At 44.8% G+C, this 60948-nt stretch overlaps 1 protein-coding gene and 1 long non-coding RNA gene across 2 annotated transcripts; one reads left to right on the top strand and one right to left on the bottom strand.

The window, feature by feature from the left end:
• The first annotated feature begins 855 nt into the window (after positions 1–855).
• Positions 856–20217, top strand: LOC142109226 (uncharacterized). The gene is made up of 4 exons (XR_012680312.1): positions 856–1111; positions 2294–2516; positions 18219–18374; positions 19213–20217. It is a non-coding gene; the product is annotated as an uncharacterized LOC142109226 (long non-coding RNA).
• On the bottom strand, positions 6963–32938 carry GCHFR (GTP cyclohydrolase I feedback regulator). Its single transcript, XM_075193326.1, has 3 exons — positions 32793–32938; positions 16667–16761; positions 6963–7675 (listed from the first exon to the last, which is right to left on the bottom strand). The coding sequence occupies exons 1-3, from the start codon at positions 32826–32828 to the stop codon at positions 7552–7554; spliced, it is 255 nt and encodes an 84-aa protein (XP_075049427.1). The 5' UTR covers positions 32829–32938; the 3' UTR covers positions 6963–7551.
• Positions 32939–60948: the final 28010 nt, after the last annotated feature.

Raw genomic sequence — 60948 nt, 5'->3', positions numbered from 1 at the left:
TTAGATATGTACTCTGTGTTAATGTTAGGTGGCATTGAGACCTTTTGTTTAGAAGTCTAGGACCTGTTGGTATTTCTTAATTGACACTATCCTTAGTATTGTATTTTATGAAGAGTTTTGGATATGGATGGTTTCTTTAAATTCATCAATGTAAGTTTTGTTAAGTTCAATTTTATAAACTTCTCAGGCTGCAGAAGGGCCACACATTACCCTTAATCTCTGTAATAAATTAAAACAATACATTTTTCTCTGTCCTACCACTGGGGGACACTGCGATACATTGGGGTATAGTAGGTGGGACTGTAGTTAGGCACTTATAAAACTTGTTTGTTCCCCTGACTCCTCACCCACTATGCCCCTCCTCTGTAGCTGAGACTCCAGTTTTTGTAAGTGCCTTCTGGAGAAAGGTCACTTCTGTATAGGCTCCTGCCTATACTTAGTTTAGTTTTGGGTTTCATGTTTTTATTTTATTTCCATTTGCAGGTGCTGCGTGGGGATCGAGCCTAAGTCCCAGAGTGGGTGAATAGCCTGTCAGGTTTCCTTCACCCTGGTCCCCGCGCAAGGTAAGCAGCAGCCTGCCTCTCTTACCTTGCACCATTGCCGGCAGTATCTCCCTAGAAATGAGCAGTTGGCCCACTAATTGTACCTGCCTTTCAGGCAGCAGCTCTCAGCAGCCAGAATCTACCATAGGGATATTTAAAACGGCCATATAGACGGCCGGGGCTCCTTCTTCTTTGTCGGGCAGGAGTGAAACTACAATAGCCTCTCCTCTCCCCACGGACATGCCGGCAAGGTCCCCCGCCTCCTCCCCCCTCTGGGCAGCGAGCGGTGGGGACAGCGACGCAATCGCGCTGCAGTAAAGGCGATTAGCTCGCTCATGCTCCCCGCAGCCTGGGCACCTTAAAACTAGCGGAGGATGCATTATTAAAGCCGACTGACATACTTTGTATGTGCAGTTTGGCGGCGCATGGAGGCAGCCATTTTGAGGGTCGGATGGAAGTTTTAACTCCCTCCCCCTTTCAGCTACTGAACAACAGACAGCGCCCATGCCTGGAGACTGTGCCAGAGACATCGGGCTGCACGCTGAATCATCTCTGCCTCCAATCTGCCGGTACCTCTGTATTGTTTGTTTGCTAAACAAAAGTTAACTTGTTCAGTCTTTATTGGATATAGACTAGGACTGTTTTCACACTTGGGGGTAAATGTATTAATGGCCGAATTCTTCAACTCTGGCGTGTTCAGCGTCTTCGGCGATTAAATTTAAAGCGGCGCTGCATTGTAAAGGGAAACTTCCCTTTACAAGGCAGCGCCGCTTTAAATTTAATCGCCGAAGACGCCGGAGTTGAAGAATCCGGACATTAATACATTTACCCCTTGGGGCTAGATTTACTAAGCTGCGGGTTTGAAAAAGTGGGGATGTTGTCTATAGCAACCAATCAGATTCTAGCTTTCATTTATTTAGTGCTTTCTACAAAATGACAGCTAGAATCTGATTGGTTGCTATAGGCAACATCCCCACTTTTTGAAACCCGCAGCTTAGTAAATCTAGCCCTTGGTGTCTAATACCTAGAAACTACCTGGTATATAGCTTTGAGGAGTTTCTATGCTGCATTGAACATCTAATATATATATAAAGGGCTTGTTATTGCAACTTGTGCCTTTATTTTCAATGTGTCTGCATCAGAGCTCCCAAGTGTAATAGACATTCTCTGGTATGTCTGTACTATGATACACAGGTGCCCTATATACTTCTGGATTATCTTTTGACCAGCCTATCCAGAATGCTCTGTATGGACACGTGTGTGTGTGTGTGTGTGTGTGTGTGTGTGTGTGTATGTGTATATATATATATATATATGTGTATATATATATATATATATATATATATATATATATATATATATATATATATATATATATATATATATATATATGTATCGCACAATGTATTTATTTAAAAAAAAAAAAAAAAGATATATAATTATGCTGTATGCTTTTCTGTGGTAAGAATCAGCATTTGCAGGTTGCAATGTGTATATAATTAAGGTGCCCAAGAAATATCATACAGATGTATTTGGTATCGCCTATAATTCCATTGCATTATGGCTGGAAAGACTCCCCCAGTAGGAGATTTCCGTCTGTACTGACAATATTTATGTACAAATGACGAGATTCATTTATATTTCCTGACCCTTTGCTTACCATTGTCTTATGTGTCAGAGGACCTCGCTGGTACACCTAAGTTGCATTATGTCTGTACAAAATATATATTTTAATATCACCTTTTCTACAGCTTAGCCCGGATGCTCTCTGTGCAGCTTATGAGACTTGGCTTGGCGAACAGGGTGCATCCACTTCAGTGACAGCAGTTTCGCAGAAGTCAAGCTGGGCTAAATCTACGGCAGCATCAATGGCCTAGGGTCTACAAACAGGGTGCTCCCATTTCGGTGGCAGCAGTTTGGCAGAAACAGGTCTGGCCTAAATCACTGTCGCTTCTGGTGGCCGAACTCATTAAGGTAATTTTAAAGTCCGAATTGGTATGTGAGTATACCCTTTTTCATGCTTCTACACAGGTTTACACTGTGTTGGTTAAGCCTCCACACAGCTTATATCTGTTCGCTAAAACAGAATAGGCATTTGCGCTATTCAGGTGAAAAACCATCCGGACAAAGACGCTGTTGTTCACCATCTTCCACAGATGGGCAGGTTTTTATCTTTCACTGTTGTCACAGTCAGAATCAGGATGTAGTCATTCCTCACCAGAGGATGTCTATTTCGATCTTCGTTTTACTAACAAGAACATTATTCCCTCTGACAACACATACGAGGTGGATTATCCCAGCTTAAACTTTACACAGTTTTAGCGTTGGCAAAACACCAGTCTATATTTTAATTTGCAACCTAAGCTTTAGTGACACCCTATTGAGAAAATGTTTTTCCTCATATATTTCATTTGGTGTCTGTCTTTTGACAAAAAACGGGTAAACAGTAATAGACTGGCCAGATTTTCATCTCTTCTCCCTTTCCCGTCAGAGTGAATACAAGGGAAGTAATCCCTGCTGGTGACAATTCTGTGGCTTTTCAGTCCTCTTAGTCTGCTATCCCCGGCGGGAGCTGACAAGAGGTTTTCCTACACAGAGGAAGAGCTGGTAAAGGGTTTTATCTAGAGGCTCTGTGACAGAAGAAGTTCTCTAGCCTTTATTTACATTAAGGGTTACTGAGGTGGTTTGTATTCACCCAGCAGAGTCATAGCTGGTAGTCATAGCCATCCAGCGATGATACCAATGGTTTGCCACATGCTCACAGTACTACGTTACAATAACGGAACTCTCAATTTGCACTTTTACAAACGAGTTTCCCCAGGCTTCTGGCGGTAGGTGTGGTTTCTTTTTTTTTATGTCAGCGAAACCAGGCCAAGATGTTTACGTGTTCAATCCGTTCATCCTCTCTGTTGATCTGAGGTCAGGGTGCCACATTCCGAGTCAGGCCTAGCCTTACAGGGGTACTTATAGTTTATGTACAGTGGCTGTCAGGTAAACATCCATAGGTCTGGGGGCATCCCCCGAAGGTGGAAGTTCTTTATTATAACCAACGCTTAGCTTACAGCTAGATGTTTTCAGCCAGAATATTATACTTGCAGCCTCTCCGCAAGCAGCAGGGTTGCATTATTGAGTTCGCAGGTGGTCACTTTAGACCTTCCCAGGTCTTTGCTCATTCTACCACACCAGAAGTGTTGGCTTTTGCTTCATCTTCTAGAATGGAACACTCCGTATCTTCCTACTGAAGAACACGCTCATCTCTCTTCTATACAGTGCCAAAATGCTCCTGGAAGAATTTCCTTTCAGTAACATGAGTTTATGTTTTACAAAATAGGATACCAAGGTTCTAGTTGAATCATTGGCTCTCTTCATTCTGAACATCTCTCATGTCTCAACAGGGAGATTCTCATCAAGGGAAGTTGCCTTCCTTGTTTTGGACGTGCATAGCATTCCTCTTACCTGTTCCACTGGTTTACTTTTCGGGTGGTGCTTAGCCACAATGATTTTTGAGTGGGTCAGTTGTCCTTCTTGTACAGGGGGTTAGAAAACCTGTAGAGATTCGGTCTCATAATGCAGGGCTGTTGCATATTTGTAGCACTTATGGAATACCTATATCCTAATTGCAGAATAGGGGTCGACCTGTGTATGGTCGGAGGGGTGTGCCTTGTGCCATACTATGTGCCAAGTTAGTCCAACATATTATTATTGAGGGCCAAATGCCTTAGCAATCAGTCATTTACCAGGTAAAGTGGGTCACTCCAGGTTAATACCTTTGTGCCCTCCTGGTCATAGGGCTCTCCGAGATGGAGCCCAGGTTCTTTTGACATGTTAACCTGGTTTCTCTGTCGGTTCTCTATCTAATGACCCTCAAGTGGATTTGTCCATAGCCAAGTCGGGTCTCCCTAGAACTTAGGGGGTGTACTTGTTATTTACAGGGCCCATTTCCTCGTGGGTGTTCAAGAGTTTCTAGGAGGGGGCGCATCCCAGCTAGTCTGGTGATCCGCCGTGTGTCTTGCAAAGCAGTGTTCTCCTGGTTTAGGGGACTAGCGTTGACGTCCCTCTTTTTCAGGTTCCAGAGCGGCCTAATCTCGTAGTTCGGCTCTTTTTGATTTTCATCATCTAGTTTGACGCTGTGGCGTCGGACGCCCAACATTTACGGCCAGAGAGTCCTTGCAGGGAAATGGTTGCTACCTCAAATACAACCATAGAGCTTCTTCCTCAGCTGTTCTTTGGGCTAGAAACTGTATTTGGTTGGTGTAAATTCATAGAATTTCACACGTCCCACTTAGGAATCTTTAAAGGGTTTTCTTTACCAGCTGGCTCCGTTTTTGGTCTCAGCCCTACTTCTTTCAGCGTGCAGCTCCCGTGGCTCTCCGTCTAGCTCAGCGGAAGGTTGTCTTGCTTACGGGGTTTCTTCAGGCTCCGGTGACTCTCTGAATTAATTAAGCTGTTAGCTCATGGTATGAGTGCTCCATTGTATATATGACGGCCGTACGTTGTCAGTTCTCTATATGAGTGCTCCCTCAGATATTGCTGAGTTAGTTAAGCCGTTTAGCTCATGGTATGAATACTCCCTGGTATATCTCTGAATGGCTTAAGCACTGCTGTATGAGTGCTCCCTTAGTTATCGCTGAGTGGCTTAAGCTGTTAGATCAGTGTATATGGTGCTCCTTTGGATATCACTGAGTGGATTGAGTTGTTGGCTCAATGCAGGCTGCTCCCTTGGATATCACATCTCGTAGGGGATCCAGAGCGAGAGTGTGTATGGCTCTTCCTCATTTTAGTTCCCAGAAAATTAGTGGCGCGTTGTACGAGGCATTATTGGTTCTGACGTTTAGTGCCTGCATACCACTGACACAGGGATTGCGGTATCTCATTCTTGTGCCTCTTCTTTTCGGGTAACATTTTTCCGACGGGAGATAGTTTGTGCTCTTGTTCACACAGTTCCTGTTTAGGAATTTAATGCCCCTTTAGCCTCTCTAGTGCTAAAGAGCGTAGGGGGGGGGGGGAGGGGCAGGGTCCAGGTGGTCTCTTGCCACTGCATCACAACCAACATTCTATCTGTACCCCTCTGCAGGTTCCAGTGACTTTTAGAGTGCACTCTTCAGAAGGGTTGCAGCTTCTTGGACGGCAAAACAAGCGTAATTCGATGGCGCAGTTGTACAGAGTGTCAGCGTCTGTTCTGCTGCATGTTGTTTTCTTTGTTGCATACCTTTGCATTCACTAATGCAGGGTTTTGGCCACAAAATATTGCGCACAGCTGTTCCAGAGCATTCCCGCCCTTGGACACAGCTTTGGTAGCTCCCCAATGTATCGCAGTGTCCCCCAGTGGTAGGACAGAGAAAAGAGGATTTTTACTCGCCGTAAAACCAATTTCTCTTACTACACTGCACACCCTCCCTTCCTCTGAAAGTAGTGCTATCTTTGGTGTTACTTTCTGAATTGCTTTTCCTCTCTTTCTGGCTTGGTTATACAAAACTGAAGTCTCAGCTACAGAGGAGGGGCATAGTGGGGGAGGAGTCAGGGGAACAAACAAGTTTTATAAGTGCCTAACTACAGTCCCACCTACTATACCCCAATGTATTGCAGTGTCCCCCAGTGTAGTAAGAGAAATTGATTTTACGGTGAGTAAAAATCCTCTTATCTATACCTTCAGACCCCATTTTCCAAAAAATACCCCACATATACCAGTGACAAACCACTGCTAATCTAATCACAAATTCATCCTGGGAGTTATGTAATGTATCAATGTAAAAATGACTTTCCTTAGATTGAATTAATAAAGGAATCTGGAATTGTCTCGGAGGAAGGAGAGAGACTACATGGTGCAGACTGCACATCAATCCTCCTCTGAGCGTGGAAGAGTAGTGACCTCCCTTGGTTATGTGGAGGAGGTCACATGGTGCAGAGGTCAGACGGTCAAAGAATAAGCTATTTGGTTAATGATTCACCAAGCTTCATCTGTGACACAGCTCTTAGTCAATAAGATCTGGTGCTGTGGGTGAAACCCATTTGCACAAAAAGTAAAAAATAAGTCATAGCAGTGGCAGGGAGAAGCTGGAGACTTCAGATGAAGGCTTGGTGGGCTGCTGGTGGTCCTCATGCCACCTGTTGCTCAACACTTTTCTAACAATTCTGTATTTGTTTTTTATGTCACACCTGGAAATAAAAGCAATGACTTTTTGGGCAATGTTCCTCTTTTACAGGCATATTTGCCCTATCTGCAGAAAGGCACTGAGCCTTTTACTTAATGATTTTTTGTTTTGCACAATTCACAAAGAAAGAAACATGGGTTCATTTTAACAAGGTTTAACACGCAACTGAGAACATTAGGATAACAATTGTGATAACATAGCAATTGATTACATAGGAAATAATTGGACCACTTTTGTCAACTAGAAGTAGGCTTTTATTTTTCAACACAGGTAAAAATGTATTATTTTAGATCAACTTTCTTATTTGAAGATAAATTAATGTCTGCACTACAAAGGAATAAAGACAAACACCAGGGAAGTAAAGCACCAAAACAGTGATGCTTCCCTTTAATGCTGCTGAAGAATAAGGGATAGTGGAAGTTGTTGTTGTCTAAACTCATCTCCTTATAAAATGCTACAAATTCATTCAGGTGACAAAGGAAGGCAATACGCCTCTGCAAAATCCTATTTTTTATGAAGCTACCTGGAATGCTACACATCTGAGTACAGTAAAATAGTCAATCCAGTACATGTGAATATATGTAATGTTTTGCTTTATTTCTTAAACACTGACATCAGAACACTAATGTACATTTAAACCATGATAACATTTTCATGATGCATTCCTTTAATCCGTCACTACCTTTGGACCAATGAACGAGTCTAGACTCCTCAATGTTGAGCTTTCTTTATATGAAACGTACTGCAGATACATCCTCCTTTAGTGTCCAATGTGATGAGGTTCTCGGGACCATTGCAGTATGTTGTTTAGATGGGCATCAGGAAGCAGTCCTTAATTGATCTGTATGAACATACATCTATTCTTTATGCAGACACCATACCAGAGTCTGCCCAACACCTGTCATGCTGATAACATGGTATCCTAGATTTTCAAGCTTGTCCAAAGTCACTCGTGGGGGATCATTAACAACATATTCTGCGCTGAGATAAACAGATGACAAATAAGAATGGAGTTAAACTCATAGACATAGCAGCTAATGTACAAACAATGTCCATTGTTACAACTGACCAGAGATTGTCTTACTGCTGTGTAGTTTGTAATATCTAATATTTAGGGCATTTTAAAAATGTAGCAAAATCATACACTGTGACTGAATCACAGATCAATAACTTTTGGTATGAATTTATTTAAAGGAAATAGCACAGGCCGCTGATTTATATAAATTGCCAATGCATTTATTTTTGATATTGTATATATTGTGAGATAGGAAATCCTTATCTCTGAGACCAGGGTAGAAAATTTGTTTTTTCTGTTTACCCTTGCTAAAGGAAATACTTTATTTCTGATGTATATATCTGATACAATGAGCCTTTCTTTACAAAGCCTGTTGTGTATTGTGATGTGGGAAACTGGCTTGTTTTTGTTGTTCTGTGTGAATATGTATTCCGAACGGTCTGAAGAAAGGCCCCATGCTAATTAGATCTTTTGATGTGTGAAGGTCCAAACATTGAAGGCAGGAACTTTTAATTAAGACTGGCGCCTGGATTCTTTGCATCTGAAAACCAGACGCAGGACATCACAGCATTTCTGGAATTTCACATATAAGTGTAAATATGGCTAGCTTTCCAATGCATGTAAATTCATGTTTGTGTAAATAGAGTAGATCCTGATGCTAAAAATAGACTGTGTCAGAACTGCATAAAAGTTGAGCTGTGTGAGCATATAATGTATCATTCTGATGTTCCATCTGACCTGACCACTGATACCTTAAATCAGTGGGACTGTCCTTGTCAGGACACTTGAGCAATAAACATCACTCTGCTTCAAGACCCTGTTTGACAACTTCAATATTACTGTAATCCTGTGACCTGTCGATTAGACCCTAAAATATAATCCGTTCTCCGGCTGATTCTGAGGTTGGAGCCAGCTCTCCAGTACCACCGCTCTGCCGCTACCCTGCAGCTCTGGTCAGTGTGATAGGCCAGGGGGGATCCATCCACATCAACCCTGACCCATAGTAAGTGGTCCGGAGTTACCAGCCCAAGTGTACCAGCGCAAGAGTACATTAGCAGTGACCGTTATCCAGAAGGAACGTGGTTCTGAGTGCCATAGAAGGAGATCGGTGGTGGCAGCATTGTAAGCCCCCCCTACTGCGGCAAGAGGGCGCATTTGGGATAACGTAAGGGAACGGTGGCAAAGTAAGCTCAGCCGGTTCCCAGCAACAACAGACAGGGTGGCATAGGCGGTCCATCCTGTCACATACACCATGTGTATAAAATAAATATTATTTTTATTATTATCTTTAATTTATAAGGCGCCATAAAGGGTTCGCAGCGCCGTGCATGACATATACAGAAAACAGTGTCTCATGACACAACATGATACAGAAAGAACAAAATATGAACAAAAAACACATTACACACACAGGTAAAATAGAAATGCAAATCAAATTATATCTGGGACAGTGTGTGAAAGTGATGGTAGAAATCAGCGAGAAGTAGGCCGAGGCTTAAGAAAACAGAGCTAGGAAAGCCTTTGACAGTAGATGCTAACCTGATGGAACATGGTCGATCATTCCACAGCTGGGGAGCAGCCCGGGCAAAGTCCTGGAGACGAGAGTGAGAAGAGGTGATCAATATAGTGACTGTTGGAGGGAGACAGCAGAGACAGAGCGGCGGGAGAGAAAAATGAGGCCGGCAGCAGTATTGAAGATAGATTTAAGAGGGTCAAGGTGAGAGTTAGGTAGGCCAGAGAGAAGGAGGTTACAGTAGACAAGGCGAGAGATTACAAGCGAGTGACAAGGGTTTTCGTAGCGTCCATGGAGAGAAAGGGGCGTATCTTAGATATATTCCAAAGGTGGAAGTAGCAGGATTTTGAGAGGGACAGAATGTGAGGCTTGGAGAGGGAGGAATCAAGGATGACCCCAAAGCATCGGACTTGAGGGACAGAAACGAGGGTAGTGTTATTAACAGAAATAGAGAGGGGGGGGGTGGGAGAGTCCTGGAAGGGGGAAAGACGATAAGTTCAATCTTGGAAATATTGAGTTTAAGGAAGCATTGGGACATGTAAGATGAGATGGCCAAGAGACAGCAGGAGACACGAGACAGAATGGAAGGGGAGAGGTCAGGGGATGAAAGATAAACTTGGGTATCATCAGCATAGAGGTGGTACTGGAGGCCAAAGGAGCTGATGAGGACACTAAGGGAGGAGGTGTAGAGGGAGAAAAGCAGGGGGCCAAGAACGGAACCTTGAGGAACACCACCAGGTAAGGGAAGAGGGGGGGTGTAGAGTCATGTGTAGAGACTGAGAAGGAGCGATTGGTGAGGTAAGAGGAAAACCAGGAGAGGACAGTGTTACAGAGGCCTATAGCTTTGATAGTTTGCAAAAGGAGTGCGTGATCAACGGTATCGGAAGCAGCAGAGGTCAAGAAGGATAAGAAGGGAGTAGTGTCTTTTGGATTTAGCTAGGAGAAGGTCATTAGTGACCTTAGTGAGGGCAGTTTCAGTGGAGGGGCGAAAATCGGATTGGAGCGGGTCAAGGAGTGAGTGAGAAGAGAGAAAGGAGGCTAGACGGTTGTAGACAACGCGTTCAAGGAGTTTGGCGGCAAACTACCAGTAATTTATCCCCTCTGGTAGTGTTAGTACTTTAAGCTTGATAAATTTTTTGAAGCTGCACGAATGAATACCCAATCATTTCATGCCTTTAAAAACATATGAACATTAAGGGGTTGATTTAGAGGCAAAGATAAAAGATGGCCATTTGTGTACGTCACATGCCGGACCTTCTGGGGATTATCTTCACCAGTGCTGCTGATTGTGTAGAAAATGGCAATCACCAGGAAAAAAAAAAAAAAAAAAAAGCTACTTCACGCCTCCTAATTGCCTCCATAATATATTAGGCACTAAGGAGAGCACGATGGTGGCAGGGGATGTAATTTCTTTCACTGACAAGTTGGCTCATGGTTCCTTCAGTGTATTCCTGGGAATTTCGCTCTAGTATTCTGCTCTATGTTCTCTTCCAGTGAGTTCCTGGTTATTCCATCCACGGTGGAGAGTACCGCACTATTGTTATGCTGCATATACCTCAGGATTCATGCCTGATTCAGTCTAACTATCCATCACGTGTGATACCTGTGGAGGGATAGCAACCAAGCCATACCTCCTTGCGAGGGTTGCTGGTGAATACCTACCTTTCATTTGTCTTTGCGTCTTCATTATGGGTAGAGTTAAATTGGTCTTTTTGGATCCAAAAGTCTTTGTGTAATTCCTGATAGTATATGTGCAAGTATGCATCTGCACACTTACATCTCCATGTCTGTATTTTGGGTTACACACATAAGATATGTGGAACTTAAATCTACCATATAACTGCACCTGGAGCAATTATACTGATAATCAACAAGAAAACTGAATGTGTATTGAGTAGTTGCAGAGCTTACACAGTGAGAAAAGTATTTAAAAAATGTGTTTCCCAAAATAAGATACACCTTAAATGAGGTATGCTTAACTTGCGTCTGCACAACCTTACTATAATGCACTTGTCTCATGAAATTGCAGAGATGGACGCTAACCGGTATTAGCGCAACTGAACAGGGAGGAGCGGAGTCTAACACACCCCCGTCCTTGGTGAATACCAGGGGTACGTTAGACTATGTTTGGACTTAGCTGCAGAGGGTACGCAGGTCGCGCTTCTCCAAGCCAGTCACCGGTGTAGCGACAGTAGTAGACAGGCGTAGTCAGATAGTCCAGGTCAAAGCCAAACGAGTGATGTGGTACACAGGGAGGATCCAGAGAGAAGTCGGGTCAAGCCAAATAGTCAAACCAGCCGAGCAGCGAAGTACAAAACGTAACACAGGAGAATGATAACAGGAAGCCGAGTCAGAATCGAAGAACACATGATAACTGATCTATTGTGTACCGACCCGGCTTGTCAGTTAACCCTTCTCCTGCTGAATCCCTGGCTTATGTGTATCAACTGATCTACTGTGTACCGACCCAGCTTGTCAGTTAACCCTTCTCCTGCTGAATCCCTGGCTTATCTGTATCAACTGATCTACTGTGTACCGACCCGGCTTGTCAATTAACCCTTCTCCTGCTGAATCCCTGGCTTATCTGCACCAACTGATCTACTGTGTACCGACCCGGCTTGTCAATTAACCCTTCTCCTGCTGAATCCCTGGCTTATCTGCATCAACTGATCTACTGTGTACCGACCCAGCTTGTCAATTAACCCTTCTGCTGAATCTCTGGCTTATCTGCATCAACTGATCTACTGTGTACCGACCCGGCTTGTCAATTAACCCTTCTCCTGCTGAATCCCTGGCTTAACTGCATCAACTGCATATAAAACATTATTTTATATGCCATTATTTTGTTTTTCCTGATTGTACATTTACAAGTTTCTACTTTTTACCTGTTATTATTCTACTATTTATATGCCTTTATCTTGTTTTTCCTGATTTTATATTTACCAGCAACTAGTTTTACCTGTTATTATTCTTGCCTCTTTCCATTGTCCTTATTACCTCTCCTTCTATTATTCTTTGCCTTCCATGCCCTAATTGGTTATTGTCCTCCATCTTGCTATTGTCTCCCTGTTTATTCTTACCTGTTATCCGCTGTCCTTACTATCTTACTGTTCTGCTATCATTCTTACCTGTCTTCATTGTCCTTATTATCTCACTGTACTGTTGTTCCATGCCCTCCACGCCCTAATTCGTTATTATCTTCCACCTTTTCATTGTCTTCCTGCCTTTGTTCTTACCTGTTTTTCACTGTCCCCACTATCTCACTGTTCTGTTACTCTCTCTCCCTACTATGCCTCCCCGCTCTCACTCCATACCCATACTCTCCCCCCGCCCTACCTCTCCCGTTCCTCCCCGCCATCCCCCGCGCGCTGCTCATCTTGCTAACCTCATCCCCATTTCCCCCCTCTCCTCTCCCCCTTTCTTCTGTGCCCTCTGGAATGCCAGATCCGTCCGCAACAAGCTGACTGCTATCCACGACCTCTTTCTATCCAACTAGCTTTAACCTTCTTGCCGTTACTGAAACCTGGCTCTCCGATTCTGATACTACTTTCCCCGCTGCCCTCTCCTATGGTGGCCTCTTCTTCACCCACTCCGCCAGGCCTGGTGCCCGCCCTGGCGGTGGAGTTGGCCTCCTCCTCTCCTCCACCTGTACTTTTCGTGTCATTCCCCCTGAACCCTCCCTCTCCTTCTCCTCTTTTGAAGCTCACTCCATCCGCCTCTTCTACCCCATCCATCTCCGCGTCACTGTCATCTACCGCCCCCCTGGCCCCACCTCCCTCTTCCTTGACAACTTTGCTAGCTGGCTTCCTCACTACCTCTCCTCCGATCTCCCCTCGATCATTTTCGGTGACTTTAATATCCCCATCGACAACCCCACCTACCCTGCTTCCAGCAAACTGCTCACCCTCTCTTCCTCCCTTGGTCTCACCCAATGGACCTCCTCCTCTACCCACTGCCTTGGTCACTCCCTTGATCTTGTCTTCTCCTACCTATGTAATCTCTCCGACTTCTCCATCTCTCCCTTTCCTCTATCCGACCACCATCTTCTCTCCTTCTCTCTCTCCTCTTCTCCTGCTCCCCTCCCCCTGCCCAAACCTACTCTGTCCATACGCAACCTCGATGCTCTTGACCCTGCCTCTCTGTCCTCCTCTCTCGATACCCTCCTTTCTCCCCTTTACTCCCAGGTCTGCCCCAACCAGGCGGTCTCCCTCTACAATCACACCCTCACCTCCGCTCTGGAGGCGGTCGCCCCTGCCCACTCCGTCCACCCCCGCTGCTCCAAACCCCAACCCTGGCACTCCAAATTTACCCGCTTCCTCCAAAAATGCTCCCGTTCCGCCGAACGTCACTGGAGAAAATCCCGCTCCCTGGCTGACTTCCTCCACTTTAAATTCATCCTTTCATCCTACAGCTCTGCCCTCTCACTCGCTAAACAATCTTTCTTTAAATCCCTCATCTCTTCCCAGTCCTCTAACCCCTGCCGCCTCTTTGCCACCTTCAGCACTCTCTTGGCCCCCTCCCCTCCCCCCACCCCCTCCTCCCTGACTGCCTCTGATTTCGCCTCCTTCTTCTCCTCTAAAATTGAGGCCATCCGACTTGAAATCTCCTCCTCCACTCTCTTCCACCCCTCCCACTCTTCTGTCCTCCCCCCCCCAACCACCTTCCCCTCCACTCCTTCCGTCCCACCACCGGCGAGGAAGTCCACTCTCTCATTTTTTCCTCCCCCCCCACTACCTGCCCCCTGGATCCCATCCCCTCCCACCTTCTTCGCTCCCTTTCCCCCACCACCTGCTCCCACCTCGCTCACCTCTTTAATCTCTCCCTCTCCACTGGCATCTTCCCCTCCTCCTTCAAACATGCTCTCGTATCCCCCATTCTTAAGAAACCTAATCTCGACCCCACTTCTCTCTCGAACTATCGCCCCATATCTCTTCTCCCTTTTGCCTCCAAAATTCTCGAGAGGCTCGTCTGCAGCCGTCTCACCTCCTACCTTTCTGAATACTCCCTTCTTGATCCTCTCCAGTCTGGTTTCCGCCCCCTCCACTCCACTGAAACTGCCCTGGCTAAAGTCACCAATGACCTCCTCTCTGCAAAAGCCAGGGGCCACTTCTCCCTTCTCATCCTCCTTGACCTCTCTGCAGCCTTTGACACCGTTGACCACCCCCTCCTCCTTCACACCCTCCAGTCTTTCGGCCTCTCCAGCCCAGTCCTGTCCTGGTTCACCTCTTACCTTACTCACCGTTCCTTCTCTGTCACCACCTCTGGGTCTCTCTCCCCCCCCATCCACCCTTCCAGTCGGGGTCCCTCAGGGCTCTGTTCTGGGACCCTTACTCTTCTCTCTATACACCTCCTCCCTGGGTGAACTCATCAGCTCCTTCGGCTTCAGCTACCACCTTTACGCTGACGACACTCAACTATACCTCTCCTCTCCTGATCTCTCTCCCTCCCTCCTCTCTAGGGTGTCCGCCTGCCTCTCTGCCATCTCCTCCTGGATGTCCTCTCGATTCCTCAAACTTAACCTTGCCAAAACTGAGCTCATAGTTTTTCCTCCCTCTCATACCCCATCCCCTTCTGACCTCTCCATCACTGTCGACAACACCTCTATCTCCCCTGTCCCCCAACTTCGCTGCCTTGGTGTCATCCTCGACTCCTCTCTCTCCTTTGGCCCCCACATCCTCTCTCTTGCTAAATCCTGCCGCTTCCAGCTGCGCAACATCGCTCGCATCCGGCCCTTCCTCTCCCAAGATGCCACCAAATGCCTTATCCACTCTCTGATCATCTCCCGCCTGGACTACTGCAACCTCCTCCTCACTGGCCTCCCCCACTCTCATCTCGATCCCCTTCGATCCGTCCTTAACGCTGCAGCTAGGCTTATTTTCCTCTCTCGCCGCTCCTCTTTTGTCTCCCCCTCTACCTAGCCCTTCACTGGCTCCCATTCCCCTTCAGAATCCTCTTTAAGCTCCTCACACTCACATACAAGGCCCTCGCCAACTCCACTGCGCCCTGCATCTCCACCCTCCTCTCTATTCATGCTCCATCCTCCCCCCTCCGTTCTGCCTCTAACCGTCGCCTCTCTTCCCCCCTTATAACCTCCTCCCACGCGTGTATCCAAAACTTCGCCCGCGCTGCCCCCCTCCACTGGAACAAGCTCCCTCCCTCCATCAGAACTTCCCCTAATCTGTCCAGCTTCAAACGGGCCCTAAAAACCCACCTTTTTCTTAAAGCCTTTCTGTCTCCCACTTAACTTCCTACCTTATCTTCTGCCTCTGTCCCCCTACTCTCCCTCTCTCCCCTGCGTCTCTCTGTCTGTCCACCCCTCCCCTTAGATTGTACGCTCCTCTGAGCAGGGCCATCTTTCCTCCTGTTTCCACCACTTCTAACTCTGCTCTCCAGCTACTTAGCCCTCCTCCTCGAGGGTCCTCCACCCCACGTCCACTCTCGCTCCCTCCTCCCCCCTGGGGGTCTCCCTGTCTTCCGCCCCCCTACTTCTTGGGCCCCGTCATTTGCGGATCCTCCCTCCCCCTTCCCCGCCCTCTCTAGCTGTGCATTGAGCGTACTGAGTTGCTGTGTTTACTGTGCTGTCTCCCATTGTATTGTGATTTTGTTTGTCTCTGTACGGCGCTGCGGATGCCTTGTGGCGCCTTATAAATAAATATTAATAATAATAATAAGAAGAAGAAGAAGAAGAAGTTCAGAAAGTGCTGGAGTAGGAGTGAAACAATACTTTGGCACCTTACAGGTGTCAGAAGGCGCTATATAAACCCTAAGGTGCACCCTGATTGGGTGATGGAGATAGCGTCCCTTTGCCTAGCAACAGACCGCGACTGAACAGATCGTGCGCACGCACAGCGTGCAGGGGAACAGAAAGCGTCCTGTTGCTAGGCAACGGGACGCAGTTGCCGAGTGGGAGCAGGCGTCCGTCTCCTGCACCAAGGGCGGAGACTGCGCCTGGCAACTTCCACATGAACATCCCTGATTCGTCTCTCAAAGTTCCAGGGAGTTGCAATTGTCATATACACAAACCTGAGAATAGCAGCGCAAGTTATGTGCAGTATGACTAATTTAACGTCAAGTGCTGTGCACCTCTTAATCATCCACAAACTCTATAAAACTTTAAAATAAATAGGCATCAAAAATAATTACACGAATACCTTCTATTTACTGTAAATAATTGTTTATATAGGATTGAATAGGGTACTTTGGGTAATTTATTGTCACTGCAACTTACATCTGAATCTAATGAATTATATACCTGTGTGCAGTTTCCCTGCACATGTGTTTGGGATCATGCATTTACATTGTTGAAAGCTAAAGTGGCTGATAAGTAGTAATAGTAGTTGTATTTCATGATTTGCCATAGATGTCAACAAACTAAAGTGATACATCTGTTTTTTTGAAACATTGGTATTTCGTGTTTTAACAAGACCACAATGAAAACACTTACAAATTATTTCCCAGCACAATCCTTTTGCTAGCTCCGAGCTGCTCCATCAACTGAGGATCAGAGCATTCATCTCCAACTATTGTAGGGCCGATCTCCTGTGCAAGAAACATCCTTGTTACTCTATCATTGTATGCATGGGGAGCATTTGTAAACATATATCTATAATATAAAAGCCTAGCGGCGTGTGTTAGTCTGTGTGTGAAAAAAAAAAACAAGCTGCAGCACCACCTGCTGGGCGGAGTTATACACTGACCTACTAAATTCTTAGCATTATCTAATATATAAAAGTAAACGCCTAGCGGCGTGTGTTAGTGTGTGTGTGTGTGTGTGTGTGTGTAAAAAACTATTTTCTCAGAAAGGACTCATTCAATTGACCTGAAATTTGGTATACTGACATTATTTGACAAAAAAATTAGATTAGTCAAGTCAGTTAACTTCCATCATCCCCCCTTCCCCCTGTGGGAGAGGTATTAAAGGCTAAATTTACGAGTTGAGGGCTCAAACTCATTTTCGTGAGGTAATTTTACCTCATGAACACAAATTAAAAAGGGCACTTGCGTCGGGAAGTAACGCTCTTCCCCTGAGGAGGCCTGGGCTAGACCCAAATGTATGACAAGAACCTTTTTAAGACCTTAAGTAGCTTGATTTGACTAGAATGCATGAGTATCATGCACGGGTTAACTTGTGTGTGTGTGTGTATATATATATATATATATATATATATATATATATATATATACACACACATTATTATATATACACACACATTAGGGTGATATCTCTTCCTCCCAGGTTTGTGTCAACACTTCTCTGTTTGTCTCCCCTACTGCTGTTATAATGACCCCTAATCTTTTTAATTCTCCATGCAACACTTCCTGGGTAATTTAAATCAAATTGTGTTTATATAACCCAGTGATGGGCAACAGGTGGCCCTAGGGTTTCCTACTCAGGTTTGTTTGTAACACTTGCTTAACATGCCTGCTGATCTGTTATTACAGATGTGTCTCTTTCTTTGATTAAATGTATTGTTTTAACTTATTAACAGTAATGGGAAGGTTAGAGAGCCGCCTGTGTGACCCCTGAAGTGTATCTGGTTGACTATCACTGATATAACTATGGTGCAATATACACAACTGTGCTGTAATCCATAGCAACCAGTTGTCACGAGTCGCGGCGGTGCCTCAGGTCACCGCGACCGCAGGAAGCGTCCGGCAGTCTCCATGATGACCGGGACGTCACTTCCTGTTTCGCCCCGGCCGTTCCCTAGACACGGATCGAGACGCTGTATGTGATAGCACCGCATCCCGGCATTAGCGGCAGCCGAGCGCGTGCGCAAGTAGTTGAATTAATTAATCAGCTCCTGGGGCTGATTATCATGCTGGTCCTCTCTGTCTGCCATTGGTCAGTGTCTGTATATAAGGCAGGGAGGGCTTAGCCTCCCTGTCGGTTATAGTTCCAGTTTTCTGTGTCTCAGCTTGCTGCTGTGCTTGAACCTGTATTTCACACTTCCCGTGTATGACCTTTGGCTTTGTTCTTTTGGATTTAATTCCAGCCTGTTGCCCTGATCCTTGCTTCGTTCCTGGATTATACCTGTCTGCTGCCAGTCCTGACCTCTTGTCTGACCTTGACCACAATACCTGCTTCGGACCTCGACCTCGGCTTGTTTCCTGACCTCGCTAAACCCTGCACCCCGCTACTCTGTGCTACGGTACGTTCATACACCTGTACTACTGTAAGTATAAGACCTGGGGGCATCCGAGTACCTGTGAGCATAACTAGGTCTACGGGAAAGACGGCTGCTATAGGTGAAGAACTCTCCACCTGGTTCTACAGGTTGATAAGACCGTTAGCTGTAACACCAGTTATATGTTACCTTTATGACTGGTTACGTTAAAACATTTTTAAGCACATGGCACCATAATATAGATTAAAACTATAGAAATCTGTTTTAGACAAATTAGTTCTAATGCAGGAGTGATATAATCTAATTCACCTATGGACAGGTATGTGCCACCATTGCCTGGAGAGTTCACAATGAGTGTGCGTGGGGTGTGTGCTTCTCAAGATGTTGTGGGAAGTTTAAACAATACATTTTAATATTTGACTGCTTAAGCTAGAGAACCAATACATATAATCTAAAAAGGAAAAGGGCTACTGCTGTTTTCTGCTCTCTGTATTGCATTGTCTTTGACTTGAAGCTAGCTATAAACCTAATACAACTAACCATCCCTACACGGATTAGCACTAACTTAAATGTGCCTAACCAAACAAAAAATAATGTATAATCATTGTGTTTCCAAACTTGAAATATGTACCCAAACTATTAGAACGATACATGTATTATCTCCAATTGGCTCTCACTGGCCCATGGCAAGCAATGAAGTCTCCTATGGTGCTTTCTGCAGTAGGAGCATAGAGCAGATATAAGTATTACTTTTTTCAAAGTGTTAATTATACAAATAAATCAATGGAACATTATCACTATATGAAATAGAGATGTGGTCAACACAACAACTAACAACTGGAAATATCTGTATTTCCTTCAGGGACACAGCTGTGAGCACAGATACATCCGATAGCTGAGTCTGTTCTTCATGCAGATGTTTCACGCACGTACCATGACATGGGAGAATAAAGTCACTGCATCCTTTGGGTTGAAACATGATCAGTAAATGAAGTTAAGTGACAACAAGGGACAGAAGAGCAGTATCATATGTCTCTACTTACAGCATACAGTACTTTTGAGATATAAGTAGATATATATCAAATGCAAATACATTTGAATGTGAAAAATATGGGATACCAAGGCAGCATGTTCCTAATCTTTCTTGTATTAACTGTAAATACTATTATTACTATTTTGTCTATAATTTGCCATTTTATTTACACATACAAAAATCAGACCAATTAAAGACATACTACAATTGTTTATGTTTTGTAGAACAAGAGTGGTCTAAATCAGAAGTGCACAAACTGTAAAACCCCAAAGTAATTCCAAAACCTGCTTTATTGGGAATCTCCTGTTTTGGGGTCTAACAAGAATGAAAATATTCAGGGTACCAGATAATAAAAAATACAGTTGAGCACCTCCCTCTAACGACAAATGTCATGTTTAGACAGTGTTGCTTGCTAATACCATGAACATAGTATTTCATTTCTCATTAAAGGATCTAATTAGGTAAGATGGAATAAAAGATGAGTAAAAGCTTTCCGCTGTACATTATACAGAAAGGACCTTGTTATGTTTAAAAACCTATTCATGCTGGCACCCAGCTAGTACAACATAGCCTGATAATATGGGACTAAACACCAGCACTGAGGAATTTTGGGTAAAGACAAGTAGTTCTATAACAACTGATTAAACACCATAGCTACGATAGTAAAACATAAATTGAACTACAAAACCGTTCTGTTTAGAAATGTTTTGCACTTGCTGATATTTGCCAACATTCCAGGGACACTTTGCTGCTAAGACTATGCTCAGCACTCACAATACTGCCTTTGCCACATTTTCTATCATGATGTTACCTATATCTATGATGTACTTTTTGGCATTGAAACTCGGGTTAATCAATAAATATTAATTTATGGTGCCTAGAGAGTTTGAATAGGTAATTGCATTTAACATACTGAAAAAGGGAAACTTTCCTTGGAAACTAGAAATAGAAACTATGCTACATTGAAACTTGTAAATGTCTAGGTATATACCCTCTTTGTTTAGATACACATGTTTCTGACATGCATGTTTGGGGACCTGTGCTCACTGCACTGTACATGCATGACTAATAGTAGTGTGTATGTGTCATTTGGAGAACTAAGCCCAAAAAAGTAAAAAATAATAATTTTCATTAGGGATGTGCACCGGCGACTTTTGAGGTCTCGTGTTTTGTGTTTTGGATCCGGATTTTCGTTATTTTTGAGGTTCGGATTTGTCTCGCAAAACACTTGACGAAAGGTCTCGGTTCGGATTTAAGGTATTGGATTCGGATTTTTTTTGAAAAAAACATAAAAAGTTTAAAAATCAAGTTTTTGGGCTTATTTTCACTCCTAGGCTATTATTAACCTCAATAACATTCAATAACAAGCATTTCCACTAATTTACAGTGTATTCTGAACACCTCACAATGTAGTTATTAGTCCAAAACGTTGCAACAAGGTATCTTTCTGGACTGCGTAGAGGAGTGGGTCAACACAATATATATTAAAAACCCTGAACTTTTATGATTCGCACCAATAAATGTACCTGGACTGCGTAGAGGAGTGGGTCACCACAATATATATTAAAAACCCTGAACTTTTATGATTCGCACCAATAAATGTACCTGGACTGCGTAGAGGAGTGGGTCACCACAATATCTTAAAAACCCCGAACTTTTATGAATCGCACCAATAAATGTACCTGGACTGCGTAGAGGAGTGGGTCACCACAATATATTAAAAACCCTGAACTTTTATGATTCGCACCAATAATTGTACCTGGACTGCGTAGAGGAGTGGGTCACCACAATATAAATTAAAAACCCTGAACTTTTATGATTCGCACCAATAAATGTACCTGGACTGCGTAGAGGAGTGGGTCACCACAATATATATTAAAAACCCTGAACTTTTATGAATCGCACCAATAAATGTACCTGGACTGCGTAGAGGAGTGGGTCACCACAATATATTAAAAACCCTGAACTTTTATGATTCGCACCAATAATTGTACCTGGACTGCGTAGAGGAGTGGGTCACCACAATATAAATTAAAAACCCTGAACTTTTATGAATCGCACCAATAATTGTACCTGGACTGCGTAGAGGAGTGGGTCACCACAATATATTAAAAACCCTGAACTTTTATGATTCGCACCAATAATTGTACCTGGACTGCGTAGAGGAGTGGGTCACCACAATATAAATTAAAAACCCTGAACTTTTATGAATCGCACCAATAATTGTACCTGGACTGCGTAGAGGAGTGGGTCACCACAATATATTAAAAACCCTGAACTTTTATGATTCGCACCAATAATTGTACCTGGACTGCGTAGAGGAGTGGGTCACCACAATATAAATTAAAAACCCTGAACTTTTATGATTCGCACCAATAATTGTACCTGGACTGCGTAGAGGAGTGGGTCACCACAATATCTTAAAAACCCTGAACTTTTATGATTCGCACCAATAATTGTACCTGGACTGCGTAGAGGAGTGGGTCACCACAATATCTTAAAAACCCTGAACTTTTATGATTCGCACCAATAATTGTACCTGGACTGCGTAGAGGAGTGGGTCACCACAATATCTTAAAAACCCTGAACTTTTATGATTCGCACCAATAATTGTACCTGGACTGCGTAGAGGGGTGGGTCACCACAATATCTTAAAAACCCTGAACTTTTATGATTCGCACCAATAATTGTACCTGGACTGCGTAGAGGAGTGGGTCACCACAATATATTAAAAACCCTGAACTTTTATGATTCGCACCAATAATTGTACCTGGACTGCGTAGAGGAGTGGGCACTGGGCACCACAATAAAATATATAAAAACCTTCAACAGATCTGCATTACACTACACATACGGCTGCTCCTCCATCCTCTCCATCATATACATGTTGGAGTTTTAGCGTGTGACAACCTCTTGTTTTTGATAATGTCAGTGCATTTTGAATATTTTTCAATTTGCCCCACACCACTGAATGTACTTTATCTATGATACGCAATACGCATCTATCTATCTTGACTGCGTAGTGTGGTGGCCCCGGTACACAATTTGGTACCGAGGCCACAATATAATTAAAAAACCCTCCACGTGTCTGAATTCCACCAAACAAGTATCTGGACTGCATAGTGGGGTGGCCCCAGTACCCAATTTGATACCGGGGCCACAATACCTCCTCCAAACATGGTACAGACAATTCGTCATTGAGATCCCAGACAGACAGGGTCAAAGTGTTATTGTTTGACTTTGTAAACCCAAAAAACTGTCCCTGTTGCACATAGTCGTGCAATGAAGACTGACTTTTTCATTTAAAGGCACGATCTTTCAAGTGTAGTGTTTGTAAGTCTAAGTCATATTATACTTTTGGTAAAATTGGTTTATTTTGTTCCTCTTTATGGTAATTAATTAGTAATAGAATTAAAGTATGAAATAGAATTAAAGTATGAAATAGAATTAAAGTATGAAATAGAATTAAAGTATGAAATAGAGTGGTATAGAGTTGTAGTGTGGTATAGATAGAGTGGTCCACACAATATAATAATAAAACCCTCAACTGGTCTGAATTCCACCAAACAAGTATCTGGACTGCGTAGTGTGGTGGCCCCAGTACACAATTTGGTACCGAGGCCACAATATAATTAAAAAATTGGGCATCAACTGTCACCGTTGTTTAATATCTGATACACCTAAATATGGACTGCACAGTGGAGTGGCCCCGGTAGTAAATTTGGTGCCGGGGCCACAATACCTCCTCCAACTTCCAAGTGTAGTGTTTATAAAGACAGACAGCGTCGAAGTGTTATTAGTTGACTTTCTTAACCCTAAAATTGTCCCTGTTGCAAATATTCGTGCAATGGACAGTTACTTTTCTATTGAAAGACTCAAGCTTTCAAGTGTAGTGTTTATAAAATATAAACAACAATACAGTAGTTTTAGAGCACGTCAATACCTCTTGTTTTAAATTATGACACGGCATTTTACTTTTGGTTTAATTTCTTGAATTTTTTTACATTTGGTTTTACTTTTTGAACATGGCAAACGACTGTTGATTGGTCATATAATGCAAAAAAAAAAGTTCCAAAATGGAATTGTCCTTGGGCCCTCACACCCACCCTTATGTTGTTGAAATAGGACATGCACACTTTAACAAACCAATCATTTCAGCGACAGGGCCTACCAAACAACTTTGGCTGAAATGATTGGTTTGTTTGGGCCCCCACACCAAAAAAGCTATTCATCTCTCCCTGTACAGACTAAACAGGCTCTACTGAGGCAAGATGTCGTCCTCATCCTCAACCTCTGATTCCTCTCCCCCTACAGTGTGTACTTCCTCCTCATCACACATTATCAATTCGTCCCCGCTGGACTCCACAACCACAGGTCCCTCTGTAGTATCTGGAGGGCAGTGCTGTACTTCATTGAGGAATTGATTATTCATTTTTATAAACATCATTTTTTCAACGTTATGAGGAAGCAACCTCCTTCGCCGCTCACTGACCAGGTTCCCCGCTGCACTAAAAACTCTTTCCGAGTACACACTGGAGGGGGGACAACTCAGGTAAAATAGAGCCAGTTTGTACAGGGGCTTCCAAACTGCCTTTTTTTCCTGCCAGTAACAATATGGACTGTCTGACATGTCTACTTGGATGGTGTCAGCAAAGTAATCATCCACAATTTTTTCTATTGTGACAGCATCCAATGCAGCGAGAGTAGACATGTCTGCAATGGTTGGCAGGTCCTTCAGTCCGGACCAGATGTTATCAGCATCCCCGCCAGTGCCTCTTTTGGGAAAACTGAGCTTTTTCCTCGCAGCCATAGATGTGGAAGAAAATGAGGGTGGAGCTGTTGGCATGTCACGGTCCTCTTCAGAGGACAATCTCCTGACCAGCAGGTCTTTGCACCGCTGTAGACTTGTGTCCGCCGGAAACAGAGACACAACATACGCTTTAAACCGAGGATCGAGCACGGTGGCCAGAATGTATTCCTCTGACTTTAAAAGAGTGACCACCCTCGGATCCTGGCAAAGCGTACGAAGGGCTACATCCACAAGAGCTACATGCTTGGTGTAATCGCAATGGCTTACCAGCTCCTCCCTCACTTTCTCCAGCTGCTTCTGCAACAGCCTGATCAGGGGAATGACCTGACTCAAGCTGGCAGTGTCGGAACTGACTTCTCGTGTGGCAAGTTCAAATGGCTGCAGAACCTTGCACAACACGGAAATCAGTCTCCACTGCGCTTGACTGAGGCGCATCCCCACTCCTTTGCCTATGTCGTAGGTGGCTGTGTAGGCCTGAATGGCCTTTTGCTGCTCCTCCATCCTCTGCAGCATATAGAGGGTGGAGTTCCAGCGCTTTACAACCTCTTGTTTGAGGTGATGGCAGGGCAGGTTCATGCTTTTTTGATGTGCCTCTAGTCTGCGGTAGGCACTGGCTGAATGCCGAAAGTGTCCAGCAATTTTGCGCGCCACCGCAAGCATCTCCTGCACACCCCTGTCACTCTTGAGGTAATGCTGCACCACCAAATTAATGGTGTGGGCAAAACATGGGACGTGCTGGAAATTGCCCATATTTAATGCCCGCACAATGTTACTGGCATTGTCTGACACCACAAATCCCCATGAGAGTCTAAGTGGGGTAAGCCACTGGGAGATAATTTCCCTCATTTTCTCTAATATGTTGTCAGCGTTGTGCCTCTTATTAAAGCCTGTAATGCACAATGTTGCCTGCCTTTGCATGAGCAGCCATTTTGTAGATGCTGCTACTGATGCAGCTGTTGCTGTTGCTGCGGAAGGGGATGCATCTACCCAGTGGGCTGTCACAGTCATATAGTCCTTCGTTTGCCCAGAACCACTTGTCCACATGTCCGTGGTTAAGTGGACAGTGGGTACAACCGCATTTTTAAGAGCACTGAGGACACTTGATCGTACTTCTCTGTACATTTTTGGTATCGCCTGCCTAGTGAAGTGGAATCTCGAGGGGATTTGGTACCGGGGACACAATACCTCCATCAACCCTCTAAATCCCACTCCACTGATGGCGGACACCGGGCGCACGTCTAACACCAACATTGCAGTTACAGCCGCAGTTATACGCTTTGCAATAGGGTGACTACTATCGTATTTTGTGGTCATGGCAAACGACTGTTGGACGGTCAATTGTTTTGTGAAAGACTTAGCGGTCTTACGACTTCCCCTCTGGGAAGATGACCGACTAACAGCAGCAACAGCAGCAGTGGCAGTAGTAGGCGTACCGCTGCAGGATTCCTCGGATGAATCCCGTATTGAGGAGGACTCAGTCTGGCTGCTGACTTGGGCTGCAGGACTGAATCTGATGGAGATTGTGGAGGAAGTTGACGAGGAGGGTGTTGCTGGTGTGTATCCAACTGGACCACGGGATTTAGGTGTCCCTGTACCGATGAGGGTCCTAGCCCCAGTTCCTGAACTAACCACTGAACTATGAAGGTTATTCAGGTGACGTATAAGGGAGGATGTTCCTAGGTGGGCAAGATCCTTACCCCTGCTTATTTGAGCTTTACATAAGCTACATATGGCCATACATTGGTTGTCTGGATTTGGATAAAAATAACTCCAGACCGAAGAGGTGCATTTTTTGGTCTTCTGACCAGGCATGACGATGGGCTTTTTCATCCCATGGACATCAGCTGTTTCCCCCCCTGGTGCCTCATTTACAATAACCACATCACCATCCTCATCATCAAGTTCCTCCACAGCGCCAGCTACATCATCAATAGCCTCCTCCCGAGCCACCTCTTCCCGTACAGTGATGGGAAGGTCAGGCTTGACAACCACCAACACCCTTGGACTCGCCTTGGGGATTTGTGATAATTTCTCTTTAGAAGGCAGAGTTGTTTGCTGTTTTGTTGCTGACAGCATAACTCTCTTCAATTTTTTGTAGGGGGGGGAGGAGGAGGAGGGCTAAGATCCGTGGGTGAAGCTGAACCACTAGTCATGAACACGGGCCAGGGCCTAAGCCGTTCCTTGCCACTCCGTGTCGTAAATGGCATATTGGCAACTTTACGTTTCTCCTCAGATGATTTAAAGTTTCTCTTTTTGCTACTTTTTCTTAACTTGGGCTTTTTGGATTTTACATGCCCGGTACTACGAGATTGGGCATCGGGCTTGGAAGACGACGTTGATGGCATTTCATCTTCTATGTCATGACTAGTGGCAGCAGCTTCAGCATTAGGAGGAAGTGGGTCTTGATCTTTCCCTACTTTATCCTCCAAATTTTTGGTCTCCATTATATGTAGCACAAGATACTGCAGAATGTGTGAACTTGGTAATATTGCAGTACCAATGGACTTATACTGCTGGATTGGTTTTGCAAATTTGGTTATAATTATTATATATATTTTTTTTTTTTTAAATTTTTTATTTTTTTTTACTTTTTTTTAATTTTTAAAAAACTTGGGAATAGTGGGGAAAAAACTATGCCCTTAGAAGCACAGAGCACAGGACACAGCACCACTGGACTGAACAGGACACGGCACAGGACCCAGCAGCACTACGGAACTCAGCAGGACAGAGCACAGGACACAGCACCACTGGACTGATACTGCAGAATGTGTGAACTTGGTAATATTGCAGTACCAATGGACTTATACTGCTGGATTGGTTTTGCACATTTGGTTATAATTATTATATATATTTTTTTTTTTTTAAATTTTTTATTTTTTTTTACTTTTTTTTTATTTTTTAAAAACTTGGGAATAATGGGGAAATAACTATGCCCTTAGAAGCACAGAGCACAGGACACAGCACCACTGGACTGAACAGGACACGGCACAGGACCCAGCAGCACTACGGAACTCAGCAGGACAGAGCACAGGACACAGCACCACTGGACTGATACTGCAGAATGTGTGAACTTGGTAATATTGCAGTACCAATGGACTTATACTGCTGGATTGGTTTTGCACATTTGGTTATAATTATATATATTTTTTTTAATTTCTAATTTTTTATTTTTTTTTACTTTTTTTTTATTTTTTAAAAACTTGGGAATAATGGGGAAATAACTATGCCCTTAGAAGCACAGAGCACAGGACACAGCACCACTGGACTGATACTGCAGAACACAGCACAGCACAGCACAGCACAGCACAGCACAGCACTAAACAGCACAGAACTAAACAGCACAGAACTAAACAGCACAGAACTAAACAGCACAGAACTAAACAGCACAGAGGACCACCTAACACACCCTCCCTCTACCCTGATCAATGCCCGAGTGAAGATGGCGGCGACTAGCGGGGAATTTATAGGATCCGAGTATCGCGAGATCCGACAACGGGATTATGAGTCAGAGCCTCAGTTTCACTTTTGAATTTGGCGCCAATACCCGGATCTGTCTCGGATCCGACTCGGATCCGCAACGTTCGGGTGGGCTCGGATTTCATAAATCCGAGTGCGCTCATCCCTAATTTTCATGTATAAGGCTAAAACTGACTGTTAAGTCTTAGGCAGACTTTTCTTTGCAGTTCTGGTAAAAGGTATAGTGGGATGGAATATTTCCTCCCCTTTCAATAACCTGTAGTAAGACAGACATCAGGGTTCTTTGGCTAAAGCTGGTATAGCCAATAGAGCTTTACAATTCCAAACAAATTGCATAGTGTGGCATGTCCGATAGACTCCTATCTTCATACCTTTAAAAACACACATATTATGCAGCCAGAGCAGGATTTACACCTCATGGGGCCCTAGGCAAGATGTCAGTTTGCCCCCCCGCCCCCCCCCCCCCTTCACACACACATAGTGGCCCCTCACACACACAGTGGCCCCTCACACACACATAATACACGCACACAGTGGCCCCTCACACACAATACACACAGACAGTGGCCCCTCACACACACATAATACACACACTATTCATATACTACCCTACCCCTCCCCCAACTTACCTTTTTCCATCTAGGAGCTGTGGACTGGAGTCTTCATCCCCTTCACACATGGGACGGCACTTGTCATGTGGTGCACGTCCCATGTGACACACAGCAGGCCACACACAGGAGGGAGGGAGGAGACCAGCCACCACACTAGCCCCGTGTAGCCCCTCCCCATAGTCACCAGGGGGGGGGTGCCGCGAGTCGGGGGAGGGGCCGCATTTTTTTTTCAATTAGCTCTTGTCCCCCCCAGCTGGGCCCCGAGAGCCGCTATGTTGCCTAGCGGTAAATCCGGCCCTGTATGTAGTGCTGTACATGAGTGCACCTATAAATTGGTTGATTGAGCAACTTCTAGGTCTCTTGTTGTTTGACAGGCATGCAAATGTGTGTAACTGAGAATTCTGCATTGTTATGTACTAGTAGAATAGCAGCTCTTTTACTGGTTCACAGAAGTGTTGCTGGGGTTCTGTCTCTAATTTAAAACAATGGTCTACAAAATTGGAATTAGTCTGCATCGTAGCTTGCATCTACTCTATAATGGCTGCAATCTCAAGCTAATCGTTGTAGGGTTGGCCATGTGCATTTTTCTACCTACAATTTTTTGTTGCAGACATTTATTCATGCATTACTGATTAGTTGGGAACATGTAAAAACTGTCTTGAATTATAAGTGGCACTGTTCTATTGTTGGTTGTCGTGAACACCACCCATCACATAATTATGAGGAATAAGGCCTAATCATAACTGCAGTGTAAATATGGTATATCAAATGAATCGATTGTATAAAATGTCAGAGGGTCTGTTGTGTGTTTATTCGGTGGCTCTGCACATCCCGGTGTTAGAAGATAGCAGTGTTACCTGTGGCAGCTTTAAAGGCCCCTGCAGTGAGTTATATCCTAGCCTAGGATGGAGTTTTGACACCTGAATAGACATTTAAGAACCGCTCAGCATGGTGTCTGGCTCAAGGAGGCCATGTGCTGACTGGCTATATTTTATATAGACAAAAATAATCCAGTTTTCAAATATGCCACTTAAAATCAATAAAAGTAGTGATCAACCACATATTCCTCAATAGCATGATGAAGGACATCTCATATGTCAAATTATGCATTCTATCACACAGAGTTAATGGAATGAGTGTAAGCTCAATTAATACCCTGTCCTAGGCCTGTTTGGTATCAATAGATGGGTAAATTCATAGGGGATCTATTAATAATAAAATTGGGTCGGTGTGAAACTCCTCGGAAAGGTTAGGCCACATAGTAGAATTGGGTATTAAATCAGGCAATATGCAAGTCGTGGTTGTAAACAGTGTTACAGAGGAGGTGGTTAAAAGTGTGAAAGTGTCTTTAAAAAGCTGAGACCAGTTACAAGAAATTGTCAGTCTTTTGGAAAAATCAAGCCACATGGATAAGCTGTCCCTCTTCCAGTTATACACATAGGGCCTCGTTTAGAGTTGGGGGTAAAGATGCACCTTGAACGTACACTAAAAAATGCATCTGCCCCCTTAAGTTTTTACATCTGTATTGTGAGCTGCATGTATATTAAGATATGTTTAATCTAAAATAGAGCACATAAATACGTCTGGAGCAAATATACGCCAGTCAGAGCAAGGATGCAGTAATTATCACATCATCTTATATCTGGCATGTAGATGCGTCCTGAGCAAGGATGCAATAGTCATCATCATCAACTTATATCTGGCATATAGATGCGTCCTGAGCAAGGATGCAATAGTCATCATTAGCAACTTATTCCTGGCATATACATGCGTCCTGAGCAAGGATGCAGTAGTTATCAGATCAACTTATATCTGGCATATAGATGCGTCCTGAGCAAGGATGCAGTAGTCATCACATCAACTTACATCTGGCATATAGATAGATGCGTCCTGAGCATGGCTGCAGTAGCCATCATCATCAACTTATACCTGGCATATAGATACTTACGGAGCAACGATGCGTCAGTTGTCATCAACTTATTTCCCAGCCCAAGCTGTTTGAATACTCCATGAAAAAAGTTGATAGTGAGGAATGCTGTATATTTTATTATTAAAATATTTTTATTTATTTTTTTTAAAGTGTGTGCACAGTCCCCAAAAATCCAGGACCTGCTCTACACAGCCAGTTTGTGAACTCCCTTTAAATGGAAACCACCACTAGCCTAGTCTGGCTATAACATGGAAGGGGCAGAAAAGGGGTTACAGGAAGTCAATTTAAATAAAATTTTGTTTAGAAAAAAAAAAATAGTGTGTATTTTAATTAGTAATTTATAGGGGTGTAATTGACCCCATCACATTATACTTGGACCACTGGGGTGGCAGTTACCATATTTTTTTTTTACTATTACCCCAGATCCCATAGCCCAGGGGTGGTGGGAAGAGGTCAAGAGCTTTTACGCGCAGGGCTGGTAGTCTTTGGGGGGTAAGGGTGCACTTGTTTTCTTGGGGCCTCTCTCCCCCATAGAGACTTGAGTCTCAAGACGACCAGACATGCTACTTCATGCTATGACATTTGGACCACGCGCTGTGGGTTTCCCTGTGACACCAGTCCAGCCTGTCTAGCCTGATCCTAGTTTTTATTTTAGCAGGGGTAAACCACGGTCTCTGTGCCCCTGTTTTAATGTGAACCAGCCTAGGATGTATAATGAGGTTAACACATTAACAAAATAAAATTATCAGCATCGAAACATAGTAGGCAATTAAATTTTAAGAGAAGATCTGTCGGAGCCTCGCATTATGATAGGGTACTAAAACACTGCTGAATTTTGCTCGCACAGCATCTTTTAGATACCATAATACCTGGAAATGCGCACATCATGCAAGGTTCCAACGGGACTTTGCTCAGAATTTAATTTCCTTTATAAACGTGCACCAGACAAATGATATGCCTCCAAAAAGGCACATCTAGTGAGTCTTGCGGTTCTAACTAGGAGGCATCTCTAAAGGGCCTGCTTAATATACATGTGCATCTACTGTACTCTACTCGCACGTAGAGTCCCCAGATACACCTCTCCATATGCAAGGGACCGAAGTGCAAGATACGTGTAACTATAAATAAGTTTTGGGCCATGAACAGTCCATCAAAACTTTTACTTTGTGCTAACTATTGGAAAAGGTGCAGTAGTTATCATCTAAACCTTTAATGTTGGTCTTCCAAATAAAATTAAAAAATTGTGAAGAAATTTAAGTATGATCAATTTTGATTTCGGTTTTACTTTGTTCACATAATTACACATAGATAACAGATTCCAAATGTCCACCATGGCGCTATATATTACGTATAACTATTGGAATAATATAATAGTATAGTTATAGGCAATACTGTTTTCATAATTTTATTCTGCAGAGGTTTTTGTGTACAGTTAATTTGAGACCAGTTGATTTTTCATTCACACATCTGTTGCAACTATCTCCATACAATAATGCACCAAAGGTCTGAGCTCACTAGCCGCAACAGTGTTTATTTTATGACAACTGGCAAGAGATTTACTTTTTCCGGTAACTAATAGCCTAAATCAATGTGATAAAGCTGAAATGATTACTTTTGTGTTACAGAGAAATATAGAGTTAAAACAGGACAAGAAATCTTCAGTTATAAAAAAAAAAAAATCAAATTGCTTTTTAAAACTATCAATAGACCATTGTCAGTCTCCTTTTATAGAAAATGCCTTGACAAGCAAAGGGGAAGAAGAAGTATGGATATTCTGTTTTCATCTGTATCAGGAGTCATTCTCATTACAAGCTCACAGACACTTCCACTGAAATGTAATAATATGAAATTGTTTTATGATTAGTCTAGTCTGCGTCATTGTACTTGCAGAAGAAGCCTGTTCAGAAGATGTGTTCCTTTTTTGTACTGTCTGACTAACCCTTGCTTTTTTATTCTAACAACTACACTGGTGGCCTTTCTCTAGCTCTATGTGCAGTTCTAAGCATATGATCATATTAATACTATTTAAAATGAGTACTACAGTGACTATGTCATGCTGGGAGGTGTACTGCAGAAAAAAGTTTACAAAAATAAGTTTCTTTTCACACAAATGCAACCTAAATTATATTTAATTGATGCACATTAATTGTAATCCAAATTTATTATTTTAGCATTTACAATATAAAGTAAGCAATATTTAAGAGCTAACAATAGTACATATGACTGAAAACACTAAACTCCATTTAAACTGTTCCAGTTTCTAAGTGATTCATTTGCACTTACCACATGTGAGAAATAAGAATAATATTGTAGCATGAGAAGTAAATTATGATATTAGAATTAGATGGCTATTTTTATATAAAGATGGTACTATACAAAAGCAACAAACAAAGAAAAACACAATCAGATTTCCCCAACATCATCTTAAAATATTTAAGCTCACAAATTACCATAAATACCTTAAGATGATCATATGCCATACATTGAATAGTGGCTTTCATTTACAATAAAAACACATGTTAATGCTATGTAAAAAGTGCAATGAAACCTGTTCTCCCATTACACAAGCCCTGGCTCTTACCATGCGGATCTGGGTGCTGATCAGTATGTAGGGCATGCTGATTGCTGTGCGGCTCTGATTCTCTCTCAGCTGTCACTCTACTTACCAGGCACCATTTGCAGCCGTGACCTTCGGCATTTCTCACTCGCCTCCGTCTGTCAGCCAATCGCTTGGTTCAAGCATCTGTGACGTCAGGGAGGCGTCTCCGGAAGTGTCAAGACGAGGAATTAAAGTACAGGCGCTGATAGAGGTGATGGAGAGAATCTGTTCATGACAATCCTTTATCTACTGCTGCTAATACGTGTCACACCTCTAATATAAAATATATAGCAGCATTACGCGGTCTGGTTTGTTCTGAAAATAATTCAATGGGATATTGAATTCACAATATCACCATGCCTTTGTAAACTGACCGTATAGAATCTATCCAAAATGCTTGTGACTTAATATTTTAAATCGAAATACACCACATTATATTTAACAGTTGCTCATGTCTTCACGCTCATTTAAATGTTAAGGTGTTCCTCACTGTAGGAGGAGGTACTGTGTGATCATATGTTTGTGTATGGCATGATCCCTGAGTAGCAGCAGTTATTTTTTTTTTTATTTCTAGACATTGGGACTTTCTTCATCATTTTTATATTCTCTCATGGGTCCTCATCCTGAGTATGATGAATGATAATATTGATAATGAAATTGATCAGCTGTTGGAAAATGTGGTTGGAAAAGGTCTTCAGCCTGTCTACGCGTAACTGCACCACTGGGCCCATGTGTAAGGAAGGAATTCAACTGCTCAGTCTGAGCATGAGAGGGCTAGACCATATACAATTTGGGCATCCATGTGTGTGGCCAAATTGATCCATGGTACATGTATATGTATTTAGACCCAGTAAAAAAAAATATAAAATCCTAAACTTGTTGGCCATTTAAAATGTTTAAGGGGCACATTTATCAATATTCACATAAAGTGAAAAGTAGTTTTCAATCCTTATCGCAATGATAAGGATTGAACTATTTCTCACATTTATGTACAGCCCTGCACAGAAACCGCAGTTACGAAAAACTGCTGTTTCTGCGATGTAAAAAATCATACCCCCCTCTTCGGAAGCGCTGCCTCCAGGTCTTCTCCTCGTTCTTTTCATTCTTCAATTGCGCATGTCCAGTTCCTAGAACTGGACATGCGCACACAGATCCCCTCTCTGTCGTTGCAGAGAGAGTGCGCTGAGTGACAGGGAGGGATCATGTGATCCCTCCACACATGCGCTGTCCAGCTCTGCTCTTCGGAGCAGAGCTGACAGCATTAGATTTCTTCCATTCCGATGATGTACGCCAGCTTCAGCAAATGTTTTTTCGGGACTTGTTAGATTGCGGCCAGGAGCAGTCACCATTCTGTTGAATGGTGACTGCTCCCAAAAACGAAGAGGAATGCAAAGCAGCATATATCCACGATATCTGCTGCGATGCACCCTTAATAAATTTGCGGAGGACAGGAGGCACCTTAATGACCCGTTAAAAGCACTATCGTGCTTTCTTAAATATGCCCCTAAGTCTGCAAACAGAAAATAAGTCCGTAATCAGAAGTAGACAGAAGTAGACATCACAATGCAATAAGTAGTAAGGTGGCAAGTAGGGCCATTTGATGTGTTTTCATCACAGCAGGTTGTCTATATAATTTAATACTGCTGTTAAAAAACTAAAAACATAATAGAACAGAAAGTTAATTTATATTTAAATAATAAATCTTATTTTGTACAGCTTTTGGTCCCACACATCCTTGATAGATGGAGTCCAGTATATATAATCAGAAACCAATTTCAACAAAGAATAGTACATTTTAAGATAGCATACGGGACAAGAGAAGTGTAGCAATAGGTGCCAGGTACAGTTCACCATAAAATAAGCAGAAAAGATATCTTATCTCTCTCTCTCTCGTGTTTGTATATATATATATATATATATATATATATATATACAAACAAAATAAGTGGGTGTACCACATGTCAGAATTTAAATCACCAAGTGGATATAGGCACTCAGATATTAAGGATGAATCAGTAAGAAAAAAGGAGGAGGAAATGTTCAGGGCTACTCTACCCTGGTGGCTCCTATTGTGGCCTGTACCCGGAAAGTAGCTGACACCAAGATCTGGACCTCGGAGGATTTAAAGGCCTTCAACTTTCTCAAAAAATCCTTGTTACACAGCAGGCTCTCAGGTTCTGTCACTTACCTCTTCGTTGCCTTTCCAAGCTGTTCCTGCGGTCCTCAGGCTCTGCTGGTTTCAGACCTCTCTGTAAGATGCTGTCCAGTATGTCTACACTCCAGAAATCCCTCCAGAATCAGTCTATGGTCGTGGCCATCTTGGATTCGATGACATGTTTCCTCTCAGCCAATCAGGTTATAACAGCCTCCATTCCAGGTTTCCCTCCAAAACGAGTTCTTGGGAGCTGCCATCTTGGACTTAGTCCCCTGATCCATCCCAGCAACTCAGAGTGCTGCTTTAGCCCAGCTGACTGCAGTCTCCAATCAAGAAACAACTATAAGTATAATAGGACTTCCTGGAGCCCTTACCAGTTGCCAGTGCAACGTTGAATAAATTGCCTGTAGTAATTCGCGAATACGAGCATTCGTTGGATTGGTTTAAGGCCAGAGGGTAGAGAGCCAGAAACAATGTATCCTAAGAAGGGGCATCTGAGATAATTCAAAGGAACACTTCTCTAACTTACAAATAACGAAGGGCCTGATTCATTAAGGATCTTAAATGAAGAGGTATCTTGTTTCAGTCTCCTGGACAAAACCATGTTACAATGCAAAGGGTGCAAACTAGTTTTTTGTTTTGCACATAAGTTAAATACTGACTGTTTTTTCATGTAGCACACAAATACTTGATAGCTTATTTGTACACTGAAATTTAAAGTTGATATTTGTGTGCTACATGAAAAAACACCAAAGGCATGATCAGGTATTAATAGAAAGGAGTATACGTAAACATTGGTACATTTTGACTCAAGATGTTATTATTAAGGATATTGTTCCTGATAAACCAACATTTATCTATAGAAAAGCAGCAGACTTACGGAATAAAATAGTGAAAAGTGTATTACCAAGACAGAGGGCTGGAGTATGTATTACCACTACGGGATTCCATAGGTGTGGAATATGTAACGGGTGTAAATTTATTAAAAGTGATACACCAAAAATGTTGGAGGTAGTTTTGAACGCTAATGTGAAGATATTCCTGATTAAGGATTTTATGACCTGTATTTCTAAGAACGTAATATATGTAATTACCTGCAAATTCAGTAAGCAATATGTGGGGAAAACCACATGGGCATTAAAAGTTCATATCGGTGAACATATTACAAATATAAAAAAGGGTTTTTGTAATCATTCCTTGTCCCACATTTTAAAGAACATCACAATTGCTTCCCTGATGGTATAGCTTACTCTTGTGCAATAAAACAGATTAAGGATAATTGGAGAAATAATAACAAAAAGATAGTCTTGGCCAGGTCCGAGATGGAATATATTTATAGATGAAAACTTTATTGCCATTCGGGCTAAATAGTGATTTTGAATAGAAATGTTTTTTATAAATTTGATCGACTATTTAGTGGATTTATTTCTTTTCTCGGAAGGAAGAGATATATGAGTTATGTTATTATGTACCATTACGTTTGAATTATCTTTGAGTACGCTATGGGAGAGGGTGAGCCTCACGAATGTAGTAGTTTATGATCTTAGGAGTTGCCATGTGTCACGATTCCCGTGAATATTTAGTGGATCCCTTGTAACTGCCAAGTGATATTGCTCATTCAGGGGAGCGTAATCTAACGGGTAGGTGGTGTTCACTAGTAACTCCCGCAAGGGGGTATGGACTTTGCTGCCCCTATTCCGCAGGTCGCGGTCCCCTGGATGAGTGTTGGGCAGAGTAGTAGGTGGAGCCTGACACGGAGGAAAGATAACGGCAACTCAGAGGACTACTGGAGAAGTAGCACTGAAGCTGGCCCAATAGTAGTACAGAGCAGCAGCAGGAGAGTGTCTAGGACAGCGGCAATTTAATGATAGAATGGTGGCTGAGGCGATGATAGCGAGTTCAGAGCAACTGCAGGAGAGTTATTGGTACTGCGGTGGTAGTACAATGAAGGCAATAGAGGAGTGGAACTACAGCTATCTGGAGATGGTAACTCAGTGCAACAGCAGGTGAGCCAGTGGTACAGCGGCAGTTCAACAGAGGCAATAGTGGGGTAGAACTTAGCTGATCCGAAGATGGTAACTCAGACACAGCAGGTGAGTCACTGGTACAGCGGCAGTTCAAATAGAGACGGTAGAGGAGTAGAACTTAGCTGATCCGGAGATGGTAACTCAGAGCAACAGCAGGTGAGTCACTGGTACAGCGGCAGTTCAAATAGAGGCAGTAGTGGCGTAGAACTTAGCTGATCCGGAGATGGTAACTCAGAGCAACAGCAGGGGAGTCACTGGTACAGCGGCAGTTCAAATAGAGGCAGTAGTTTAGTAGAACTTAGCTGATCCAAAGATGGTAACTCAGAGCAACAGCAGGTGAGTTACTGGTACAGCGGAAGTTTAACAGAGGCAGTAGTGGAGTAGAATTAGCTGGTCCGTAGATTGTAACGCAGAGCACAGCAGGAGAGTCAGACTGAAGGGAGCCAGGTCCTTAAAGAGAGTGAATGAACTCGAAGAACAGGCATCGGGCAGGAGGAAGTGGGAGGTTTAAATAGTGCTCCAAAATGCCAGGACCAATGGGAAACAAGTAGAAGTTTATGAGAGAGGGGAGTAGGCTTGCACAAGCGCAGAGCAGATGGTAGATGCATCTAAAGGTGTCAGGATACCAGAATCACCGCTTACAAGAGGAAGATAACAGCACCGGTGCCCGTTCGCGGGGCCGGCGTGTGACACCATGGAAACCTTATGCCCACGAATGTATTAGTTTATAATTTTATGGGTTACCATGGAAACCTTATGCTCCGTTTCTGGGTAGTGGAGTGACATCCAAATCATCATTGAAGACCAAGAAAGGAAGACACTGGAAGAGTGAGATTTTAGAATGGAAAGGTATGTGCTAAGCAGTTTGAGAACTCCGAGATTAAGGATGAAGTGTTACTTTATAGTGGTTACTAGGGTAACTATGTGACCGGATAAATGGGGGGTTATTTATAAGGAAATTAGTATACTACTTACCCAGTTCTTTTTGGAGTATATAGAGATATTGAGTATTCATCCATTTGGGCTGTATATTTTACCTGGATGCATAGAAGTATTTTGATGCCGGATATGATAGTTAACATGGAGCATCCATGGGATCATTTGACTTGAAAGATAATGTGTTACGGTAGTAAGAAGGAAGTTATAGGATTAATCCGATATGTGATTATTTTGAAAATCGGGAAACAAATCCCATAGAACTCCATAATGGTCGCTATGGTAACGGCGATCGCTGCTAGGGGAGAATTAGAGGGATTGCAAATTGAATAAGAGTTTGTGTGAAAGAATTGTAAGTAGGAAGTTAGAAGGTTATTCTGGCATTTTGATCATTTAAGGATCTTTTGACGAATTAACGTAGTGAAAGTATGTATCGGTCGCTATGGCAACCATGTGACTCAATATATGAAAGATAAAGCGAGGTATAATCCTTTCCACATTCCAGGATATTGAGGCCCAGTATCAGACCCCAGTGTGAAATACAAAAGGAGCTATATTAGAACATTTAGTTTAGTGGAATTATACAAGCCTCTAACAAAATTTTGCGGGAAAACCGGAGCATAAACGGTTACCATGGTAACCGTTTATACTCCGGTTTTCCCGGAACCATTTTATCTTAAGTTTCACTCACCTATTTGTATATGTTCATATTGTCAGTATGTATTATATGTCAATTACTATTCAGGGAACGTGTCCTAACCTGTTTTGATGTGTTTAATATGTATTGTTATTACTATGTTGTGATTGGTAATTGAGGAGGATAAACAGTATATATAGCCATCTTGGGTGAGGTAGAGATACACCTTGAAAAAGATCCCAGAGGAGGATTGAAACGCGTTGGTAATTACAGTGTACCCCGGCAGTTGGAGTATTGTGAGATCTACATGTGTTGCAACCATTCTGGTTCTGTATATATGCTATGTCTCCTGCACCATCTGGTAGGGGCAATTGCTGCTTTTTGTTTTTATTATTTTAATAAATTGTTTTAAGTAATGCACATAGATTGAGTTTTTCTCTTTCAAGTATAATCTGTCCTGAAAGAAGGATACAAGACCTTTTGGTGTGTGAATTCGTTCAAGACGTGACCATACCTTTATTATCCAAGATTGATGTAAGCATACTACCATTAGGGGTTTTGATGGAACCTATGGTGATTGACTCTACATCTGCTTTTTCACTGGAATTATTTGGGGTATTTATCTTCCTTCCCCACTTGATGATGTATTCTTTTGGGTGTCACAGAATATTTACATTGTGACCTACTTCACTATTTTATACGTTTTCTTTTCTCCCTGTGAGTTCTCACGCTTGAGGATTCCGAAACGGTGAAGTGGAGAGGAGAAGAGGAATCATAAGGAGCTAATTTACTTTGGACTATTGAAGTTTATTTGGGACTTATACCTGTATGACATATAGCTAGCGCCTATTGTTTCATCTTGTTTATGATCAGGTATTCGTAATGACCATCTCGTGTTTTAAATGCAGTCTTCCACTCGTCACCACTACGGATTCGGATTAGATTTTAGGCTCCCCAGAGGTCTAATTTAAAGAAGATTCTGTTACTAAAGTAACAGAATACTGCTTTTTTCATACTAATAGACCGTGGTAGTCAATGCAGGGGCGTATCTTTCTTATTTAAAAAGAAAAAGATGGCCCCTGCAGAAGAAGGAGAGGGTCTAATAAAACCATGTTTGAGATTCTCCTTGATATATTCGGCCACGGCCTGAGTCTCTGGGACCAACAAGATAGACTGTAGGAGGGATCTTGTCTGGCTGAAGATCGATGGGACAATCCCAGTTGCGATGAGAAGTGAGGACCTCTGATTGATACTTGAAGACAGCTGAAAAAGAAGAGTACTGGGGTGGAATGAAAGGTCAAAACGCCCCGGATAAGATGAGGCACATTTTGGTTTGACCTCAGAAAGGCAGCGTGACTTGCAGGACGGACCCCAAACTAGGAGGAAGACCAGTCCACCTGGGGCGAATGTTGTTGTAGCCATGGGAGACCTAGGATACTAGGACACGTAATCTGTGACAAGATAAGGAAGGAGATCTGTTCAATATGCGCTTGGAGTGCAACAGGGTTGGTACAAAGCCGGATGACACAGTTGGAGATGCAGGACCCATCAATTGCAGTGATGATGTCTGGAATTTCTAGAGGAGTCTTTGGCAGAGACCACTGTGACAGCAGGGAGGACGAGATGAAGTTCCCCGCTGCCCCAGAAACAAGAGGAGTTGAGTAGGCCAGAGGGACAGTGGAGTGTAACAGGGATGGTGCAATTAAAGGTTTGTTTGAATTGACAGAGGATTTTAATGACCCCAGCCTGACCACCCCTGAGCAAGTTAGGGCTTGGCGCTTCCCAAGCGCTTAAGACAGGAGTTGAGAAGGTGTCCGGGATCCGCACACTAGATGTAGAAGTTGTTTGTTAGTCTGCTTTGTCGTTCCTCTAGTGTAACCCGGCAACAACTCAATTGCATGGGCTCGTCAGGTGGAGTTGAATGCTGAAAGTGGGGGGCCAGCTTGTAGGTGGAGTGATGAGTAGGTTCCTTTTCTGAGGACCTCTCCCTAAAATGGATGTCGACCCTATTACACAAAGAAATCAAGGCATCCAGTGTAAATAGCAATTTCTGAGAAGCCAAAGCATCCTTAATACGTTTCGGAAAGCCCCTGCCAGACGGTTGCCACCAAGACATTGTTGTTCCACTAGAGTTCTGATGACAATGTGCGGAACAGGATGACGTACTGGGCGACCAATCGGGAACCTTGTCTAAACCTCAGAATACTGGAGGCCATGGAGGAGACTCGGGCCCATCAAAGATTTGCGGAAGGCTGCAATGAAAGTGGAGCTGTCAAGGAGAAGCCCACACTGAGGGTTGGCTGGAAAGCAGAGAGATAATATAGGCCACCTTCGTCCCATTGGTGGGAACATTTTTGCTGTTGAAGTTCCAACTGTATAGAGCATTGATTGAGACACCCCTGACATGACTTGGGATCACCATTGAATGTGGTTGGCGAAGGAAGTCATAAGGTGGAGGGAGTAGCCGGATTAGAATTAGGCAGCATGGAGAGTATCCAAGCGGGTTGCCAGGGCTTGAAGGCACTGCAGTAACTAGTGCTGAGAGGCATCCTGCTGTTCCACTCTTCCTATAGGTGCTGAAGCATGTCTTACTGTCACAATCACTTGGATCTATCGTACCCTTGTATACTGCCTGGCCTAGCACTACCCGACCCGAAGGCACAACGTCTAATGAGGCAAAAGGTGTTCACTAGAGACCCCCACTATGAGGTATGGCCTTAACGGCTTCTGCCCAGTTGGTCGCGGTTCTCAAAGTGGGTGTCAAGCAAGACCAGTTAGAGAATGTAGAGGGAAGTGGAAAGGACAGGAGAGGTGGAGGTGGTGTGAAGGCTGGGAATGACTGGATATCCAGTGTAACAAAAGGAGGCATTTAGCTGGCAATATGCAGAGAAAGCAGGGAAGTAGAGTAAAACATTTGTGCAGTAATGCACCTAGATTGAATGTAAAGACCTATGTATGAAAAGCAATAGCTTAAATTTGGTTTAACTTACATGACTTGAAATCCTTCCTCTCAGCAAACAGACAGGGTGTGTCTGTTTGAATTACAGAGCCAGTGATGGGCGTTTCCTTTTAAAGAGAAGGTGGGTGTGTCACCTGTCCATCAAGCTAAGGCTGGGGGAGGAGTATCAGGTATAAAAGCTTGTTTATATCATTTGTGCAGGTAGATCAACGCTGGGTAAGCTGGCTGGTCTTGAGAGAGCTGAGCTATGTCTAGCTAGCGTTTAGGGTCTCCAAGTATTGCTGTGAAATCTGTACGGTGTCAAAACATTTACCATCCTGACAATAAAACTACATAAAAAGGAAGAAGTTGTTCGCGTGTGCTTCAGCAGTAGCGGGCTCTTGCCACAAGTGGTGTCAGGAGTGGGATACTCCGGGAAGCAAGTTTCCGCTACCCAACCCGTGCAGACGTCAACATAGAGGAAGTACTGAGAACCCTCGTGAATGTGGCCGCTGCGCAGCAACAGCAGCAAGCTCAGATGCTACGAGTTGCCGAGGCACATGTGGAAAACACAAGGCTCTTAAGAGAAGAGTTAAGCCAGGTGAGACATGACAGAAATAAACCACTTGGTCCTGTTCTCCAGAAAATGTTGCCAGGTGATGACATTGAAGCATATCTGGTGTCCTTTCAGAGACTTGCAAAAAGGGCAAAATGGCCTCCTAAAGATTGGGCTGAGAGGCTGGCGCCATATCTGACTGGTGAAGCTCAGCGAGCTTATATGGATCTAGATGAGGAACGGGCCTCTGACTATCTGTGCCTAAAGTCTGAGATATTGGCTCGCATTGGAGTTTCCGGGCCAGGCCGAGCCCAGTGCTATCACCAATGGCGCTATGTTAAAGAAAAACCGGTCAGAACGCAAGTGGCTGAGCTTTCTAAAATTTTAAAGAAATGGCTGCAGCCTGAGGAGAATTCGCCTTCTCGGATTATTGAAGTTCTGGCGATAGATCACTGCATCCGGGGGCTGAACCGCGATTTGCAAAGGTGGGTTCTGCAATCAGACCCACAAACTTATGAAGAGCTTGCCACCGTGGTAGAAAGGTTTTGTGCACTGCATTTGTGCCAAAGCCGCTGCCACGCCAAAAGCCAGGTTTGACAATCCTTGCTACGGACAAAGGGCCAGGTGCAAAGCCGTCTAATCTGAAGTGTTTTGAATGTGGTGAGCCAGGTCACTTTAAGGCAAAGTGTCCTAAACTACCGGAACCCATGGACTGTTCCGTGGCACATATTGGGCCTGCTTTTCAAAGCTGTTTTACCATGAGTCCCACATCAGGAAGTCCTTGTTTGTTCCGGCTAACTGTGCTAATCAACCAGAACCTTGTTCTGGCCTTTGTTGACTCGGAGAGTGAACTCTCATTGGTTTCCAGCTCTGCCTTACCCGAAACCATAACTTCTCGGTTGCCCAAGGTGAAGGTTCTTTGCGTACATGGCACAACAGAGGAGTATGAGAGAACAATACTACCAGTCACACTCAAAGACAAAACTGTTATGGTGGTAGCTGCCATAGCACCTAAACTCCCATATCCACTCATTTTGGGGCAGGACTTCCCACTGTTTAATGATGTCCTCGGTGAGCGGATCCGGCCGGACATGCCGGCAACTGATGCAACGGTCGGAAGCCCGGTCTTAAAGGAACCGCCTAAAGATCCACAACATCTGGACATCGATATTTGGAAACCGCCAAACCGGAATGCCATCCTTGGAGTCACAGCAGGAGTTCCACAAAAGCATCCACCTGCGGAGAAACATGGACAGTCCAAACTAGCATTGGTCGGTGATGTCGCAGATGAGCCCACCCCGCCTGTCAGTGAGAATACGGACTGGTTCGCAATACCAATTTTGTTCCCTCTGCAGGACTTTGCTCGAGACCAACTTAATGATGCCACTTTGGTACTTGCCTTTAAAAGTGTGACTGAGGTAAATGGGGTAGCGAAAGCCGCCCAGCCTGCAGAAGGTATACCATATTTTATTGTTAAAAATAATTTCCTGTATAGAGTTGCTAATGTGCAGGGGAAAAAGTAGAACAATTAAGGGTTTCTCAGGTTCATGTACCCCTAGTGTTAAAAGCAGCACACACACATGTCTGTGGGGGACACCTAGGGGAGGATAAAACATGGGAACGAGTTCTGCTTAGGTTTTACTGGCCCGGTGTACACATGGCAGTGAAAAAGTATTGCCGGTCCTGTCCCATTTGTCAGAGAACCTGTCCCAAACCCATGTGCAGGGCACCTCTCATTCCTATACCAATAGTACAAGTTCCCTTTTAACGGATAGCTATGGACCTTGTGGGGCCCCTGGAAAAATCCGCTTGTGGGCACCAATATATACTAGTAGTGCTTGACTATTCAACCAGGTATCCAGAGGCAATTCCCCTACGAAACATAAAGTCCAGCACCATAGCTAGAGAACTTGTTTTGATGTTTACACGCTTGGGAATACCCAAAGAAATTCTCACAGATCAGGGTACTCCATTTATGTCTAAACTGATGAAGGACATGTGCCAATTGCTAGGGGTTACGGCGCTTCACACCTCTGTATACCATCCACAAACAGATGGCTTGGTGGAACGCTTTAACCGCACATTAAAGCACATGCTCAGGAAAGCAGTGGCTCAAGAGAAAAAAGATTGGGACACTCTTATTCCCTACTTAATGTTTGCCATCCGTGAGGTACCTCAAGCTTCAACAGGGTTTAGTCCCTTTGAGTTGTTGTTTGGGAGACAGCCCGGGGTATCTTGGATATGTTAAAAGAAGGGTGGGAGCAGCAAGGTCCCACGGAGCCAAATCTGGTACAATTTGTGTCCCAAATGTATGAGAGGCTAGGAAAGATAGGGCCCATTGTGCAGCAACATGTAAAAGAGGCTCAGGAACGACAGGAAAAGTTATGATAAAAGTGCTGTTGTTCTTTCAAGCCTGGGGACAAGGTCCTAGTCCTGGTTCCCACCCCGGAAAGCAAACTTTTCGCCCATTGGCAGGGTCCATATGAAATTCTAGAGGCTGTCGGTCCTGTCAATTATAGAGTCCGCCAGTTAGGTAGGAGAAGGGAGGAGCAAATATATCATGTTAACCTCCTTAAACCTTGGCATGATGAGGAAACCTCTCCTCAGGTCGTGAGTACTGCCATTGAAAAGTCTGAAGTGCCCATAGAGCCAGCTTTGTCTGTTCAGCAGAGACAACAGACTGAAGAAATGATTCGCCGGAACAGGGATGTCTTCTCTTCCATTCCTGGGCGCACTACCTTAATCGAACACGACATTGTCACTGCGCCAGGAGTCATTGTAAAGCAGAAACCGTATCGTATTCCAGAAGCCAGACGGGTGGACGTGAGAAAGGAGGTTGAGAAGATGCTCCAGTAAGATGTGATTGAAGAGTCCACTAGTGAGTGGAAAAGTCCCATTGTGCTTGTCCCGAAACCCAATGGGACAATTAGGTTCTGCAATGACTTTAGGCGCCTAAACAGTATGTTGCAGTTTGATGCCTATCCAATGCCATGTGTGGATGAACTAGTGGAAAATCTTGCTGGTACCAATTATTTGACAACCCTTGATCTAACAAAGGGTTATTGGCAAGTTCCCCTGACTTCCAAGGCCAAGCCAAAGACTGCATTTTCCACCCCTGATGGTCTCTATCAATATAAAGTCCTACCCTTTGGATTGCATGGGGCACCTGCCACCTTCCAAAGGGCCATGAATAAATTGCTACGACCTCACACAGCTTATGCAGCCGATTACCTGGACGATATAGTGATTTATACCCCAGACTGGGGATCACATTTAGCCAAAGTTGAGGTGGTCTTAGCTTCATTAAGGTCAGCAGGGTTAACAGCTAACCCAGAGAAATGTGCCATAGCCATGAGAGAAGCCAAATATTTGGGGTACGTTGTTGGTCGAGGGCATGTCAAACCCCAGCTAGACAAATTGGAGGCAGTCAAAAATTGGGCAAGACCAGAGAAAAAGTCACAGTTAAGAACCTTTTTAGGCTTAGTAGGTTACTACAGGCGGTTTGTAAGCCACTTCGCCACTAGAGCTGCTCCACTAACGGACATGTTAAAAAAAAGTTGTCCAGATAGATTAACCTGGTCTGACTCTGCAGAAACTGCCTGGTCTGATCTTCGGTTAGCTCTTTGTTCCTCCCCAGTTCTACAAGCACCGGATTTTTCCCAGAGGTTCTTCCTCCAAACTGACGCTTCTGGTGTTGGCTTAGGTGCAGTCCTGTCACAGGAGAAGAATGGAGTAGAAAATCCTGTCCTGTACCTAAGTCGTAAGTTGCTTCCAAGGGAACAAAAATATGCCACTGTGGAGAAAGAATGTCTCGCCATAAAATGGGCTACAGAAGCTCTGCGCTATTATCTCCTAGGCAGAGATTTCACCTTAATAACAGACCATGCACCATTGAGATGGATGCAGAACAACCGGGAGGTAAATGCCAAGGTAACCCGCTGGTTCTTGGCACTGCAACCTTTCAAGTTCTCAGTAGAACATAGACCCGGGATTCTACACAAAAATGCAGATGCGTTGTCACGAAAATATGCGCTCCTCGAGAAGTCCGCGTCCCCCTACTTGGAGACGCTAGGGGGAGGGATATGTAACAAAAAAAAGCATTTAGCTGGCAATATGCAGAGAAAGCAGGGAAGTAGAGTAAAACATTTGTGCAGTAATGCACCTAGATTGAATGTAAAGACCTATGTATGAAAAGCAATAGTTTAAATTTGGTTTAACTTACATGACTTGAAATCCTTCCACTCAGCAAACAGACAGGGTGTGTCTGTTTGAGTTACAGAGCCAGTGATGGGCGTTTCCTTTTAAAGAGAAGGTGAGTGTGTCACCTGTTCATTAAGCTAAGGCTGGGGGAGGAGTATCAGGTATAAAAGCTTGTTTATATCATTTGTGCAGGGAGATCCCAATCGGGAACCTTGTCTAAACCTCAGAATACTGGAGGCCATGGAGGAGACTCACTTGGGCCCATCAAAGATTTGCGGAAGGCTGCAATGAAAGTGGAGCTGTCAAGGAGAAGCCCACACTGAGGCTTGGCTGGAAAGCAGAGAGATAATATAGGCCACCTTCGTCCCATTGGTGGGAACATTTTTGCTGTTGAAGTTCCAACTGTATAGAGCATTGATTGAGACACCCCTGACATGACTTGGGATCACCATCGAATGTGGTCAGCGAAGGAAGTCATAAGGTGGAGGGAGTAGCCGGATTAGAATTAGGCAGCATGGAGAGTATCCAAGCGGGTTGCCAGGGCTTGAAGGCACTGCAGTAACTAGTGCTGAGAGGCATCCTGCTGTTCCACTCTTCCTATAGGTGCTGAAGCATGTCTTACTGTCACAATCACTTGGATCTATCGTACCCTTGTATACTACCTGGCCTAGCACTACCCGACCAGGAGGCACAGCGTCTAATGAGGCAAAAGGTGTTCACTAGGGACCCCCACTACGAGGTATGGCCTTAACGGCTTCTGCCCAGTTGGTCGCGGTTCTCAAAGTGGGTGTCAGGCAAGACCAGTTAAAAAATGTAGAGGGAAGTGGAAAGGACAGGAGAGGTGGAGGTGGTGTGAAGGCTGGGAATGACTGGATATCCAGTGTAACAAAAGGAGGCATTTAGCTGGCAATATGCAGAGAAAGCAGGGAAGCAGAGTAAAACATTTGTGCAGTAATGCACCTAGATTGAATGTAAAGACCTATGTATGAAAAGCAATAGCTTAAATTTGGTTTAACTTACATGACTTGAAATCCTTCCTCTCAGCAAACAGACAGGGTGTGTCTGTTTGAATTACAGAGCCAGTGATGAGCGTTTCCTTTTAAAGAGAAGGTGGGTGTGTCACCTGTCCATCAAGCTAAGGCCGGGGGAGGAGTATCAGGTATAAAAGCTTGTTTATATCATTTGTGCAGGTAGATCAACGCTGGGTAAGCTGGCTGGTCTTGAGAGAGCTGAGCTATGTCTAGCTAGCGTTTAGGATCTCCAATTATTGCTGTGAAATCTGTACGGTGTCAAAACATTTACCATCCTGACAATAAAACTACATAAAAAGGAAGAAGTTGTTTGCGTGTCCTTCAGCAGTAGCGGGCTTTTGTCACACCAGGTAAAGCTGCTAAGCTTGACAGCTGGAGTTCAGTTGAATGAGCAATCTGCAGGCATGGTACCACTTTGAGGACCAGGAGAGCTGGAAGCTGCTGGGAATAGTGGATCGATAGTCTATGACTGTGACAGCAGCCACTCTGTCACGGGAATTGATATTTAGTGGATCCCTTGTAGCTGCCAACTAGTGAGGCACATTCAGGGTCAAGGAGTCTAACTCCACAGGTCGAGGTTCCCAGAAGGAGTAGTGGCAGAGCAATAGGCAGAGCCTGATACAGAGAAAGAGTAACGGTAGGTCAAAGAAATACTGAAGATATAGGCAGGGAAGCCGGTCTAATCGTAATGCTGAGCTAAGGTGAGTAGCGGAGCTAAATAGAGAAGAACTGGCAGATTCATAGATGGAAACTCAGGACACCGCACGTGGATACTGGTACAGTGGTAGTATAAATAGAGTCAATAATGGAATAGATGTGGGCTGATCCGTAGATGGTAACTCAGAGCATAGCAGGTGATTTACTGGTACAGCGGCAGTACAATAGAATTAATAACGGAGAGGAACTATAGCTGATCCGTAGTTGGTAACTCAGAGCGGCAGCAGGTGAATTACTGGTACAGCGGTAGTTCAAGTAGAAGCGGTAGAAGAGTAGAACTTGGCTGATCCATAGATGGTAACTCAGAGCAACAGCAGGTGAATTACTGGTACAGCGGCAGTTCAAATAGAGACAGTAATGGTGTAGAACTTGGCTGATCCGTATAAGGTAAATCAGAGCAACAGCAGATGAATTACTGGTACAGCGGCAGTTCAAATAGAGGCAATAACAGAGTACAACTTAGCTGATCCATAGATAGTAACTCAGAGCAACAGCAGGTGAATTACTGGTACAGCGGCAGTTCAAATAGAGACAGTAGCGGTGTAGAACTTAGCTGATCCGTAGATGGTAACTCAGAGCAACAGCAGGTGAATTACTGGTACGGTGTTACGGCTCACGCCCCAGGTATCGGCTCCTAGAACCGCTTCAGAGGTCTTCACCTATAGGAACCGCTTTTCCCATAGAGCTAGATGTGCTCAAAGGTACTCTGATGCCCCCAGATCTTGTACTCTAGTAGTAGGAGCTGATAACCTGAGAACGTAGCGCTGGTGTACATGCAGAGGTGGAGTGAAGATTCCTGCAGAGGTTTTGAGGGTAGCCGGCAAAACGATAGCATCTAGGTCCAGGCCAGGGGTCAAACAGGTCACAGGCAATACGGCAGTGTCCGTATCCGAGCAAATGGGTCAGGGTTACAAGCATTGAGGAACCTCAGAATCCAGGCAATAGGTCAAGGGTCACAGGCAATCAACGAAGTCTGTCACGGGCACTAGGAGTCTTTGCCCAGGATATCACCAGATGATGGACTTACCAAAGTAATATAGCTGGTACTATGGTTCTCTGGTAGCAGGGTGACAACGGAACAGGAGAAACAGCAGATGGTGAGAGAATGCTCAAGGAAAGTCTATGACTAGCAGCAACTGGTAATGAGTAGATGAATGTACACGAGGAACCAGATGGACAAGGAAACGTGAGGAGAGTCAGTGGTCTGCGTATAGCAAGTTGTACCACTGCTATAGTGAGGAGGAATGTCCAGGAGTAGCGAGGAGGTAGTGAGAGTCAGCGGTCTGCGTATAGCAAGTTGTACCGCTGTCTATAGTGAAGGAATGGAATCCAGGTGAAAGTAGGTAACGGGGAAGTCAGTGGTCTGCGTATAGCAAGTTGTACCACTGCTTATGTGAGAGGATACTTGAAACTGGTGTCACAGGGAACAGGAGTCAGTGGTCTGCGTCAGCAAGTTGTACCACTGATATATATATATATGTGAGGAGGGGCACGAGGAGATGAATGTAAAGCAGAGTATACACGGGGCACACAGAACTTGATCCCACGATGATATCCACAATACAACGATAACTGACAAGCACTGCTTGAAGTATACAAAGTCACAATAGCTATCCAGGCAATAGGAAACAAAGTCAATGGTAACAATAGCTTCAGTGGATAGGAGGCTCCGGAGGAGAACACAACTCAGCCCAGATGGATATGCAATACAAAAGCAAAGTCAATGGAAAGTATGCATACCGCGGTTCAGGAGAGCAGGCTGTCAGAGAGACGTGCAGGGATACCTGAACGGCTGAAGGCCGGCAGGAGGAGACACCACTGGAGGGTGGAAGCGGTAATCAGGTTGGTGCAGCGCACGGCAAGTAATCCAGAATCAACGAAGCAATACTCAGGAAGCAGTAGTAAGTGAAACTGGAAACATGATGAACACGGGAGAGTTGAGGCTGTCTGGTATCCAGTAGTAGTGGGGGAGGCAGCGGAGAGAAGGCACGCTGAACGCGGGAGAGTAGAGGCGGTCTGGAACCCTGTAGTAGTAACGGAGGCAGCGGAGAGCTGACACGATAAACACAGGAGAGTTGAGACGATCAGGAACTCTGTAGTAGTAACGGAGGCAGCGGAGAGCTGACACGATAAACACAGGAGAGTTGAAACGAACAGGAACTCTGTAGTAGTAACGAAGGCAGCAGATAGGAATCAGCTGAGTGCAGGCACGATGAACACAGGAGAGTTGAAACGAACAGGAGTCCGATAGTAATAGCAGATAGGAATCAGCTGAGTGCAGGCACGATGAACACAGGAGAGTTGAAGTGGTCTGGAAACCACAATAGCAGTAAACAGGAATCAGCAGGAGCTGAATACACGAGGAACACAGGAACACCTTCAGAGGCTCATGGGGAATGAGACTCCAAGATCAGGCTACCAGGTAATGATCACAGGTGGTTTATATAGGGAGGGTTGCCAGATCATCCAATCAATTAAAAGCAACAGGTACTGAAGGTTTGATAAGGGCTGCACATGCGCAGACCCTCAGGATGGCGGACGGCCACGGTTCCTGAACACACGGGAAATGGCACTCACAGTCCGGTGAGTGACAAAGTCAGTATCCAGGCAAGGGGTCAGCAATAATAATCAGGAAATCAATAGCAAGCAGGGAGCAATGACACAGCAGGGTAGTATGCAGGGTAGCAGGGACTATAACCAGCAGGGAGGCTTTGCCCCTTCCTGCCTTAAATACCAACATGGCCCAATGAAAATGTTTCAGCCACAGGAGGGATAATCAGGCAGCTGGCCCCTTCTTAATTTGCACATGCGCCCGGCTGTCCTGGATGCCGGGACGTGGCGCTACACACTGAAAGTGTCCCGACCGTTGCCTTGGCAACGGCCGGGACAACCCAGAAGTGAGGTCCCGGTCGTCATGACGACGGCTGGGACGCTGGGGCAAAGAGTCGCAGCGGTTCCCGGAGCCTCCGCGGCTCGTGACAGTACCTACCCTTGAGTAAGGGTCAAGGAACCCCGACAACCTGGTTTTCTTTGTAGATTCCTTTGTGGTACCCAAGACCGTTCCTCAGGACCGTACCCCTTCCAATGGACAAGAAAATTAATTTGGCCCTGAACTGTCTTCGAGTCCAGGATTTTTTCGACCTCAAATTCTTGATGTCCATCAATAGATATAGGCTGAGATTTAGAAGGCCGTCGGTGTCCGAACCTTTTGGAGGAAAGAACGGGTTTCAACAGGGAGCAGTGGAACGTGTTGGGAATTCTTAAAGATTCTGGGAGTTTCAGTCTGAAAGACACTGGGTTGATTTGTTTCAAGATGGGAAAAGGTCCGATAAACTTGGGCCCTAGCTTCTTGCACAGTTGGCGGAGTCTGATATTCCGAGTTGACAACCATACAAAATCTCCAACCTTAAAGGAACAGGCAGAACGGTGTAGGTCAGCAAAGACTTTGGACCTAAAGGAGGTTCGGAGTAGGGACTGATGTACCAACTTCCAGATTCTCCTAAGACGGGTGGCCGTAGACCTGGATTCCGATGGTTTATCAGCAGACAAAGAGGACAACGAATTGGCTCTGGGATGATACCCAAGGTTGCAGTAGAAAGGAGAGTGCTGGCATGAAGAATGACATGCATTGTTGTAGGCAAACTCAGCCCATGGAAGAAGGTCCACCCAGTCGTTGTGGTTTTTAGATATATATAACTGCAGATATTGTTCTAGGGACTGATTCACCCTTTCAGTTTGTCCATTTGACTGCGGATGGTAGGCAGATGATAGGCTTAGACTAATACCCAGCAGGGAGCAAAACAATTTCCAGAAGGCTGCTATGAACTGAGACCCCCGATCGGACACTATATTTTCAGGGAGACCATGGAGACGAAACACATGTTTGATGAATAATGAGGCCAGAGAGCGTGCAGAAGGTAATTTAGTCAAAGGGATAAAGTGAGCCATTTTACTGAACCGATCCACTGTTACCCAGATGGTGTTGCACCCGTAAGTCGACAATAAAGTCCATGGACAAGTGGGTCCATGGTCTGACTGGGACTGGTAAGGGCAACAATAGGCCAGTAGGAGATTTCCGAGGAATCTTGTTTTTAGAACAAAGATCGCAAGATATAATATATTCTCTGACATCCGCAGGTATAGATGGCCACCAGACAACTCGGGAGATGATTTCAATGGTCTTGGTAATACCAGGATGTCCAGAAGTCTGGTTGTCATGACACTCTGAGAGAACAGCTTTCCTGAGGTGGAGGTACAAAAAGTTTGTCTGCAGGAGTTTCCGGAGGTGCCTGTGACTGGGCTTGTAGGAGGGTTTTTCCTAGTTCTTGCGTGAAGGCAATTAACACAGACGAGGCCTGGACAATAGGACACGGCTCTGAGACAGGAGTCTGGTAGGAGACAAAACTACACGATAGGGCTTCCGCCCTAAGGTTCTTCGAGCCAGGCCGGAAGGTGATAATCAAATGGAAACGGGAAAAGAAGAGGGACCACTGTGCTTGTCTGGAATTCAACCTTTTAGCTGATTCGATGTAAGACAAGTTCTTATGATCAGTGTATATTGTGATAACATGTCTTGCTCCTTCAAGCCAGTGGTGGCATTTTTCCAATGCCCACTTGATGGTCAGTAACTCGATTGCCCACATCGTAATGTTTCTCAGCGGAAGAAAATCTTCGGGACAAATAAGCACAGGGATGAAGGCGATGGTCTCCAAGGTTTTTTGAGATAGCACAGCTCCTACTCCTACATCCGAAGCATCGACTTTGACGATAAATGGAAGGTCTGGATTAGGATGTCTCAGAACGGGAGCAGACACGAAAGCACGTTTCAAGGCTTCGAAGGCAGATACTGCGGCCGGCGGACGGATTTTCGGATCAGCTCCCTTGCGAGTCAGAGCCGTAATGGGAGCAACAAGAATGGAAAAAGAACTGATAAATTTCCTGTAATAAATAGCAAATCCTAGGAACCTCTGGATGGCCTTAAGATTCGAGGGTTGCACCCAGTCGAGAATAGCTTGTACTTTTATCAGATCCATTGCAAAGCCTTCAGGGGAAATAACATATCCCAGAAAAGTGACTTTGGAGACTTCGAATTTGCACTTTGCTACTTTGGCATACAGGTGATGATGACGGAGTTTCAGAAGTACTTGCCGCACATGTTCTCGATGTTGCTTTAAGGAGCGGGAGTAAATCAGTATGTCATCCAAATAGACCACTACAAAGGATCTCAAGAATTCTCGATGGACATCATTAATCAAATCTTGGAAGACAGCTGGAGCGTTGCTGGAGGCCGAAGGTCATGACGAGGTATTCATAGTGGCCCGTTTGAGTATTAAAGGCCGTTTTCCATTCGTCGCCACTCTAGATTCGTATCAGATTGTATGCTCCATGCAGATCTATTTTAGAGTAGATTTTAGCTCCTTTAAGTTGGTCGAAGATGACTGAGATAAGTGGCAAGGGGTAAGTATTTTTGATGGTTATTTTATTTAGCCCGCTGTAATCAATACAAGACCTCAGTCCACCATCCTTTTTGGACACAAAGAAGAAGCCTGCCCCGGCAGGTGACTTGGAAGGCCTAATAAAGCCTTTCTGTAGGTTCTCCTCTACATATAATTCCATGACTTGGGTCTCCGCAAAAGATAATGCGTACAATCTTCCCTTAGGCAATCTCGAACCAGGGATGATGTCAATAGCACAATCGTTCTCCCGGTGAGGAAGAGTGTCTGCTTCCTTTTTCAAGAAGACATCATGGAATTCATGGTATGGTAATTGCTCGGGACCAGTATGGGTGATCCTAATTGGCAAAGACAAACAAGAAGAAAAGCATTTAAGAGCCCATTGAGTTATCTCACCCTTAGTCCAGTTGATACAGGGATTATGGAGGGCAAGCCAGGGATGGCTCAAGATCAGCGGTACCGAGGGACAATGGATTAAATACAGTGAGATAGTCTCAGAGTGAAGAGCGCCTATCTTTAGCTGCAGAGGAGGAGAACGATGATGAATCTCACCATGGTTCAGGCGATTCCCATCCAGCCCGTATACAGCAATTATGGAGTCTAGAGGAACGGCTGCGAAACCCAAGGACTGGGCGAAGGTGAAATCTAAAAAGTTTCTAGCAGCTCCACTATCCATGAATGCTGGAACAGAAATAACTTGTCCACCATATGAAAGTTGGGCAGAAATTTGTAGAGAATTTTTTTGAGAGATGGCTTGTAGGCCTACGTGTACTCCCTCCGTGTTTACTTGGCCAGGTCTTTTCCCGGTTTGACGGGGCAGGTTCGGAGCAGATGGGCCTTTTCTCTGCAGTATAAACAGAGGTCCAAATTACGTCTCCGGGTAAGTTCCTCAAAAGACAGCGATATGCTCTCAGTTGCATTGGCTCGACTTGATCAACGTGGGAAGTTTGAGAAGGCATAGGAGAATAGGACGAAGGATTTTCCTTCTCGGCTTTCCTTTCTCTGGACCTTCTGTCGATCTGAATAGCTAGCTGCATGAGCTCCTCGAGAGATCCGGCAGTAGGATACTGGACAAGGGAATCTTCAATCTGTTCGGAGATTGAAGATTCCTATCGGAACTGGCTACAGAGAGCTGGGTCATTCCATTCACAGTCCGAGGACCAACGCCTGAAATTGGAGCAATATTCTTCAACAGAACGTCGTCCTTGTATTAAAGATCACAGATGTGCTTCTGCAGAAGCCACTCGGTCCGGGTCATCATAAATCAAACCAAGAGCTGTAAAGAATGCGTCCACAGATTGTAACTGAGGACTGTTGGAATCCAAGCTGAATGTCCAAGATTGAGGGTCCCCTTGTAACAGAGAGATAACTATCCCCACTCTTTGTTGTGGTGATCCGGACGAGAGTGGTCTCAATTTGAAATAAAGCTTGCAGCTTTTCACGGAAGTTGCGGAAGAGTCTGTGGTCTCCCGAAAAGCGATCTGGTAAATTCATCTTTGTTCTACCACAGAAAGCTGAGCGGCTTGCGAAGCTCTTGACGCCTGTTCTTGGGCAGTCTGCCGCTGAGACAACTTTTGGACCATTTGGGACAAGGTCTGGATTTGTCCTGCAAACACTTGAGCCGGACTTGGTTCCACAGGACCGAATACAAGACAGATCACTCACTCCTAGTGCATATTTTGGCCGGGTATAATGTTACGGCTGACGCCCCAGCTATCAACTCCTAGAACCGCTTCAGAGGTCTTCACCTATAGGAACCGCTTTTCCCGTAGAGCTAGATGTGCTCACAGGTACTCTGATGCCCCCAGATCATGTACTCTAGTAGTAGGAGCTGATAACCTGAGAACGTAGCGCTGGTGTACACGCAGAGGTGGAGTGAAGATTCCGGCAGAGGTTTTGAGGGTCGCAGGCAAAACGATAGCGTCTAGGTCCAGGCCAGGGGTCAAACAGGTCACAGGCAATACAGCAGTGTCAGTATCCGAGCAATGGGTCAGGGTCACAGGCAATAAGGAACGTCAGAATCCAGGCAATAGTTCAAGGGTCACAGGCAATCAACAAAGTGAGTATCCAGACAAGGGGTCAGCAACGATAATCAGGAAATCAATAGCAAGCAGGGAGCAATGACACAGCAGGGTAGTATGCAGGGTAGCAGGAACTTTAACCAGCAGGGAGGCTTTGCCCCTTCCTGCGTTAAAGGAGGGATAATCAGGCAGCTGGCCCCTTCTTAATTTGCGAACGCGCCCGGCTGTCCTGAATGCCGGGGTGCGGCACTACACACTGAAATTGTCCCGACTGTTGCCGTGGCAACGGCCGGGACAACCCGGAAGTGACGTCCTGGCCGTCATGACGACGGCCGCCAGGACGCTAGGGCAAAGAGTAGCGGCGGTGCCCGGAGCCGCCGCGGCTCGTGACATACAGCGGCAGTTCAAATAGAGACAGTAGCGTTGTAGAACTTAGCTGATCCGTAGATAGTAACTCAGAGCAACAGTGTTAGGAACTCCCAAGTCAGTACAGTGAAACTCGGGAACTACTCTGAAGGCCAGGTGTTCGCTGGAGCCCCTAGTGGTGGGGACAGACTGGGCTGCGGGCCGACCGAGGGTCGAGTAACGTATACTGACTTAAAGGAGTTCCTAGAAGTGGAGTGATTGGTGGACTGTAGTTAAGAAGAATCCTAGGTCAAAGAGTCACAGGCACAGATGCAATATCCAAAGACAAGCGAAGGGTCAAACTCACAGGCAGAGAAGCAAAATCCGAATACCAGGCAAAAGGTTGAGGTCAGAAGAGAAGGGTCACAGGTCCAATAACAAGCAGGGGTCAAAACACGGGTAGTCAAATCCAAGGTAGCAGGAACCAAAACGGATAACACAAGCAGGCAGCATGACTGAGGACAGAACGCTATAACCGGCAATGAGGCTTAGTCCTCATTGCCTTAAATAGTTCAAGCAGCCAATCCGAGAGGAGCCCACACAGGAGAAGCCTAATAGATAGAAGTGCTGGTGGCCAATCGTAATGCAGTGCTCAGCTGCATACTAATAACTGACTCCTCTACAAGCTGCCTCCTAGGCACCTGGACAGCCATGATTGGCTTTCACCTAACTAGCCCTGCGCGCGCTCCCCCGCCTATTAACCAGCTGGCCGGGCGCGGCGTCGGGGAATCTGTAGCGTCCCGGTAGTTGCCCAGGCAACCGGGACGTAGAAACCGGAAGTGACGTCCCGGTTATCGTAGCAACGGCCGGGACGTCATTGGAGGATCCTGGAGAGTCGCGGCGGTGCCCGCGGCCGCCGCGATCTCTAACAGTACCCCCCCCTTGAGGAGGGGTCAAGGAACCCCGACATCCAGGCTTAGTAGGAAATTTCTTGAAGAATTCCTTCACTAAACTCTGAGCATGGAGACGCCTCTGTGGTATCCAACATCTCTCTTCTGGGCCATAACCCTTCCAGTGTACTAGGAATTGCACTTGGCCTTGACCTCTCCTTGAGTCAAGGATTCTTTCAACAATGTATTCGTGGTCTCCATTGATAATCAAAGGCTGAGGCCTATTATAGGAAGACGACTGAGTTTGCTGGGAGCCACAACTTTCTTAAGAAGAGAACAATGGAAAGTAGATGGTATTTTTAAAGATGGTGGGAGTTTCAGCCTGAAAGCCACTGGATTTACCTTTTTCTCAATTGAAAATGGTCCAATGTATCGGGGCCCCAGTTTCTTGCAAGGTTGCCTCAACTTGATGTTCCGTGTGGACAACCAAACCCGATCTCCCACCTTCAGAGAACATGGCACCCGATGGGGGTCAGCGAAAGCCTTGGATTTTTGAGAGGCTTGACCCAGTGCAGAGTGCACCTTTTTCCAGATAGATCTCAACCTGGCCGTAAAAGCAGGTGTTCCAGAATCCCCACTGGGAACAGCAGTAGAGAAAAAGTTGGACTTCGGATGAAATCCGAGGTTGCAGAAGAACGGGGATGTGTGTATTGTGGAATGGCAGGAATTGTTGTAAGCGAATTCCGCCCAGGGCAAGAGAGAGGACCAGTTATCGTGAAATTTTGAAACATAGATGCGTAAAAACTGCTCCAAGGACTGGTTGGTTCTTTCTGTCTGTCCATTCGACTGCGGGTGATAAGCTGAGGACAGACTGATACTGATCCCAATGGACTTAAAAAAAGATCTACAAAATCGTGCAATAAAATGAGATCCTCGGTCCGAGACGATGTCTTCAGGAAGACCATGGAGACGAAAGATATGGGTCAGAAACAAGGTAGCCAAGGTCCTGGCATCCGGTAGTTTGGGTAAGGATGTAAAATGTGCCATCTTACTGAATCGGTCCACGACTACCCAAATGGTGTTATGGCCTGCAGATACTGGAAGGTCAACAATAAAATCCATCGAAAGATGGGACCAAGGTCTGCTTGGAGTTGGCAAGGGTAGCAGTAGACCAGAAGGGCGGTTTCTAGCAGATTTGTTTCTAGCACACTCAGGACAGGCACGAACGTAAGCCTCCACATCATCCGATAAGGTAGGCCACCAAAGCCAGCGAGAAAGGATTTCGATAGTCCTACGAATTCCCGGATGACCAGCAGAGCGGTTGTTGTGACCCTCTATGAGGACAGGTTTCCTTAGATGAACCGGGACAAATAACTTGTTGAGAGGTGTCTGAACGGGAGCAATTTTCTGGAAGTGTTGGATGGTGGCTCCCAGATCCTGGGTGAGTCCGAGATGAATTGAAGTTGAAGGAATAATAGACTGCGAGTCAGGAGACTGAGGATGATGGGCCAAAAAACTTCGGGACAAAGAATCAGCCTTAATATTTTTTGAACCTGGACGAAATGTGATGATGAACCTAAATCTGGTGAAGAATAGGGCCCAGCGAGCCTGCCTGGGATTCAGAGTTTTTGCAGTCTGAATATATTGGAGGTTTTTATGGTCTGTGAAGATGGTAATGGTGTGTGCAGCTCCCTCCAACCAATGTCGCCATTCCTCCAATGCCAACTTAATGGCCAATAATTCACGGTTTCCGACGTCATAATTACATTCTGCTGGCAGAAATTTTCTCAAGAAAAATGCACAAGGATGTAGCTTTTTACTCTGTGGGTCTTTCTGAGAGAGAATGGCACCAGCACCGACATCCGAAGCTTCCACCTCCACAATAAACGGAAGTCCTGGGTCAGGGTGTCTAAGGACTGAAGCGGAAATGAAGGCAGCTTTGAGAGCTGAAAAACTCGCCAGTGCTTCTGCGGACCACTCCGCTGGGTTTGCTCCTTTGCGAGTGAGGGCAGTGATAGGAGCCACTAACGAGGAGAATGAGCCAATAAACCTTCGGTAATAATTGGCGAAGCCAAGGAATCTTTGGATCGCCTTCAAGTTAGTAGGTAGGACCCAGTCTTGAATTGCCTGCACCTTGGCGGGATCCATAGCGAATCCTGATGGGGGGAGGATATAACCCAGGAATGCCACTGTGGACACCTCAAATTCGCATTTCTCCCGTTTTCCGTACAGATGATGTTCTCGTAATCTCAATAAAACCTGGCGGACGTGCTGACGATGCTGAGATAAGGATTCAGAATAAATTAAGACGTCATCCAAATAAACAACAACTGTTTTTCCCAAGAACTCACGTAATACATCGTTAATCAGATCCTGAAAGACTGCCGGAGCGTTGCACAAACCGAATGGCATTACGAGATATTCGTAATGTCCCGAGTGGGTTTTAAAGGCAGTATTCCACTTATCCCCCTTCTTGATTCGGATAAGATTGTAGGCCCCTCGGAGGTCAATCTTAGAGAATACAGTAGCTGTTTTTAGGTGATCGAACAGGACAGAGATCAAGGGTAAAGGATACATGTTCTTAATCGGGATGCTATTTAGTCCACGGAAATCGATGCAAGGCCTCAGGCTGCCATCTTTTTTGGAAACGAAAAAACAACCTGCGCCTACCGGAGACTTAGAAGGGCGGATGAACCCTTTCTTCAGGTTTTCTTTTACGTATAATTCCATGGCCTGTGTTTCAGGAAGGGATAGTGAATATAAACGCCCTTTGGGCAACTTAGAACCGGGTACCAATTCAATTGCGCAGTCGTATTCCCGGTGTGGTGGAAGTGAATCAGCTTTCTTCTTGCAAAATACATCACTGAAGTCCTGGTAGGGTACCGGCATCAATTCTGGACTAGGCTGTATAACTCTAAGAGGCAGGGTCAAGCAGGACGTAGAGCACCCGGGACTCCAACGGACAATCTCCCCTGTTTTCCAATCAATAAGGGGGTTATGACTGCGAAGCCAGGGATACCCCAATATCAGAGGAGCAGAGGGACAAGTGATAAGATAGAAGGAGAGCTCCTCCGTATGGAGGAATCCTACAGACAACCGAACCATTGGAGTCCTAGCGAGAATCCTTCCCCCAGGCAAGGGGTTACCATCCAAACCACATTTGGTGATGCTTAATCCTAACCTGATATGTGGAATATCAAGCGTCTGAGCCAAATGTATATCCAGAAAATTACCAGCCGCACCACTGTCAAGAAAAGCTTTCGGGTCCATGGATCTCTCACGGAAAGTTAGACGTCCAGGGACTAATAAAGAATTGTCTGAAGAGGTAATCTGAAGACCCAAGCGCACCTCTTCACCTGCACTTAGGCTTTGGAGTTTCCCGGCTTGCTGGGACATGAACGAACTAAGTGGCCTGGTTGACCACAATACATACACAAGCCTAGTGAGCGTCTTCTGGAGCGTTCCTCCGGAGGCAAACGATAAGCGCCCAACTGCATGGGTTCAAAGGAATCGGGCAAAGTGTTATCAAGTTTAGCGAAAACGTCCATAGGAGCAGAGGACTTCCGTTCAGCCTTCCTCTCTCTGATCCGACGATCAATTTTTATAACAAGTTGCATCAAATTCTCCAGCGTGTCGGATATCGGATACTGGACCAAAGAATCCTTAATCTGCTCAGTGAGTCCTAAGCGAAATTGACTTCGCAATGCTGGATCGTTCCAGGCGCTATCAGTGGACCATCGTCGAAATTCCGCACAATACTCTTCCGCTGAGCGACGTCCTTGCCTCAGCGTACAAAGATGAGACTCAGCTGAGGCTACCCTATCCGGGTCATCATACAATAGCCCCAGAGCTTGGAAAAAGGCATCCACTGACTGTAAGGCTGGACTTGTGGAAGGCAAGGAGAAGGCCCAAGACTGAGGGTCGCCCTGGAGTAAAGAGATGATGATCCCTACCCTCTGTTGTTTGGAACCAGAGGAACGTGGTTTCAGACGAAAGTACAACTTGCAGCTCTCTTTGAAATTACGGAAGGCTGGCCTGTTTCCAGAGAATCGATCAGGCAAATTCATCTTAGGCTCCGGTGTGTCACCAGCGGGAACTTGCTGGAGCTGCCGGTCTCTGGAAGCCCCTACTTGGACTGCCAGGCGCTGGGATAAATTCTGCACCACTTGGGAAACCGCCTGTATCTGGTTGGCCAGAATCTGGGCTGGGGACAGATTCGACTCCTCTCCGTC

Source organism: Mixophyes fleayi, chromosome 12 (genome assembly GCF_038048845.1).
Source record: "Mixophyes fleayi isolate aMixFle1 chromosome 12, aMixFle1.hap1, whole genome shotgun sequence".
Lineage (NCBI taxonomy): Eukaryota > Metazoa > Chordata > Amphibia > Anura > Limnodynastidae > Mixophyes > Mixophyes fleayi.
Note: the sequence above shows the minus strand (reverse complement) of the source record. Positions and strands in the feature narration are given on the sequence as shown.

Bases quoted from the DNA above. Each gene is read 5' to 3' on its own strand.
- GCHFR (XM_075193326.1), bottom strand. From the start codon at position 32,828: ATGCCCTACATACTGATCAGCACCCAGATCCGCATG. The intron at 16,762-32,792 runs GTAAGAGCCAGG...TTTCTTGCACAG, and splicing joins TCAGCACCCAGATCCGCATG to GAGATCGGCCCTACAATAGT. The intron at 7,676-16,666 runs GTAAGTGTTTTC...TGTTTATCTCAG, and splicing joins ATTGTGCTGGGAAATAATTT to CGCAGAATATGTTGTTAATG.